Source organism: Ovis aries, chromosome 14 (genome assembly GCF_016772045.2).
Source record: "Ovis aries strain OAR_USU_Benz2616 breed Rambouillet chromosome 14, ARS-UI_Ramb_v3.0, whole genome shotgun sequence".
NCBI lineage: Eukaryota > Metazoa > Chordata > Mammalia > Artiodactyla > Bovidae > Ovis > Ovis aries.
Genome location: NC_056067.1, coordinates 29,740,584 through 29,812,672, shown reverse-complemented (window position 1 = coordinate 29,812,672; position 72,089 = coordinate 29,740,584).

The following is a 72,089-nucleotide window of genomic DNA, read 5'->3' as shown; positions in this document are numbered from 1 at the left end:
ACTCTGGGTGTTGGTGATGGACAGGGAGGCCTGGTGTGCTGCAGTTCATGGGGTCGCAGAGAGTCGGACATGACTGAGCAGCTGAACTGAACTGAAACTATAGCTGAATTTTGGGGAAAAAGACATCTTAAAATATTAAAACTTCCAGTCATTAATCGTCTGACTAATTTAGGTGTAGCTTTAATTTTTCTCATGAATATTCTGTAATTTTCAGGGTACAAGTCTTCTAAATTTTTTCCTAAAGTTTACCGTAAGATTTTATTAATTTTAAGTCATTGCAAATGGTTTTGTGTTAATGTTCATTTGCTCACTGGTAGTATTAATATATTGAGATATTATAATTGACTTTTTGTAATCTTCATGCAACCTTACTAAACTCACTCATAAAGTCTAGTAGCATTTTTAGGATTCCTTAGCATTTTAGGATTCCTTAGTACATTCCTTAGGATTTTCCATATAGCAAACATATCGTTTGTGAATTATGACGGTTTTAATATTTTATTTCAAAAATTTGTGTTTTCTATTTTTCTTATTTGGTGCTTGTTGGGACAGTCAGTACAAGGTTGCACAGAAGTGGTGAGGAGGGGTGCCTCTGTGTTCCTGATCACGGGTGGAAAGAGTAAAGTCTTCCACCATAAGATGATCTAAGCTGTAGATTTTTCATCAATCACCTTAAGTTGAAGAATTTCTCTTTTATTCTCTTTTTCAATTATGTCAAAAGAATTTTTGAATCTATTGTGATAGTCATGTTTTAGCATATGAATATAGTGAATTTCATTGATTTTGAATACTAATCAATTTGTCTCTCCTAGGATAAAACTCACTGGTTCATAATTTATTTTTTTAATATATTGCTGAATTTAGTTTCCTTGTATTTTGCTAAGGAATTTTTCTCTTATATTTATAATAGTGTTGGTCTGAAATTTTCCTGAAATGACTGGCTAATTTTAACATCAGAGTGACACTGACGTTATAAAATGGTTGAGAAACGTACCTTCTTCTATATTCTGAGAGAGTTTGTATAGAATTGTTACTAATATTTCTCATATATGTAGTAGGATTTGCCAATGAAGCCACCTGGGCTGCACATTTTATTTGTGCCAAAGTTGTGAATAGGAATTCAATTTACTTAACAGATACTGGGTTATTTGGTTATTTCCTCTTTAGTTAGTTTTGTTAGTTTGTGTCTTTTAAGAAATTTTCCATCTCATCTAAATTGTTAAATTTACTAGCACGGTCTTATTCATAGTATTCCTTTGTTATCCTTTTAATGCCTGTGGGACCTACGGTCATGTATTTGCTTTTATCCCTGATACTGGTAATTTGTGTCTTCCCTCTTTCATTGTATTGTGGTTCAAAATATGGCCCCTCTTGGTGAATGTTCTGTGTGCAACTGGAAAGAGTGTGTATTTTTCGAGACTGTACGCTTTTAAACATCAGTTAAGTCAATTTGACTGATGGAGTTGATTAACTTTGAGATTCTTACTGATTTTCTAGCTATTTCTTTTACCAACTATGAGAAGAACGTTGAGATCTTCACTTAAAGTTTTAGATTTGTCTGACTCTCTTCCATTATTTCACATTTTGCTTCCTGTATTTTGAAACTCTGTTATAGCTTACTTATGCATGTATGTATTTATTTATTTTAATTTTTGGTCAAATTCTGGAGCATGTGAAATCTTAGTTCTGTGAACAATGATTGAACCTGCACCCTCTGAATTGGAAAGCAGTGTCTTAAACACTGAACTGTTGGGAGGTCCTGAAATTCTATTATTAGATGAATGCATATTTAGCGTTGTCCTGTTCTCTTGATAAAGTTTTTTTTAAGCATTATGAAATATCATTTTTTATCTGTAGTAATATCTCTTTTTTGAAATATACTTTGTCTAATATTAATACAGACACCCACTTTTTCTCTTGCTCATATTTGTATGGTATATTCTCTCATACTTTTTAATTTATTTGTGTCTTAAAGTGGTTTACAGTAGATGTTTTGTAGACATTGTATGGCTTGGTCTTGCTTTTTAAAAGTCAGGTCTGATCATCTCTGTTTTTTAATTTAATTTGATGGCAACACTTCACTTGTTCCTTCCTGCAGAAACTATAATGAAAGATAAAAGCTCTTGCCCACAGTTTTCCTTTCCCTTTGCCACCTGATCCTGTAGCTTCCTTGTGCCCCTCCCACCTTACTCCTCTTGGGAATGGAAAGGAAAAACTACCTTTCCAATGGCAATTATCTACTTACTAATACCTTTAATTTTCTAGTAACACACTATAAAATATGTATTTTTTCATTTTCTAGTTTTTAAAGTGGGAGGGTAAATCTGGTTATTACTCCATCATCATAGGAAGAGGGAAAAGATAATACTTTTACTATGACTTTAGAGTTACAGAATATGCTGCTCAGAGAATTTGTCAACTTTCAAGGCCACACAATCAATAGCTATTTACCTATGTACTCAGTGTGTTTGTTCAGTGTTCTTATTAAGAAATACTTAGCTGTCATAGGTTAGGTTCTAATTCTGTCTTGTATGGTCAAAGCGATGGTCTTTCCAGTAGTCAGGTATGGATGTGTAAGCTGGACCATAGAAAAGGCTGAATACCACAGAACTGATGCTTTCAAATTGTGGTACTGGAAAAGACTCTTGAGAGCCTCTTGGATTGCCAGGAGATCAAACCAGTTGTTCCTGAAGGAAATCAACCTTGAATATTCATTGGAATGATTGATGCATAAGCTGAATCTCCAATACTTTGGCCATCTGATGCAAAAAGCTGACTCATTGGAAAAGATCCTGATGCTGAGAAAGATGGAGGCCAGGAGGAGAAGGGAATGACAGAGGATGAGATGGTTGGATGGTATCACTGACTCAACGGACATGAGTTTGAGCAAGCTCTGGGAGATAGTGAAGGACAGGGGAGCCTGGCACACTGTAGTCCATGGGGTCACAAAGAGTCAGACATGACCTAGCAACTGACCACCACCTCTAACAACTATCTTATTTCCCCGAGACTGCTGTAACAAATAACCATAATGACTTCAAGCAACATACATTCACTCTCTGATGATTCTGAAGGCTAGATGTCTGAGGTTAATATCACTGGGCCACAAATCAAGGTGTAGGCAAGACCACACTCCCCCTGGAGGCTCTGGAGGAGAACCTCTTTCTAGCCTCTTCTGGGCTCAGGTGGCTGCTGATATTCCATGGCTTGTGGCTGCATCACTGTATCTTTAAAGCTGGCATTTTCGATTATAGGGTTATTATTTAACACAACTGGCGATTAATGTATCATCTGATCTTGATGAATTCATGCTTGGTATTACTATATCCTGGGACTATGGCACAGTACCTGAACGGATAGTCAGAATACAAAATATGTTAAATAGGGATAATGCCAAATGATGATACACATATAGGGTGTGGTGTTCATTTCAAAGCAAATTGAAAACAAAGACAAAACCTGAATATCTCTGAATTTCTTCTACTATGTGCAGATATGGGAGCTAGGCTTTAACGAAACAAAACCAGACCAAAAAAACAAAACAAAACAAAAACCACTCATAGAAGTCGAATTAGTGGTAAACAGAGGGGCTAAATTCCTGAGTCTCTGATGAGAAACCAAGAATGAGAACCTGGGTAAACCAGATGCTGATACTTAAAAATCAGACAAGAGCCCATATGATAAATGGTATATAGAAGCAGAAGCCAGAAATCAGATGAAAAGCTAGCTGAAATGGAGCCAGGTCAAAACAATTAAGGATGGACACTGAAGAGCAGTACAGAATTTAGTGACTGGTTATATCTAGGTTGTCAGATATATGGTAAATGCGGTTCTGTAGGGCTGGACTGACAAAGATATCAGCAGAACAGCTGATATAATAGATTAACAACAACCACAGAAATCTATTTAGCTAGATTAGTCTTTGAAAGATTAGAATGATTAGAGTTTTGGAGAGAATTGAAGTATGGTGTTCCTTTTAAAGTTCAAGTAGCCACAGGGTAAAATGCTTGACAGGGCAATATTACAGTAGAAAGTAACACTTCTTTTAAGAGAAGTTTCCTTTTTTCTTCTCTACACAGTCTTTACAACTTGAAATAGATAACCCCTTGTGGAGACATTTTGAGTGGCAGGATTTGTGGTGCTATTGTAGACCTTAAAAAGAGAAAGAAAGAAAGGAAACTAGTGCCAATTCACAATAATGTTTGGTTAGCACAAAATGGCCATGCAGGTTAGCAAAGAGTGGGAGATCAATAAGATACCCTGTCATTGCAAAAACTAGGATCTAGGGTAAATTTATTTTCTTCACCACATGGATTTCAAGTTCATTTCTCTGTAAAATGTGTTAAAAATATTCTGGTGCACTCACTTGCATTGTATATACTCTCTGAAAGGGAGAAACTTACCAAGAAAATGAATAGTTTCCAAATTTTGAAAAATGACTGGTTGTGAATGGGCTGTATTTCTAAAGATGAAAATGTCAAAAATTTTAATACTCAATTACTGAAATAAAAGACCATATTTCATAATTAAAAAAAAACTACTTCATTCCCAAGAAGCATTAAAAACTCAGAAATATATATGCAGATATATATTTGTGTGTACATAGGTATTTATGTACATGTGTATAGATAATACTTAGTTTTCCATGGTTAGATGACCTCAACTATGCTGAATTTGTTAATTTTCTTTTATAGATTATTAATTAAAGGAGAAAAAAACATCACCGTGCTACTTAGTATATGTGAACCTGGAGTTATTATAACATCTAAAAACATATTGGGGTTATTTATATTTTCATTCACTCAGTTGAAACCCATTACCATTTTAAATACCACTTGAGGAGCTAAAAAGTTGATCATGATAAAATAATGAATTTCCCCAGAGTCGGACACGACTGAGCGACTTCACTTTCACTGTTCACTTTCACGCACTGGAGAAGGAAATGGCAACCCACTCCAGTGTTCTTGCCTGGAGAATCCCAGGGACGGCGGAGCTACTGGTGGGCTGCCGTCTATGGGATCGCACAGAGTCGGACACGACTGAAGCGACTTAGCAGCAGCAGCAGCAGCAGCAGCAGCAGCAGCCAGGCTTATCATCTTAGTGGAGTGCTCAGATATGCATTCAGAGCCTTTTCTGTGAAACAAAACACATGCTATAGGATTGTACAATTAATCCAGGGTGTGGCCACTTGTAGATTAAGTAAAACAAAGTGGTTTACAATGCTGAGATCAGTTAGAACTGAGTCTTCAAAAACTGGTAGGATTTTTTTCCTGACATGATTCAATGGGAACTGCACAATCACCTAAACAGTGTTCGTGTATAACCTGATGTAATCATGGAAAAAAATGTTCAAATCCAAACTGTAAGACATGCTACAGTTCAAGATACATGAACCAGTCTAAGATACTTAAAATTGTCAATTCCATGAGGAAGACAAACAAACAAAAATAATGGAGATAAGGTTGTTTAGTTTGCATGATCCTTGATTGGATCCTGAATTAAGGTAAAAAAAAATTTTTGCACTATTAAAGATATTTGAGTATAAACTGAATATTAAATTATAATATTAAATCAATGTTTAACTTGTCTGCTATAGTTTTGGTTCTGATTCTTCCGGATGAGAGCATGAGGCACCTTGTGTTTGAATAGTTTAAGGGTGATTTCAGGAAGAGAAGCAGAGTAGAGAAAGTGGGAGAGGAAATGGGGCAGCTTTCATGCAGCTGTTTACTGGAAGCATCTGGGTTACTATTCCTCTAGGCATTCTCTGATGTGCTGTGTAGCATGCACTCCAGAAATACAAGTGGAAGGCAAGGGGCTAGGATATTTACCCACTGCTTCAAGACTTCAACTGGTTGACAGTAGCTTCCTGTGGGTATATGTCACCTACAATTTCCAAGTGCATTTGCTAACGTGAGTTTTTGAAGGAGAAAAGTACTAAGGTATATGGCAAGGTGCAAAAAATGGCAAACTTTCAAGGTAAACAACAAGTATCTATCATAATAGTGACTGAAATTAAAAAAAGAAACATGTTAAAAGGTATAATTATAATGTTGTGATAAGGTAAGATAATGCCCTTGGTTTTATGAAATACATACTGGATGTATTTAAGGGCAAAGTGTCGAAGTATCGATCACTCAATATCAAATGGATCTGTGCAGGAAGAAAGGAATGAAGGCAAAGAGTTAAAGCCAATGTAGTAAAATCCTTGACATTTTTTCTATCAACTTCAGTGTAAATTTAGAATGTTTTAAAATAAAAAATTTGATAAAAAAGAAAGAACTTTAATACATGAATTTGGAGTAGGACAGGGCATTCTTTGTTTAAGAAAGCCTAATACTAAAAAGAGTGATAAGATAGGAACTTACAAAGTAGAAAAACTTAAATCTCGAGGTGTGCAGTGTGCGAAAATATCAGTCTGAAATTATAAGAGTATTTCAAATTAATTTTGTAATTGATGATAACTGTTGAAAAAGATGTTCCCTGATTCCGGGAAACATTGAAGGCAAAGGGAGACAGGTGCAGCAGAGGATGAGGTGGTTGATAACATATAGCATCACTGACTCAATGGACATGAATGGGAACAAACTCCAGGAGATAGTGGAGGACAGAAGAGTCTGGCCTGCTGCAGTCCATGCAGTCACCAAGCGTCGCACGTGACTTAACAACTGAACAAAAACAATTGGGAGTTATAAAGGACCAAGAAACAAAGTGTAGATATAATATGAGATGCTGTAGTGATGAAGGTCAGAGGTTCACTTGTAGTAATCGAAGTAGAGGCTACTGGAATATTAAAGAAGGGTAGAGGTAAAGCCCTGAACTTTGGTAGTAATAGTCATTAAAACACTGAGATGAATGTTAATCAGAAAATACTTTACAGAAAGAATTAATGTCTTCTGTATAATTGGATTCCAAGATGGTAAAGGAAATGGAATCTTTAGTAACTAAGTAACACTTTAATCTTTGTCTCTCTGACCCCCCCCCCCGCATAGTTGATCAAATTTTGATAAATTAAAAAAAGGGGAGGGCATACTTTGCATAACAAGGAAGAGCTTTACAGCTTCAACACAATTAGAAAAAGAATTTCTGTGAAGAGGAGAAAGTCAATGAGGTATTGAATTTTGTGATATTTCGGAGGATGCTCATTCCTTTTAATTTATTTTCGGATTGGGATTTTTTATACATTTTTTTGAGAGGGAAACTATGTGCAAGAATAGGAAGATGGTATTTAAACAGTAGTTTAAGTGGACCAAGGGTTTTGGTAGTAATCTATTAAGGAACTTATTGGTTAGTGTTGGAGAATTAATGAAATGCCAGACTCCAAAGATACAAGATGTAAGCATTTTATTAATACTCACCCAGCAGAGGTTTCTGGATTGCAGGGGTGTCTCCCTGAGTGGAGCCTGAGGCAAAAAGGGAGTTAAACCAAGAACAGAGGCAAAATTATTCTTGTGGCTCTGGAGGAAAGAGGACATGACAGATCAGGTTAAAGTTTGACTGGTTTATATAAATCACAATTGTATGAGCAAATTTGTGGCAGTTATGATATCTATCACAGCATACTATCAGGGTTTCTCATCAAATGAACCAATCAAATGAACTTGGGGGTGAAGGTGTAGAGAGTCGAAATTGACTTGGGAGAGTGGCCAGTGGAAAGGAATTTTGTAGGGTTTAAGGCACTTGTGTCAACGTTAATTCAAAGTGGAGTTTATTTAATATTAAAGTGGAATCTCTCAGACATTATAAATAGGTGGTTCGCCTCATTACAAATTGGAGTGAGCTTTCTACTATGGAAGCAAAATGTCAGTAGAGCAAACGTAAAAGTAAAGGAGGTTAGGATGAAAACACAAGAATTCAATAGGAAAGAGAGAGCATCTAATACTGAAGATAATGCCAAATATAACAACATCTTCACCATATCCCTTATTATGTGTGATGGGCAGACTGCAGAAGAGCTTATGCTAACTGCAGCCCGCCAGGCTCCTCTGTCCATGCGGATTCTCCAGGCAAGAATACTGGTTGCCATGCTTTCCTCCAGGGGATCTTCCCAACCCAGGGATAAAACCCAGGTCTCCTGCATTGCAGCAGATTGTTTACCTTCTGAGTCACCAGGGGAGCCCCTATGTTAATAAACCCATTCTTTATTTTAGAGGGGTTCACATAGTAGCCTGTTAGCTTCCTTTAAGTGGTTAAGCCAATGGGTTTTGGAGTCACTATATACATGAACCTTCAAGTTGTGAACTTTTAAAGATGAAAACATGCCTTCTTCAGTGTCAGGCATGAACGAAATTGCAGCATGCCCTCCATCTCTTATTGCTGACAATCCTTCAGCTCTACCATCTCTCACCTCCTCTCCTTCCTCTGGTCAGTAACACTTCTTGTCTGTTCCAGTGCCAGACCTTGTATGCCAGCTGTTTTACTGTACTATAAGATTAAAAATGTGTTCCTTATTGTTGCATTTGTTTGTTTTGTATGTATTATTTGTGTGAAAAGTATTATAAACCTGTTACAGAACAGCACTATCTAGCTGATTGTGTTAACTGGGTACCTAGGCTGATTTGTTGGACTTACAGACAAAGCGGACTTAATGAAGGCACTCTTACTGTATTCGTGTTTGAATGCTGGATCACTAATCTGCTAGGTTTTGTAGTTTCAAGTCATATAACTCTACAAACCTGTGTTTACTAATCTGTAGAGTGGGAAATAACAGCACAAAAATGGAGGGCAGAAAAATTTAATTTATTCCAGATAACAACCTATGAGACAGATATGGTTGGTTGTGAAGGACATTTTGCATATAAGAAACTCAGATACGAAGAGTTACTATGTTTTCAAAGTTGCAAACAGCAGAGCTGGGATGTGAAACTATGTCTACCTTTATTTCAAATTTCACTTATTAAATGAGTGTATGAAACATTTCCTCTTTTAAATAAAGACTGTATCAATTAGAAAAGGATTGCTAAAGAGAAGGAACAGAGAATAAAGAAGAGTCATGGATATTGAAGAAGACGGTACTCATTCAAAGTGGGAAGTGGGAAAGGAGTGCCAGGGACAAAGCAATGCAAATATAATAGTCACATTTCAATTTCTGTGCAGAAGAAGTTGAACTGCTTCAGCTGAACTGATCAGCTTCTTTTAGCCAGATGTCTTAAAATGTGAGAATAGGAAACATAACTCAATCTTTCCCTGTCCTTAATTTCTTGTCCATCAAACCCCATTCTGATCATAATGCTACTATTAAAAGCTTGATAATGTAGAGCTTAATTGAGTTTTCTAGATAATTATGTCAGAGCCTATATAAGACTGCAAGCATACACAGAAGAACTATACAAAATACATCTTCATGACCCAGATAATCATGATGGTGTGATTACTCACCTAGAGCCAGTAGTCATGGGAATCTGAGTCAAGTGGGCCTTAGGAAGCATAACTATAAACAAAGCTAGTAGAGGTGATGGAATCCCTGCTGAGTAATTTCAAATCCTAAAAAATGATGCTGTGAAAGTGTTGCCCTCAATATGTCAACAAATTTGGAAAACTCAGCAGTGGCCACAGGACTGGAAAAGGTCAGTTTTCATTCCAATCCCAAAGAAAGGCAATGCCAAAGAATGCTCAAACTACCGCACAATTGCACTCGTCTCACATGCAAGCAAAGTAATGCTCAAAATTTTCCAAGCCAGGCTTCAACAGTATGTGAACCATGAACTTTCAAATGTTCAAGCTAGTTTTAGAAAAGGCAGAGGAACCAGAGATCAAATTGCCAACATCCATCGGATCATCAAAAAAGCAAGGGAGTTCCAGAAAAACATCTACTTCTGCTTTATTGACTACACCAAAGCCTTTGACTGCATGGGCCACAGCAAACTGTGGAAAATTCTGAAAGAGATGGGAACACCAGAGCACCTGACCTGCCTCCTGAGAAATCTGTATGCAGGTCAAGAAGCAATAGTTAGAACTGGACATGGAACAACAGACTGGTTCCAAATTAGGAAAGGAGTATGTCAAGGCTGTATATTATGACTCTGCTTATTTAACTTATATGCAGAGTATATCATGAGAAACATTGGGCTGGAGGAAGCACAAGCTGGAATCAAGATTGCCAGGAGAAATATCAATAACCTCAGATATGCCGATAACACCACCGTTATGGTAGAAAGTGAAGAACTAAAGAGCCTCTTGATGAAAGTGAAAGAGGAGAGTGAAAACATTCAGAAACCTAAGATCATGGCATCTGGTCCCATCACTTCATGGTAAACAGATGGAAAAGCAATGGAAACAGTGACAGAATTTATTTTACGGGGCTCCAAAATCCTGCTGATGGTGACTGCAGCCATGAAATCTAAAGATTCTTCTTCCTTGAAAGAAAAGTTATGACCAACCTACTGCTGCTGCTGCTGCTAAGTAGCTTCAGTCATGTCTGACTGTGTGCGACCCCACCAGGCTCCCCGTCCCTGGGATTCTCCAGGCAAGAACACTGGAGTGGGTTGCCATTTCCTTCTCCAGTGCATGAAAGTGAAAAGTGAAAGTGAAGTCGCTCAGTTGTGTCTGACTCTTAGCAACCCCATGGACTGCAGCCTACCAGGCTCCTCTGTCCATAGGGTTTTCCAGGCAAGAGTACTGGAGTGGGGTGCCATTGCCTTCTCTGATGACCAACCTAGACAGCATATTAAAAAGCAGATACATTACTTAACCAACAAAGGTCTGTCTAGTCAAAGCTATGGTTTTTCCAGTAGTCATGTATGGATGTGAGAATTATACTATAAAGAAAGCTGAGAGCCAAAGAATTGATGCTTTTGAACTGTGGTGTTGGAGAAGACTCTTGAAAGTCCCTTGGACTGCAAAGAGATCCATTCTGTCCTTTCTAAAGGAAATCAGTCCTGAATATTCACTGGAAGGACTAATGCTGAAGCTGAAACTCCAATACTTTGGCCACCTGATGTGAAGAACTGACTCACTGGAAGAGACCCTGATGCTGGGAAAGATTGAAGGTGGGAGGAGAAGGGGATGACAGACAATGAGATGGTTGGATGGCATCACCGACTCAATGGACATGAATTTAAGTAAACTCCGGGAGTTGGGGATGGACAGGGAGGCCTGGTATATTGCAGTCCATGGGGTCGCAAAGAGTTGAACTCGAATGAGTGACTGAACTGAACTGATTCAATTCTATGAATTAATTTCTTCTGAGAGTTCTTGCAAGAAACACTAAATCCCTCCACTCTGAGACACTACTGAAACAATATTTCTGAGCCAGAAATGTTTCAGTTCAGACGACTCTGGAAAGCAGCAAATCTCTCAAATTCTCTCCCTTTGGGGAGGGTTCTAGTCAGCCCCACTCTAACTAGATGCATCCCTATTTCCTCTTATAGAAGCTGTTTGCCCATTTTGAAGATGAATAAATCATGGCTAAAACAGGTAAAAGAACTTACTCATTGTCACACAGTGATTTGGGTAGAAGAATTGTGCTTCGATCATCTTTTTGGATCCCAAATCCATTTTATTTCTACTGCATCACTAAAGTACTATGAAAATCTGGATTCTCAGAATAACTTGGGAGAGAAACTTTTCTTTCTTTCTTTTTTCTTTTTTTTTTACTTTTATTTTTTATTGGAGTGTAGCTAATTAACAATGTTGTACTTGGTTCAGGTGAACAGTGAAGGGACTCAGCCATGGGTATACATGTATCCATTCTTCCCAGAACTCCCCTTCCCCTCCAGACTGCAACATAACATTAAGCAGAGTTTCCTGTGTTATACAGTAGGTCCATGTTGGTTTTCCATTTTAAATATAGCAGTGTATACATGTCGATCTCAAACTCCCAAACTATCCCTTCCCCTCATTCTTCCCCACCGGCAATCTTAAGCTCATGGAGAGAGCATTTTCTGCTTTCTGCTTTTCACAGTACCAATGATGGCAAATGGAAAGAGCCTGAGACACGCATTAATTATTTTGTCATAATTAGAGACTATTCATATGATATCCAAATTCTAGCTGTTATGTTGTCGCTTTGGTTACCAACTCTCTGACTTGGGCATGGGAGGGAACCAAGGCTGTTTCCTTTGTAATGCTGTGTCTGCATTGGTGCTAACTGACCCAGTTAATTATGCAGCTATTAGTTGAGCTATGATCAGGGTGAAAGGTCAGGACTTAGAGCTTTTGCTCTAATTTACTCTCCCTCTCATTTTTCTTCTGTCTTAATATCTTTCTCTTCATAATTCATTTCTCTTGGCACTGTCTTCCTCTGCCACCTTCATCAATGCAGTTGTCTCTCAAAACAATGATCCCTTTAGGTTTTCCATGTTTCAGATTCTTCTGATTATACCTGCATGCTCTGGGTAAAAATAAAAAGAACCACATAGAAAAGTGAACTTATTCACCAGTATCTAACTCTTGTTTTACAAGTACAAAATTATGAAGATTGCATGGACTCCAGTTTTTTAAAAAATAATTAAAATTATTTTACTGAGATGACTGTTTTCCATATTTCTTAAATGCTGAATTATTTTGTCTTAAAATGAAAAAATGAAATTCTATTTAAAATTGGAATGGAACACCCCCACTACATTCTTGTTTCCAAGTACACCCTAATATATCCATGAGTGTTTTTAACCGTTCTTTGAATAGTTCTAGTGACAGATCACTCCTAATCATATCAAGCAGTTGAATTTTTTTTCTTGGATGAGATTACAACTTCTTTTAGAATGTGCTGGAAATTGCATCCTTGTAATTTTCAACCATTGATCTTAAATTGTGATTAGGAGCATCAAAGAAACAACCCTAATTTTTCTACTAACAAACAGTCTTAAGATGCTATTCCTTGTGTTGGAAGAATCAGAAAACTTACACTTTTCTTCACAGGATTGTCCTTGAAGTCAATCAGACCTCATGTCTTATTAAATCGAATTGCTGTTAGTCCGCATATTCTTCATCCTGTCACTAACCTTTTGACTTTGCTCCTTCATCTCTCCTCTGTTTCTCTTCTCCTTTTCTCCTTCCCTTTTCCCCCCTTCTTCCCTGCCTCCCTCCATTTCTTCCTCCCTTCCTCCCTGCCTTCCCCCTTCCTTTCTATTGTCTTTTTATTTCAAACCCCAATACAGGAACATAAAATCCTCTAAAATAAATATCCATTCATTGGTTTGAGGCCACGATTTCTACCTGCTATGATGTATATAGTTTCTAATTAAAAATCACTGTGTATGTGTTTTCCTTTGTAATGTAATCATGACCATCTCTCCCAAATTAGTGATACCTGCCTGCATTCTGTCTGGTCAAGTTCTCAATAAATAAATGCATTTTAGGAGGTAATTCAAGGGTCTAAAATTTAGATGCAGATCAGTTGCCAGATCTGATGAAAAGTTAAAAGCCAGAAATAAGTGGTAAATGCAGCAGTGAGAGGTCTGTTAACTGGAGTAGGGAGTGGGAGAGCTAGAGAAGTTGATCTTCAGGACTTGCATTTTTAGGGTTTACTTTTATTTTTAGACAATTGCTTAGAAATAACTCTGCTTTTTAAAAAGTGTATTTAAATATATTAATAAATATATAATATAGACAGGAAGAAGAAATTAAAATCAACTAAAAAAAATCAATCAATGAAGAAAGAGCAGAAGACAGGAGTGGGTGAATTCACTTGCTCTCACTGATGCTGACCATGTGTGCCTGGGAGGGCCACCTGGAGTCCCAAGTCCAGTGGGGGCAAGGACATCTCTCCTGTTTTGCTGTTCCTTCTGGGTACACTGAAGACACACGTGGCACCTCCTCCCTGGGGAGTCTGGCAGCTGTGGCAGTTGCTGGAAGTAAGTATTCATGAGCCTCTCTGCATCTCAGAGGCAGAGGAAGGAGAGAGCTCACACAGTGTTAGCCTCACTCTTAGAACTCCTGCAGAAAAGCCGTCACAGACTGTGCTGTTCTGTGACAGAAACTATTACCTTGTGTCTCTTTCTCGGTGCCTTTGGCAGTGAGGGTTCTTTAGGCCACCTCTCTTTCTTAAGTTTCTTGGAGATGCTGCAAAACAAGAAGAAGAAAAAAAAGACTGCTGCTGCTGCTTGTAGAATAGTTTAAAGAAGAATTGCCTGCCTTCCAATTTATTTCTGTGGGTCTGACTTCCAGGAAGGTTGTCAAACCTCTTGGTGCCCATTTTCGGTAGCTTATTCAGTGTGAGAAGTCACAGAGCATCCTAAATTCTGAGGAAATTGGTGATACTACTCAGAAAGATGTCAGAGAAAGTGGAGGGGCGGTGATCTTGAAAGTGATACAAAATTCACAATGTTCAACATTTCTATAAAACATTTCTCAAGTAACCTCAAAGCAGTTCACACTTCCTTCTCCTCTGATAAAAACTGGAACTAAAAGAAAGTTCTGGAGAGGAATTCACTATGGCAATAGAGATAAAAAACAAAAACTTTACAAAAATCGACACTGCAGGGTGGTATTCCACTTACGCCTGGGTTGACTGATTATCGCAAGAACATTTTATGCCTGTATAGCTTCTTGTGGATTTTAATGTTCATGATCTGATGTACTGGACACCTCTGTGCTCCAGAATGACATTTCCCTTCTTACTGTCAACCTCTTGTCATATACCAGATGACAGTATCCCTTGGGTGCAAATAAGAGATAGTAGACAGATATGTCTGATCTTGCAATGACGCTATTTTTCCAGGAAGAGTGATGTACAAAGTTTCAGGCCATGAGAGACCAGCCTTTGTTCTATATCTTTGCATTGTACATGTCACCCACATCACTCTCTTTTCTCAATTCTTCCTGCAGCTATGTATATACAGGTGTGAACATCAGAGTCACCACTTATTTTCCTGTAATTTTACTTCATAAAACTGAAAAGTTAAGTCACCAATTTAGGCATACAATGAGGAATCATTAGCATTTCTAAAACATCATGATAAAAAATATTTTAAGATGCTTTAAATCTATCTATTGTCTTTGACCTTGAGTTAACCTGATTTTTAAAAACCTAACTGTTAAATTCTGAAATAATATCATCACATAAAACTACTAGCAACATGAAAACTAATTGTCACAAAGCACCCAGTTTAGTGGTCGCTTCAAGATTCATATTTAAACTATTTCTTCTGAACAAGATGCATCAAGAAAATCCTGTAAGATCTTGGACAGACTTCTGCTTCTTTGTGACAATGAGTTTCCTTTGCAGAAATTCCTCTGGACACTTTGGGTAGGAGTCAGTGAACTTTGAGAAAACTGCTTTGCTCCAATCTAGTAAGAGTCTGTTATGTAATATTTGCATATCTTCCAACTCAAGCTTGTATTTCTTTGGTAGGCACATTTGTAATTGATGAGCTTCTGAAGAAAGAAAGCATTCTTCTGTCATCACAAAGATTTCAGTTTTTGTCACCTAATGAAATGTTCCATATCTCAGCAACGCTATTGCTCAGCAGATGCTGGACATGAAGGTCTATGAGAAAGAGATGTGATAAATACTTTTTCAGTGGCTTCCACTCTTTTGAAGACTGGATTAGAATGTTGGCAAAGAATAGTGCCTCTCAATGCTGAGAATAGGAATTGATCACCTGGTGATATCAAACACAATTTTCTTTTTTTTTTTAAATTGAAGTACAGTTGGTTTATAACCTTGTGTTTATTTCTGCTGTTCAGCAAAGTGACTCAATTATATATATACACACACACACAAACACACACACACACTCTTTTTGATATTCTATTCCCTTATGTATTGTCGCAGGACACTAAATATAGTTCCCTGAAACATAGTATTCTTAAAACACTGGAAAACATCAAGACAACAGAAATTCAAATTTTACAACTAGACAAAAAAAAAAAAAAAAAGAGAGAGAGAGAGAGAAAAGAAGAACCATTTAAGAATCTGCTGCTGCTGCTAAGTCACTTCAGTCGTGTCCGACTCTGAGCAACCCCATGGACTGCAGCCTACCAGGCTCCTCTGTCCATGGGACTTTCCAGGCAAGAGTACTGGAGTGAGTTGCCATTGCCTTCTCCAATTTAAGAATCTAATATGCGGCAGATATTGGCTGTACTTTCCATGTGTCAAGTCACAATTACTGAAATTGGCTTTGTTAGAATTTAGGGGCCTGTTTCCAACTCCAGACTTAAATGAATGAGGAGTGGAATCAGTGAGGCTCTGAAGTTAATATTACAGCCACCCATTCAGCATGTCTTTAACTGGTAACTATCAGTGTTTTCAAATAGTTCACCCTTCCCTTTATTGAGATACAGTCACTATTTCTGTGAACTAGTGCATTTATTGATAGTGGAACTTGGTGAGATTTCCCAGATCTGTGATGTAGGGTTTTCTCCTTCTCCTTCGGTAAGAATGAACTGAAAATGATAGAAGTGTGAGTTGCATCACCAATGCTTTGACACTAACTAGGTGTCCTACAATATAATTCAATTCTGGCACTAAATAAACATAGTTAGCACTGACCTCACAGGTTATGGACTCCGTCTCAAAAGGCTGTATCCATTTCACAGACCCACTTTAACTCTTCTGTGACCCCCAAGTCACCTACACTCTTGCCCAGCTTAGCTACAAATTCAGGGATTCCTGTAAATCTTTCAGATTTGATAGTTAGTTACAATAAGTCACAGAACTCAGGAGACTGCTATACTTAAGACTGTCACTTTATTATAAAGAATACAAGTGAATAGCCAGAGAAAAAAATACACAGAACAACAAAGCGTGGACATGTCCTGTTTCAGGGGTTTCTGTCCCCATGGAGTCTGGGTGCACCATCATCTCCATACCTATACGTCAGTATCTTCTCCAACCAGGAAGATCCCTGAGAATCATTGCTCAGTGGTTTGTTACATAGACATCCTTGATTAAATCACTGGACACATGGTTGAACTCAAGTCTCAGTACCTCACACTGAAAGTTCAATTGCTTGCTTGTTTTTTGTCAACCAGCCCTCATCCTAAACTTTTCCAGGGGCCCTGATGGGAGTCACCAAATTAAAATAACAAAAACAATCCTATCACACAGTAAATCCCCAAAGCTTTTGTAATTCTGGCCCTGGACAAAAACTAACTAGCTAGCTATCTAGATATTATTGTGTCACAGAGGGTAACGGAATATTACAGTAAGAATTCTTTTCCTTCTCATTCAAAAAATCGCTTTTAAAAAAACAAGGTTGGATATGTCTATTCTTGTTCCTAATGGTACTCAGAAAGGGAATTTTTTGTTTATCTATCTATATATCAGTTCACTTAGCAAACCAAATCTTTCCTTCTTAGGAATCTATGACCCTGAATGGTCATAACATGGTAAAGTTTCTGCTGGCATCAGCATCAAACATTATTTTATATATATATATATATATATACACACACATATATATATATATATGTATATGAGGGGACAAATTTGAAAAAGTTAGGAGACTTTTCAAAAATTCTGGACTTCCCTGGTGGCCCAGTGGTTACGAATCTGCTTGAAAATTCAGGGGAAGCAAGTTCAATCCCTATTCCAGGAAGATCCCAGATGCTTCAGGGCAACTAAGCCCCCATGCCACAACTATTAGAAGCCTACACACCCTAGAGCCTGTGTTCTGCAATAAGAGATGTCTCCACAATGAAAAGCCCAAATGCTATAACTAGAGAGTAGCCCCTGCTCGCTGCAACTAGAGAAAGCTGGAGGACAGCAACAAAGACCCAGTGCAGCCAAAAAAAAAAAAAAAAAAAAGTCAGTTTAAAAAAATTCTACAACTGAAGACTACATGAAAATTTAGGCTTTGAAAGAACAAAGCCCATGGATCTCTCTAATAATCATGCAGTCTTCCAACAGAGTTAGCCCAGGATTTATTGATTTAAGGTTACAGTTTCTTGTAGGCCAGCTGAAAGGAGAACAAACGTGAATAAGTATTAAAGTAACTGACTTCATGCAGAACTGAGGGTGATTCAACCTTGAAAGCGATGCAAAAGGCCGCAAATGTTAAGTAAGAGAAATAGAACATCTGTGCTTAAAGTATTTCTGTTAATAAGTAAATATCAAGTTAAAACAAACCTGGCATCCTATCTCAAATCATGGTCAATCTTTAAAAAGGTTCTGTAATCATTAGAAATTACTGGTGTCTGCTATGCCTCCTCATGGAAGTGCTTTCAAAAGTATTAGCTGAAAGGGAGTAAACATACAATCAGGAATTCATGGAGAAAACTGCATTTTTGTAAAGATATATTATCTGGAAAAAAATACTTAATAGAATACATTATTTCCCTGTTATTTAAATTCAGATTTTAAAATCCATATTGGAGTTCTATTAACCTGACAATTAATATAATAATTAACTCATTACCTTAATGGTACCATAATTATCTGTTAGCTATGACTGCATTTTAATTTTCCCAAAGTCAAAGCATAATGGTCTTATCTATACTCCCCATATGTAATTTTTTCTCTATGTCCTTTCCCCTGCAGGTATTAAGTAGGACACAGAGAAGCTCTATGATGAGTTATCTAATCGTGCCACACCTAAGATGTCATTTTACTAGAGCTAGAGTGTCTCTAATAAAAAAAAAAAAGAAAGAAAGAAAGAAAGAGAGTGGGAGAGAGAATTTGAAAAAAAAAAAAAATACCCTAACAGGTTCTCCATCTGATTATGTCTCTTTCCTGACCTGGGGTGGAGATCCACACTTTCTCTGGGGAGAGCTCTGCTTCCCTGGTGTTGTTGCCTTTCAGGTTAGTGAGTAGAGTCATAAAGAAGATATGATGGTTAATGAGTTCCTGTCAGCTTTCTGGATGCTTCTCTTATCTGCTTTCAGCTGTCTTATATGCACTTATTGCACTGGTTTGGTAATTCAGCATCGGTGTTTGGACAAGAAGGAAAAAAAAAAATAATGTTCAAGTTTGGTTCAGTACAGCTTAACATAAAAGAAACTTCAAATAGATATTACAAAATAAGGTCAGATAGTCAGCAGAGGGTCAGCTCTTTTCTCTTTCTTAAGAAACTGTGGGGACATCCATAGCAACTATTTATTGAGCATGTGTAAATGCTAGATGCTAAGTGATTTATTTTGATTAACCCTCTGATCTCATAATAACCATGTAAGTTAGGTATGATTATTATATCAGTATTACAGATGATGCTTGGAAATGTAATATAATTTCCCCCAAATCATAGAGCTAGGTGGTGATAGATACCTAGGCAAGAATGTAGGTTTTTAGGCTTCTCTCTATAACTATTAAAACCTATGTCCTACCATATTCATAATGAAAACAGGTCTAACTTCAAAGTCCATATTTAAGAAATCTTTTCAAAAATTATCCTTCTTTCCTGTCTCTTCCTCAAACACACACACACACTCCACAATGCATTACTCAAAAGATCAATAGTCATAGATGAACCATTTTTCTCTTTAGTCAAGGGGGAGACAGTACTATTAGAAAAATAGATTTATTACTTGACAGTTGAGTCATAAATACATAGTTGGCCCAATAAGCATAAAACCTGTAAGGAATCGCTAAGCTAACTTCTATATTTTATATTTCATAGATCTAGAGACAAATTTCTATAGTGTTGGATCCTCAGCAATAAATTCACTGTTTCTTTAGCTTTGTCCTGATTAAACCTTGGTTGTAAAAATAAGAAAATATCATCTAGTCCCGTTGACTGAATACCTGTGAGTGTATCCACCTCATATCTGGCCACTGCTACAGACTACACTGTTGAAAATCTAATGTGGTTCATCTGAGATTGAAATGATGGTTGGAGCAGGTTGTTGGAGACAGTATTTTCAGGACAAATCAAGACTGTTTTGATTTATCTAAGTTCTCTCTTCTTCCAGGTTCAGCTTAATTACAGGTTGGTGTTTTGGTGAGAAGTTACATGTAAATAACAACTACCATTCTGCTTTCCATATCTTCTCTTGAGACCTCATGTTTAGTTTCTTACAAGATGAAACTCAAATTCAAAACTCAAATAGAAAACATATTTTTGACCATTCTGAGCAGCAAAAGCACATGCCGTCTCTGTGGAGCAGAGCCAATGACTTCTTCCAGGAATTAAATGATGACATTCTTACTGACACCAGTGCCCAATGACCCCAGGCATCCATGATGGTGACAACATTGATGGGTCCCAGCTGCAGTGGTGCCTTCAAATTGCATCGGCGCCATAGCTTCTGTGTTTAGCACTGACAGTGACAAAAATGTCATTGCGAGGAATCAGAACATCAATTAGAAACAGGTTAGCTAAAAGGAACAGTCTGTGTGCAGAAGCAGAAACTGTAGAGCTGAGACTCACACTTATGTGTGATGGTGGTGGTGGTTTAGTTGATAAGTTTTATCTGACTCTTGCGATCCATGGGCTGTAACCCACCAGGTTCCTCTGTTTATGGGATTTGCCGAGCAAGAATACTGGAGTGAGTTGCCATGCCCTCCTCCAGGGGATCTTTCCAACCCAGGAATCGAACCCTCATCTCTTATGTCTCCTACATTGGCAGGCAGATTCTTTACCACTACTGCCACCTGGGAAGCCCACACTTCTGTGTATTTGACTTTAAAGCTCATACCATACTTATTGGATACGTAGAAAAGTTTCCAAACTATTCTATCTCAGTCTTATCAGCTTAGATGCATCAGGCACCAGAGAGGATGATGAATTGTCAGCCTCTGCGCTGTGTGCTTTATGTGCTAGGTCTCCAAATAAAATAGTTGGTAGTTTTAATATGTATGTCTTATAGCATTGGGATAAACTAGAGAAAGGTTAGAATCTTTGTCCCACTCTACCCACCCCAGCCTGGATAGGATCATAGAATACACCAATCTGTGAATACAACTGAGTTGATATTATTTAGTCCAATTTATGGGAAACTTACTTTTATATAAATCTTTTCTTTAAAAAAGGGGCTTAATCCTTTAGGTTTTTCCTAGATGGCACATCTTAAATGCATTTCCTTTCTGCATTTCCTAAACGCATTGGATCAGGTTTGTGTCCTGGCACTTCTTATGCCAAGTGAACATTTCCGGTGACTCAAACAAGACATCTCAGTGTCAGTTAGGACCAATTATGGTCTAACAGCAGTTAAGTGTAGGTTTCTTAATGAAGTGGAACTGTTTCTCCTGTGCATTAAGTGCCAAGTGTAATGGCTGTTGGCTAACCTCAAGTTAATGAAGTAGTTCCACAGTATCACCTATGTGCTAATAATGTAGGCATGTCAGGGAAAAACAGAGAGGTCTTAAATGAACATAGAATGCCATCAGTAAGTTAGGGTGAATGGATGCCTTCCTGAGAATTTAGTTTCGCATAAAGCAGGAGGTCATCAGCTCACGTGGTCCTACAGTCTGGAAAGATGTTTGTGATGGGAGCTTGCATTAGAAGGTGCTTTCAGAAGCTTATCTTCTGCAAACCACAAGTTTGACAGGACTTTTACATCATCTGTTAAGGGTCATTGGGAAGGAAAAAGAAGACATCAAAGAGTAGTTAAATCAACACAAGAGTAAATTTCTGCAATTGCCCTTGAATAAAAACGTAGACTATTGTGCCAACTCTTCTAAAAATGGTTATGTTCAGTATTTATCAACGACCTCGGGATATGTCTATGAGCTAATAGAGCTTTCCTTCAGAATACACTTGACACTTACAAAGTCTAAATGATGTCAAAGAAGCAATACAAATATATCATAAAAGGCTATCATCCTATCAGGTGGAAAAAACTACAGTTTCTTCTACAGGAAAGAAAAACTCCTCAAATGCAACCATTCATCACTGAGCTCTCTCCTCCTCCTTTTTAAACAATATTACATCAAATATAAAATGTTTACTATTTAGGGGAATGACCATATGTGTGTGCGTGTGTGTATGTGTATAAATGGACATTTCAGGGGGTATCATGTCTAAGACCAAAACCAAATATCCCATCTTCAGTGTAGGTTTTTACCACCTCTCTCCATTAACCAGGGGACTAAAATAACTTCTCTTCCATGATGCATACTCCAGATTCACTGTTTGGAATTAAGAATTATTTTCCCAGCTTCTAAAGGTGCTAAATGAAGATGTCTGTTGGCTGTCAGCACTCACTGGGGGATTGACTTAATTAAAAAAAAAAAATTATCCTCGCCCAAATTCATGCCTGCTTTCAGAGGCAGTCTACATGCCTGATGAATATAGGGGTATAAAAAACTGGCTCCTTCATCCCAACACTGAAGGAACATTGTGGTTCCAGGTAGTTCTTTATGGGTTCAGTCCGCATTGCAGCTTCATGAGTTCTGTCTGATCCTGTGTTTGCTTCTTCTATTCCACAGACGTAAATCCTCAAAACATTCCTTTAGTAACTATTTTGGGAGAAGGCAATGGCACCCCACTCCAGTACTCTTGCCCAGAAAATCCCATGGATGGAGGAGCCTGGTTGGCTGCAGTCCATGGGGTCGCTAAGAGTCGGACATGACTGAGCGACTTCACTTTGACTTTTCACTTTCATGCATTGGAGAAGGAAATGGCAACTCACTCCAGTATTCTTGCCTGGAGAATCCCAGGGACGGGGGAGCCTGGTGGGCTGCCGTCTGTGGGGTCGCACAGAGTCGGACACAACTGAAGTGACTTAGCAGCTGCAGCAGCAGCAGTAACTATTTTGAGTACTAATTTTCATGTTTTCGACTGGCTCTGGAGGGACTCAAACTGCAACACCTTCTTTATGCCCCCACACAATTTTTAGATATATTTGTTTCTCTATTTCAAAAATCCACCAATTTTTTATAATAGTTTATGTTTTCTTATATGTTTGCTTATTTCCTTTTTTGATGGCTCTGTGAGGTATGCTTTATTCTCCTCCTATGCCAAATGAAGCTTAGAAGTTCACAGTTTGTAAACTAGTAGAACTGAAACCTGGATAATGTATTCTTACACAATAAAAACATTCATTCTCATAATAATTGACCTTATTTAATTATACTTCTCCCATTAGGAAAACCAAACCTTCTTCACCCTTTTATATCCACTAGTTGAGTCCAGTGTCTAACCCTATATTTATAAGTTTTGAGAATTTGGAAATATGAATAGCTTTGTTAATCTGTATTTTATTCATTGCTAAAATGAATTAATAGTGTAAATAAAAGCAAGATAAATTATGTAAAAGGTACAGCATTCAATCGGATTTTGCTCCCAAAGTTCTCCATCAGGCTAGCTAATATTACGGGAAGTCAGGCATAGTGTGTATGTGTGTGCATGCAAAGCCGCTTCAGTCATGTTCAACTCTGCAATCCTGTGAAAATAGTCTGTCAGGCTTCTCTGTCCATGGGATTCTCCAAGCAAGAATACTGCAGTGGGTTCCCATGCCCTCCTCGAGAAGATCTTCCCCACCCAGGAATCGAACCCTTGTCTCCAGATCTCCTACACTGGCAGCCGGGTTCTTTACCACTAGTGACACCTGGGAAACCCTTAGGCATAGTTCAGGGCTTAACAACATGAGTACTGGAGTATCAGGTAACTCTAGTTTCTAGTTAAAACTCTAAGACATTTCGTCCCCAATTTCAGGTAGCTTTGATGAAGTCTCTAAAAGTAAAATTAACCTGCCATAAAGCTGTTGAATTCTCATAACAATTCTGTAAGATGATCCTTGTGAAAATGGTAACAGGTTGCCAGAAGCATTACTAGCCTTTCAAAAACAGAAGCTCTCCTGTGAAGATACATGCACACACATGTGTTTGAGCCAAACAAATATCCTAGGACAAAAGTGGGGTTGCAATTGGGAAGAGATGGAAAGAGCAGCTAACAAGTCCTAGGCACTAGTTGGTTTTGATAAATTATGAAATTCAATAGAAAATCCTGGCATTAGAAATAAGGAAACTGATAAGTATGATCCCATTGCCATTTACTTTATTGTTTTGGGTTCGGGTTCATACACCCTTTTTGTGTTTCCTATCTAGAGAATATCCTTTAGCATTTGTTGAAGAGGGGGTTTGGTGGTGCTGAATTCTCTCAGCTTTTGCTTGTCTGTAAAGATTTTGATTTCTCCTTCGTATTTGAATGAGATACTTGCTGGGTACAGTAATTGGGGCTGCAGGTTATTTTCTTTCATGACTTTAAGTATGTCTTGCCATTCCCTCCTGGCCTGAAGAGTTTCTATTGAAATATCAGCTGTTATCCTTATGGGAATCCCCTTGTGTGTTATTTGTTGTTTTTCCCTTGGTCAGCTGATGAATGGATAAGAAAGCTGTGGTACATATACACAATGGAGTATTACTCAGCCATTAAAAAGAATACATTTGAATCAGTTCTAATGAGATGGATGAAACTGGAGCCGATTATACAGAGTGAAGTAAGCCAGAAAGAAAAACACCAAAACAGTATGCTAACACATATATATGGAATTTAGGAAGATGGTAATGATGACCCTGTATGCAAGACAGGAAAAAGACACAGCTGTGTATAACAGACTTTTGGACTCAGAGGGAGAGGGAGAGGGTGGGATGATTTGGGAGAATGGCATTCAAACATGTATACTATCATGTAAGAATCGAATCGCCAGTCTATGTCTGACGCAGGATACAGGATGCTTGGGGCTGGTGCACAGGGATGATCCAGAGGGATGGTGTGGGGTAGGAGGTGGGAGGGGGGTTCATGTTTGGGAACTCATGTACACCCGTGGTAGATTCGTGTCAATGTATGGCAAAACCAATACGGTATTGTAAAGTAAAATAAAGTAAAAATAAAAATTTTAAAAAAAATAAAGAAATAAGGAAACTAACTTCTAAGAAGGTTAAATAGCTTCCTTAAGGTCACAAGGGCTTCCCAGGTGGCTCAGTGGGTAAAGAATTCACCTACAATGCAGGAGACACAGGAGATGTAGGTTTGATCCCTGGGTTGGGAAGATCTCCTGGAGTAGGGAGTGGCAACTCACCGGCATTCTTGCCTGGAGAATCCCATGGACAGAGGAGCCTGGTGGGCTACAGCTCATGGGGTCGCAAAGTGTCAGACACGACTTAGCAACTGAGCATGTGCATGCATGTGCAAAGTCACACACTCGGTAATGAAGGAGTAGCTGTTCAAACCCAGGTCTTTTACTACAGAGACTGGGGAGAGGAACAGAGGAATAGAAATTATAGAGAAATTTAAAAAAATTGAATGAGCGGAGAAATATGAAGATATATCAGATGAATCTCTAAATTTTTGTACAAAAGAGAATTTTGAATCTTTAGTTGATCACAAACATTACAAAATCTTCACATCAGTTCTTTATCTCTTTCCACTGAAAATGTCCATCAGTCTGTAGAATATGTTTCTCTCAGGTCTCAAGGTACAAGTATTGTGGTCTCCACTGATTGCAGAAACCAGAATCCAATTTGTAGGAGAGTTCTTAGTTTCTTATTAAGCACACATCATTGTTAAATGCTTACTGTCAAGAAGTCTCATCAGGCTTTCAAAGCTTTTCTGCACTGCCTGTGAGGTCCTCACAACACTGGAGATTACCGATAAAGGCACTCTCACATCTACAGGGGTAGTTGTGGCAAACAGTAGAAATGTACTTTCTGATAGAATTAAGGTAATTATCCATGAGATGAATTCAAGGTAATGTGAAGGTCATTCCCACTGCAGGTTATTCTTAGTGAGATACAATTCTGTATCACCTCTATCACTCAAGGACAGAAAAAAAAAAAAAAAGCAGATGAAAAATTGTATACCAAATCTGAACTTCTTTTGATCCAGTCTTGCAAGAGATGATAAAAGTTGGTCATTCAATAAAGGGGTCTGATTTGTAACTACAATCGCCCCTTGTTATCTGTGGGGGATAAGATATAAAAATCCTTGGATGTTCAAGTCCCTTATATAAAATGGCATGGTATTTGCATATAACCTGTGCACATCCTCCTTTATACTTTAAATTATCTCTATATTACTTATAATACCTAATACAATGTCAATGTGGTCAAATACTTGAAAATACAATGTAAATGCTATGTGAATATTTGCCAATGCATGGTAAATTTGAGTTTTGCTTTCAGGAACTTTCTGGAACTTAAAAAAAAAAAAAGAACTTTTCAGTTTGTGGTTAGTTCAATCCATGGATGTGGAACTCATGAATATAGAGAGCTGACTGTGCTGCTAATCTCTTTGTGATATTTCCCATTCTTATATTCTTATTCTGCACACGGTATCTAAGGCATGCCTACCTGCTCAGGATAACGACTAAGATGACAACTAGAATTTGGACTGTACTTATGTTAACCTAAAAGAGGATTAAATACTTTTATCATGAAAATAAAGGAATGTTGTAATTGTCCTCACTATGGGTTTTTCAGGGCTTCTCTAATAGCTCAGAAGGTAAAGAATCTGTCTGCAACACAGGAGACCTGGGTTCGATTCCTGGGTTAGGAAGATCTCCTAGAGAAGGGAATGGCAAGCTACTCCAGTATTCTTGCTTGGAGAATTCCATGGTCAGAAGAGTCTGACAGGCTACAGTCCATGGGGTCGCAAAGAGTTGGACATGACTGAGTGACTAACACTTTCACACTTTCAGGGGTGTTTCAGCAAACCAAGAAGAAGCCTTCCTAAAGAGACACTACATTTAGTACATGGAGATTCATATTTAACCTGTAAATATCCCAAAGTATTGTACTTGAGAACACAGACAGTTGTCAAGAATTCCATAATGCTCTTTCCAAAAAAAGGCAATAGTCTATTATATTGAGTCAAACTTATTGGGTCACATTGAACAAATTACTAGCAAAGAGAGTCATTGTAGGTACACACAGAAAAGGTTCACTGAGTAAATTGATAGGTATCTTCAATATCAAGCTTAAAATACAGTACAGGATTCAGAAATTCATTTCCTTATTAAGCCAACGTTTATTTTGTAAAATAACAGAGAGGGAGCTCCTGAAACTATGTGTAATCATGAGTCAAATCTATTTCACCTACTTTCACTAATCAAGGACATGCATGTCCTCCAAGTTGCACGTGGTCTAAACAATGAGATCATTGCGGGAGTTGTTGTCAAGATACTCAAGAGTCAGCTGTGACTAGTTGGAACTGAGCCGGTTAAGATCAGATTGGACCACTGACCCTCTAAGCACAAGCGGGAATGTCTGATTGGTGAACTTTTGAGGTGGGTGGGGGGACTTGTGGATAGCGCTTGCACGCTTTGGAACGTAACGTGCAGGAGCCAGGAGTTTAGTTATACCAGCATGGAAAGACAGTTTCTGTGCCATTTTCCAGTTACTCGGCTCCTCATAGTCCCCACGCCTCAGGCCGCTGCGCTTTTTTATTCTTTAATCCTGCAACTACCCTGAACCCTTGCCTTCAGAAGGAGGCAAATAGGAGACTGGTTCTTTTGTCGTGAAGCTGCCTTGTGAATGAACCCCCTCTTTGCTGCAAACCTTGGTGTCTCAGCATTTTGGTATCTGTGCTTCGGGCAAAACGAAACTCCTTCGGAATGCAAAGATCTCAGGAGTTCACAAACAGTAAGATAGATACCTGTACCCTTCAGATACTATTTCACATTCTCATATATTAATCCATTACATTTTTTTTTTTTGAGGACTGCTAATGTGTGAGGTGAACACTGTCTTGATGAGCAGGACAAAGTATTGGTGCAAATGGAGCTTATGCTCTAATGAAGAGGATTTTAAATAGATTATACAATAAATTGATAAAGTCAAGGTGCCTTTCACGTACAGAATGAAAATGGTTTGTTTTGATAATAACGCAATGAAACTAATATGAACTAATTATGAGAAATATATATGTGATAATTGCAGTGCTTTATTCTTACAAAATGTTGGGCTAGAGGGACATGTCTCCTTGGGAATATAGAAAAAGAAGCAAAGAGATTGTGACATTTAACCTAAACCTTCAGGCATGACTTCTCCAAAGAAACAAACAATTACTGCAGGAGAAGAAACAGCGATTTTAAAGCTACCAAGTCCAGAAAAGATGAGGTGTTGATAGAATAGCGAGTAGCTCAATAAGACCTGTCCTTATATTCACACCTTCTCTCTCCCTCGACCGTGCTTTGCTTCTCTGGTAAATATTCCTACCTAGAATAAATGTCACAACTGCACTAAGCAGGTAAGCTTTATGGCAGAAGAACACAAAATTGTGCTAAATAATCTCACTTAAAATTTGTGGTCTCAAATGCCCAATGAGAAGGTAATATAAAAATATAAAAGTTAACCCTATGAAAACCTATGTCTGATGCAGGATTCCTCTCAATTTTATCATATTAAGAAATCATTTTTCTATTCTTGCTAAGAATATTTTTTATTATGAACGTGTTTTGAATGGGATCATTTTTGCATTTTTAAAGATTACATGATTTTTTACCCCTTTCCTACTAATGTGATCAATTTATTTCCCCACTGCATTTGAGTAGTTTATAGTAAAATGTTAGGGCTTCCCAGATGGCACTAGTGGTAAAGAATCCACCTGCCAATGAAGAAAACACAAGAGAAGTCAATTCCATCCCTGAATCGGGAAGATCTCTGGAGAAGGGAATGACAATCCACTTCAGTATTCTTGCCTGGCAAATTACATGGGTAGAGGAGCCTGGCAGACTATAGGCTATGGGACCACAAAGAATTGGACATTACTGAGCATATATTTAAATGTTAATTCAACCTTTTAATCCTGGAATTTAAATATACCTCTTGATATTTTATTTTCACGTCACAGACTTAACTTCCTGGTGAAAGTGAAAGTGAAGTCTCTCAGTTGTGTCCGACTCTTTGCGACCCCATGGACTATAGCCCACCAGGCTCCTCCCTCCATGGGATTCTCCAAGCAAGAGTACTGGAATGGATTGCCATTTCCTTCTCCAGGGGATCTTCCCTACCCAGGGATTGAACCCAGGTCTTCCGAATTCCAGGCAGACGCTTTAACCTCTGAGCCACCAGGGATTTCCTTACAATTATTTTTCCACAGTGTCATTTTGTACTTTTGGTACATTTATATTGGTTCAATAAAACAAATGGAGGATGTCCTCACAAAAGCAACAACAACAAAAAAACAAATCCCAATGAATATAGTATTGCTGACTATATAATTGCACATTCCTTTTTTTTTTTGTCTTCCCACTCCCCACAATTAATCCTCCATACCTCCTCATCTCTACTCAAGACTCCTATACCAGTCTTCTCATTCTCACTCCCAGTTTATGATTTAAATCATCATCTACTGAGAAAATAGAAATAAAACATGTCTGGTGGCTTTGGTAGGCTGTCTGGAGCTTGAATGGTCTGGACTGGGGGATGGTCCCTAGGAGTGCTATGCTGGGGACCCCCTTGGCTGTGGACTTAAAGCTGAATCAGTTGTGAGGAGTGGGTTGGCCCTTGGGAAGCACTGCACCCTAAGCTCCTTTGGCAGGACTACTGTGGCTGGAGCGGGGAGACCTAGAGGCAAAGTCTCTCATTCCTTGAGGGGCCCCAGCAGTTCCCTGCTAGTTTGGCAGAAGCTCTATGGTGAGTAAAGAGTTTTTTCCCTGTAAGGTCTAAGTGCCCTTTAAACTGCTGGTTTTGTTTTTGTTTTCCTGTGTCCCAATCCCAAGGTGGATAAGTTCTCACTCAGGACTCTAAGCTATATTTCCTCCTGCTGCAGGTCACCATGGCAGGGTTGGAGTTCCCATGGATACAGTGTCTCCATCCCATTTGTACATGGTCCTTTTGTGTGCAGTAGCTATTCATTCAGTCCTCAAGTCTTCAGGAGAAACTGCTCTATGTGCTGATGTAGAACTGGGATGTCTGTAGGAGGAGGTGAGCTCAGGGTTTTTCTACACTCCTAACTTCTCTCTCCCACCACTCCTCCCATCTGTACTTTTTAAAGTTGGTTCATATGCTTTTTAAAAATATATATATTATTTTTTAATTTTATTTTTGGGCTGTGCTGGGTCTACATTGCTCTGCTTGGGCTTTCTCTAGTGGGGGCTACTCTGTTGCAGTGCTTGGGCTTCTCATTGTGGTGAGCAGCTTCTCTTGTTGCAAAGCACAGACTCTAGGCATGCAGATCTCAATAGTTGTGGCATGTGCGTACTGAGACTTCAGTAGTTGGGGCACATAGTAGTTGCTGCATGCAGGCCTGATACAGTTGAGGTTTGTGGGCTCTAGAGTGCCATTTCAGTAGCTGTGTCACATGGACTTAGTTGCTAGCTGTGTGTGGAGTCTTCCTGGACAGGGATTTAACCTATGTCCCATGCATTGGCTGGTGGATTCTTATCCACGGCACCACCAGGGAAGGTCCCATATGATCTTTTGGGAGAGCTAAACTTATATTTGAGAGCAACTTTCTGGAGATATGCAAATCCATATTTTTAAATATAATTTTTATTTAAATACTAAAAAAAATATTTTTGCAATGTTGTGTTGGTTTCTGCCATCAGTTCAGTTCATTTCAGTCACTCAGTCGTGTCCGACTCTTTGGGACCCCATGAATAGCAGCACACCAGGCCTCCCTGTCCATCACCATCTCCTGGAGTTCACTCAGACTCAAGTCCATCAAGTCAGTGATGCCATCCAGCCATCTCATCCTCTGCCATCCCCTTCTCCTCCTGCCCCCAATCCCTCCCAGCATCAGAGTCTTTTCCAATGAGTCAACTCTTTGCATGGGGTGGCCAAAGTACTGGAGTTTCAGCTTCAGCATCATTCCTTCCAAAGAAATCCCAGGGTTGATCTCCTTCAGAATGGACTGGTTGGATCTCCTTGCAGTCCAAGGGACTCTTAAGAGTCTTCTCCAAGACCACAGTTCAAAAGCATCAATTCTTCAGCACTCAGCTTTCTTCACAGTCCAACTCTCACATCCATACATGACCACAGGAAAAACCATATCCTTGACTAGATGGACCTTTGTCGGCAAAGTGATGTCTCTGCTTTTGAATATGCTATCTAGGTTGGTTATAACTTTTCTTCCAAGGAGTAAGCGTCTTTTAATTTCATGGCTGCAGTCATCATCTGCAGTGATTTTGGAGCCCCAAAAAATAAAGTCTGATCTGTTTCCACTGTTTCCCCATCTATTTCACATGAAGTGATGGGACTGGATGCTATGATCTTCGTTTTCTGAATGTTGAGCTTTAGGCCAACTTTTTCACTCTCCTCTTTCACTTTCATCAAGAGGCTTTTTAGTTCCTCTTCACTTTCTGCCATAAGGGTGGTGTTTCTGCATATCTGAGGTTATTGATATTTCTCCCAGAAATGTTGACTCCAGCTTGTGCTTCTTCCAGCCCAGCGTTTCTCCTGATGTACTCTGCATGTAAGTTAAATAAGCAGGGTGACAATATACAGCCTTGACGTTCTCCTTACAGCAGAGCAAATCAGCCATAATTATTCATACAGCCCCTCCCTCTCTAAAGGCAACTTATTATATGCTGAACACTTAGAAAATACTGCAGAGAGAGGGTCAAACTTGCCATGTCACACAGAAGAGTTTAGATAATGTGGTGTATGGATGATAGATTTGAAAATAGCGTTAGTGTCCTTGCATTCCAAATTTAATACTGTTGCCATTTCACCAATCTTGAAAATCCCTTAGTCATTTTCCAAGTGGACACCTATCACCAGACACCAATGGCAACTGATCTTAGGGCTCGTTCCACTCTCACTCCTTACACTGATGACCGTGACACTAGACTTTGGAGTATCAGTTCAGGCTTGCACAGATTCTTCTAATCACTGTGCTATCCCTCCATTGCCTGTTTTCTGCACACATATATCATGAAGAGTAGAAGGACATTATCAAAATTTATTAACCAGGGAAATATTTTGTTATGCTGTTTATACTCTAAAAATTTATGAAATTGATGTTAAAGAGCAGTCAGTCCCCTCCTATGCATGAGGACAATTAATAATGTCAAATCACCAATTATAAGGGAATGCATTTGAGAGCCCGCATTTAATTGCATTCTTTTAAGTCATTTGACATAAACAAAAATAACAAATAGGTTTAGTTACAAGTTGTATACCAAACAAATTCCATTACTTATACCTACTAAAAGTTTAATTATCAACTGAGAGCTACATGAAGCATATTTATTTTAATAATATATCTGTATTATAAGCTTTCCAATTTTTCCTTTCCTCACTAATTTATTTGCATAAACTTCAGATTATTGCCAAAGAAAAACTATTCAAACATACAAATATCTAAAAAAATATGAATAAAAGTTTCTTTTTTCCTCTGTTTCTTCTCCTGAGTTGAGGTAAAGTAAACTCAAATTTACTGAACAAAATTAGCTCTTGGCACAGATAACAATGTCTAATTAGAAATCTGAATGAGATTAATTTATAGGTTGAAAATTTTATTATGCACTACTTCTCCAAAATTCTGTTTTTTAATGGCCATTCATCTTTATTTGACTATTGGACCACATTTTTATAATTTAAATGTGTGTATTATATCTAGACTGAAAAGTGAAATTGTTTTAAGAGGACCAACTTGTGCCTAAGGAAAATCTCAGTATTTGGTGCTGTTCAAAGATCAGGAAAGGTTACTTGGAGCTGCCAATCACCCATGTTTTTATATTAGCTATAGTTGCAAAGTTTCTTTTTTCTTTCTTATTCTGTCAATTTCACCTTTTCATATTCTTCAAAGCTACCCTATCCATATCTGGGATTTATAACACAAACTGAAATTACTTTGTCATCCAGAGGACCCATATATGAATAAGTTAAGAATTTGATTTAACAAAATATTCCAGGAAATATGTAATGTGGAAGCGCAGTCTGACTTAGGACATGTTGCTTTGAAAAGAACATAGCAGGAGAATGTTGAACTGTTTCCACTAAGCAGTTGGGTGATCTTTCTTTATTTTTCTTCCTTTTCCAAGTATATATTTATGGCTAGACAGTTCTAGTTGTTGAGTATTGTATGAAAGAGAAAATGCATTAGATATGTATATGCTGTATACATTGATACCTGGAGGATATATAACTGATCAACACACCTATCTCACAGCAACATTTTCCTGAGGAGTGTGTATGCTTGAGCTTAAAGCATGCAGATTCTGGCTATCAGGTCTATGTGCAAGTCTGTGAGGTTGACCTCCCATTGGTCAGAGATTATATTTTGTTTTTAATGATTTAAACACACACACATACATTCATGCATACATATACATTTATTGTCCAGTAAGAAACAGTGGAGGCCATTAATAGAGCGAAAATACACTGAAACTGAAAGTGAGGTTTGGCTGCTTGCCGCTCAAAAGCCAGTAAAGAGACAAGGTTGATGGTAAGGAAAGTTTGCTTTATTTTGGATGTTGACAACTGGAATGGAGGAGAGCAAATCTCTGTCCAAGGCCTGACCATCCTCCTCAACCTAACAACCTGTGGAAAAGAGGTTTTATAGGCTGAGGGAGGGGGCTACATGCAGAAACAGCACAGTCAGCTCAGACAGTCATCTTGAAATTGGTCATCTGTGGTCTGACCAGCATCATTTTGATTATCTTGCTAAGTCACTTCAGTCATGTCCGACTCTGTGCGATGCCATAGACGGCAGCCCACCAGGCTCCCCTGTCCCTGGGATTCTCCAGGCAAGAACACTGGAGTGGGTTGCTATTTCCTTCTCCAAGGCATGAAAGTGAAAAGTCAAAGTGAAGTTGCTCAGTCGTATCTGACTTTTAGCGACCCCATGGACTGCAGCCTACCAGGCTCCTCTATCCATAGTATTTTCCAGGCAAGCGTACTGGAGTGGGGTGCCATTGCCTAAGTCACTTCAAGGTTCAGTTTCTTTTAATTTCTTTGAGAACTTTGCCACAGTTCTCCAAATTGTGGCAGCTTAAGTCATGGCTACAGTTTGGTCTGCATGTAGTTAACTTCTTCCACCTGGTGGAAGTTTCAGTATCTATCAGATATAAGACAGCTCACAGGATATGGCTCAGAATATTATCTATAGCCCTTGAGGAGGAACTAAAGGTCCTTGATTTTGCTTAATGACTAAGCAATTATTATTTGGTCTCCTCTGACTTTCTTTGTTTCTGCATTTTCTCACTTTTCTGATTAAACTTATTCTTTGGCTAAAACAAAGCTTTTCTGAAGACAAAAGGTAGGCTGAGAATATGGGGGGCAAAGGACATATGATCCTACTCTGTTTCAACATTAATCCTCAAATGTAAGACTTAACCTATATCATACACAAGGGTACCTATTTAATCGTCACTATTCTTTCTATTAAGATTTGCTAATTAATATATACATTATTAAGAATTTAATTTTTAGTCACACTCATTTTCTATTGTTGCATTTTGAGGCATTTCTTCTGGATGATATGTCTAGCAATTGGTCACAGATTATATAATGACTTTCCGGATGGCTCAGTTGATAAAGAGTCCGTCTTCAATGCAGGAGACCCCGGCTCGATTCCTGAGTCCAGAAGATCCCCTGGAGAAGGGATAGGCTACCCACTCCAGTATTCTTGGGCTTCCCTTGTGGCTCGGCTGGTAGAGAATCTGCCTGCAATGCAGGAGACTGGGGTTTGATCCCTGGGTTGGAAAGATCCTCTGAAGAAGGGAAAGGCTACCCACTCGTGTATTCTGGCCTGGAGAATTCCATGCACTGCATAGTCCATAGGGTCACAAAGAGTCAGACTTGACTGAGCAACTTTCACTTTCACTTCATTATCAGTTCAGTTCAGTTGCTCAGTCGTGTCCTACTCTGTGACCCCATGAATCGCAGCACGCCAAGCCTCCCTGTCCATCACCAACTCCCGGAGTTCACTCAAACTCATGTCCATCAAGTCGGTTATGCCATCCAGCCATCTCATCCTCTGTCGTCCCCGTCTCCTCCTGCCCCCAATCCCTCCAAGCATCAGACTCTTTTCCGATGAGTCAACTCTTCACATGAGGTAGCCAAAGTACTGGAGTTTCAGCTTTAGCATCATTCCTTCCAAAGAATACCCAGGACTGATTTCCTTTAGAATGGACTGGTTGGATCTCCTTGCAGTCCAAGGGGCTCTCAAGAGTCTTCTCCAACACCATAGTTCAAAAGCATCAATTCTTCGGTGCTCAGCTTTCTTCACAGTCCAAATCTCACATCCATATGTGACCACTGGAAAAACCATGTCCTTGACTAGATGGACCTTTGTTGGCAAAGTAACATCTCTGCTTTTTAATATGCTGTCTAGGTTGGTCATAACTTTCCAAGGAGTAAGCGTCTTTTAATTTCATGGCTGAAATCACCATCTGCAGTGATTTTAGAGCCCCCCAAAATAAAGTCTGACACTGTTTCTCCATCTCTTTGCCATGAAGTGATGGGACCAGATGCCATGATCTTCATTTTCTGAATGTTGAGCTTTAAGCCAACTTTTCACTCTCCTCTTTTACTTTCATCACTTCATTATAGTTAAATATAAAATCATATAATAACATTTGAACCCACCATCCCAGATCATCAGTTTTCAATGTTACTTTGGCCTAATTTTTGAAGTATTTTTTTCAGGAGTCATTTTTTTTTATAGTCTTCTGTGCTTTTTATCAACATGAAATATGATTAAATACTAATTGATGACAAGATCTTGTCACTAGACTTTCATGAAAGCCGTGTCTATACTAATAAGCAGAAGCAGTATTGAAACATATTTGATTTAGAGGGATCCTATGGTTATTAAGTGCAATGAGATGGACCATTGTTTTTCAAAGGTTATACATTCAAGGCAAAGACTGATTTCTCATCAACAAATTTTCATGAAAACTGAACAAAAATTTTCTTTAAAAATAAGTTTCCAAGCAAAAGTTTCTTCAAAACCTGTTACCAGTTTGTGATGTTCACATATATGTTACCAACACACACGTTCTGTGGATCATTTTAAATTCAAAAGCATTCCTAATAAAAAGGAATTCAGAGATACTGGAATATATATAAATTTAAACATCTGAAGTCAATCAACAGAAAGTTATTCCAGGCATAGTATTTTTAAGATTGAATTATCACTGTACTCTCCACAACCCAAACAGCTACTCTTCAAATTATTTTGTAAAATAATTGTATTATGCCCTGTAATATAATTTTTATAATGCCTCTAGTTTGTGAAATCAAAGATTTAATTTGCTTCTGTTGTGTCTTAATTTATGCTTGACTTTTTAAGGTAGTGATAGTCAGTATAGGAAGAGACAGGCAACATGTTAAAATGTCATCAAAGCAGCATTCTATTTTAAAACAAAGATGTATATTCTAATTCCAATGACAATGATAAAGCACTCCAGGGTGTGCTTTAATGGGCCATTAGTTTTCTTCTTGGGTAGTTGAAATTCTTTGGCCTATAGCCTTCTGCTCCCCTGAGTCTCTGGGCCTCTATTAGACCCATTAAAAACTCCCTGGAATGTGGTTTTTGTCTAATGTGATTATTATAAAAATGTCCAAGTTATGCATTTATTCCTCCATTTGCAGTGGCACTGGCATTTCATTCGCTTGAATGTTGACATGAGGGTCTTCAGAAAATAAAGGACAGCTGATGAATTAGAAAGTTAAAAAAAAGATTTTTCAGGCCCATGTCACTGGGGGCAAGGGAAAGGAAGAGAAATGTCTGAGTAATCTGAGAGTGATTTTTACACATGCCAAGCATATTGTGGTTTGAACCACAGTGGCAAAGCTTCACAAATCACAGGTTTGATATATTATCCCTAGCTTAGTTTTTCAAATGATCTTTCACTGCTTCTGCTTTGTGATGGGTAGAATCTCTTTTATTTCTGTGCTTTCTTTACTCTTTCAGTATAAACACACATTTTATAGATCTTAGTAATGAGAGAACAGACTAGATCCCAGTATCAAAAGCAAAAGAGGCCAGGAGTGAATGACATGTTATATTTCTTTACCCATAAAATTGCTTTGGTAGAAGCATCTTTCCCATTAAAGGTGGTTGTAGTGGAGATATCAAATGTTCCCCTTTCAGCAATAGAGTTCAATCCATCATGCATTCTCAGTCGTGTCTGACTCTTTTGGGACCCCATGGACTATAGCCTTCCAGGCTTCTCTGTCCAAGAGATTTCCCAGGCAAGAATACTTGATATACAAGAATGAGGATATGGGCTGCCATATACTCCTCCAGAGGATCTTCCAGACCCAGGGATCGAACCCGGACTCTTGTGTCTTCTGCATTGGCAGGTGGATTCTTTAACCCATTATGTTCCATGAGCAAATCAAGATAATTTATCTACCTTATGCAATGCTCAGTCTTAAGGTGATATCCAAAAGAGGACAGATACCCTTCCCGACATTTGATACATGGAAACTTGGGGGCCTATAGATACTCTCACTTTTCAAACATTTGCTTTATGGTACTTGACTTTTATGAGGGACATACAGTAGTATCTGTTTTTGCTAACTGAAAGAAATTTGAAGAAAATTTTTTCGTGTGTGAAAAAAGGGGAAAAAAGTTAAAACAGGTTAGATTTTGACATTTGTTTTGTCGTGAGCCATTATAGTGAGAGCAGGCACCCCAAGCTTGGAGAGTGACACTACCAAGCTCCTTCCTTGGGAACCACACCAAGCATCTCAGCATCAAGCTGCTCTATCTCTGAACTGTGTCTGTAAGCATCTGTATTTTATTTCCATTTGTTTTGTCCATTATTAGCAAAATGTGCTCCAAAGCAATTGCTTCAATTTACACTTAGGAAAGATTTCATAGGAATACTCTACTTTTGGATGGTATGTGTGGGGGTGGGATGTAAATGGTATCTCTTCTTTGTGCATTATAAACTGAAGGGTAGCCTTAGAGTTTGCAGGGGTTACTGTTCTTACTTTTATTTTATGTCTTGGCTTCACTTTTGTTTTTATGTTAAAAAGCATGTTGCATCTTTTCAGTTGCTTTTCCTGCAACACTTGAGATGGTCATGTAGTTTGTTCTTCATTTCGTGGTGTATGAATGTGGTGTATTACATTGAATTTTGTGTGTTTAACCATCCTTGCAATCCAGGAATAAACCCCATTTGGGCAGGGTGTATAATTCTTCAGTGTGCTGTGAAATTTGTCTTGGTAGTGTATTGTTGAGGATTTTTGAATTCATGTTCATCAGGGATATCGGTCCCTACTTTTTTTTGTCTATCTTTGGTATCAGAGTTATGCTGGTCTCATAAAATAAATTTGAAGGTGTTTTCTCCTCTTCTGGTTTTTGGAATAATTTAAGAATAAACTGTGTTAATTTTTCAAAGGTGTGTTACAGTTATCGAGTGAAGTGAATTGGTCCTGGGCTTTTCTTTACTGGAATGATTTTTGATTACCAATTCAGTCTTCTTATAGGCTGTCAATTTGTTTATAGGTTTATTTGTTAGGTTTTTAATTATTTCATGATTCTGTCTCAGTAAATTTTATGTTTCCAGTATTTTAAAATTTTTATCCAATTTATTGTTGTATAATTGTTCATAAGTATGCTTGTAATTTTTATTTCTGTGGTAGCAGTTGTAATGCCTCCTTCATTGCTGATTTAGTTGAGTTTCTTCTCTATATATTTGTCTCTATATTTTCTTTACCAGAGTCTTTATTTGGTTATTTTTTCTCTGTTAGTGTTTAGCATAATACTGTTGCAACTTGAAGGACTCCCTTTTTCATTTCTTATAGGACTCTTCTGTTGGTGATGAGCTCTCAGCTTTTGTTTATGTGAAGAAGTCTTAAGTTTGTCATTATTTTTGAAGGACAGCTTTGCCAGATATAATATTTTTGGTTGGAAAGTTTTATTTTTATTTTTTTATTTCTTTGAATATATCATTTCTCTTCCTTGCAGCCTGCAAGGTTTATGCTGAGAAATGCACTGATAATCTCATCCTTATCTCTTATGTGTGACTAATCACTTTTTTCTGCTGAATTACTTTTTTCTGCTGCTTTGAAGAGTCTCTCTTTCTTTGTGACTTTAGCTTCTTATTATAATGATTTGATCATAACATGTCCCAGTGTGAGCTTCTTTAGGTTTTTCCTAGTTGGAACTTGTTGAGATATTTGAAATTTTATACATACTTTCTTCCTCAAATTTGGGTCATTTTTGGCCATTATTTCTTCAAATAGGCACTCTGCACTTTTCTCTTTCTCTCTCCTCCTGAGAATCCTGCATATTGGTTACTTGTTGGTATCTTATAAATCCCTTGTGGCTCTCTTCACTTCTCTTCATTCTTAATTCTTTTGCTCATCTACCTTAGTAATTTTAAATAATGTCTCTTCAAGTTTGCTAATTCTTTCTTTTCTTTGATCAAGTCTGATTTGAACTTTTAGCAGATTTTTCAATTCAGTTATCATATTCTTTAGCTCTAAACTTTAGTTTGTTATTATATATATATTGATATAGTTTCTATATTCTTTTTGATATTCTCATTTTTTTCTTGTATAGCTTTCCTATTTTAATTTTGTCTTCCGTTTGTGTTGTCTTAGTTCACCGAGCAGCTTTAAAAATGTAACGTTGAATTCTGTATTAGGCGATGTATAGATATATGAATATTCAGTGTTAGTTTCTGGAGATTTATTTTCTTCCTTTGTTTGGGCCATATTTTCCTGTTTCTCTGTATGTCTTGCTATAATTTGTTGAAAGTTAGGTAGTTGAAAAATAGATACCTCTGCCATTCTTTACTGATTTTGTACCAGGAGAGACTTTTTACCAATCATCCCACTTAGAGATCCTGGAGGCCTTTAAACCTTTTTTAGGAATATGCCTTCTCTGAGCTCATGTGTATAATTCCCCAGCTAAATTGTTCTGTCATTTATTTTTCAGGAGTTCATAATCTTTTGTTCTCCCCAGCATCTTTCTGCGCTTATACAGTCTCTTCTGGTGCCTCATTAATCCACTGTGCTCAGTTTTGTTCTCAGTAGCCCCTAGGCACTCAAATTACACAGGTTTCCTTTGTTGTTGTTATTCAGTTGCTCATTGTGTCTGACTGTTTGCTACCCTATGGACTGCAGCACGTCGGGCTTCCCTATCCTTCACCATCTCCCGGAGTTTGCTCAAACTTATGTCCATTCATCAGTGATGCCATCCAGCCATCATGTCCTCTGTAATCCCCTTGTCCTCTTGCCTTCAGTCTTTCCCATCATCAGGGTCTTTTCCAGTGAGTGAAAAGAGTAAGATCTTTGCATCAGGTGGCCAAAGTATTGGAGCTTCTGCTTCAGCATCAGTCCTTCCAATGAATATTCAGGACTGATCTCCTTTAGAATTGACTGGTTTGATCTCCTTGCAGTCCAAGGGACTCTCAAGAGTCTTCTCCAGGACCACAGTTCAGAAGCATCAATTACTTGACATTCCACCTTCTTTATGGTCCAACTCTCACATTGATACACAGCTTTGACTATATGGACTTGTGTTAGCAAAGTAATGTCGCTGCTTTCTAATATGTTTTCTAGGTTTGTCATAACTTTTCTTCCGAGGGGCAAGAGTCTTTTAATTTCATGGCTGCAGTCACAATCTGCAGTGATTTTGGAGCCCAAGCAAATAAAGTCTGTCACTGTATCCATTGTTTCCCCATCTATTTGGCATGAAGTGATGGGACGGGATGCCCTGATCATAATTTTTTGAATGTTGAATTTTTATCCAGCTTTTCACTCTCCTCTTTCACATTCATCAAGAGGCTCTCTAGTTCCTCTTCACTTCCTGCCATAAGGGTGGTGTCGTCTTCGTATCTGAGGTTATTGATACCCTGCAATCTTGATTCCAGCTTGTGCTTCATCCAGGTCAGCATTTCAAACTAAGTTTCCTTTAGTTTTCCAAATCAAGCAAGATAGAAAACAGATCCTTGGGCAGTCCCTCAAAATGCCAAAATAGTGTATGCACATTGCACTCTTTTCTTTTATTCCTAAGGGGGTAGAAAGTCTTGGGAACTTTCTTATGATTATGCCACACTACCGGCTAGGGGAAGGTCTATACAAGGGGGAACTTTCTTACCCACTTTGATGCACTTATTCTTGATTTTGTATTGCTTTGGATGCTACAATTTCTTAACTGGTTTTTGGAGTTCTCACTAAGGTAATTTGGTCCACCTTAAAAGAGTCTCTTTTCCATAAAGGAATCTCTAACCAGGGCTTCCTATTTTCATCATCTTAGTGACATCATTCCTGAGCACCCAAATTTGGTTCAGATATTCAGCTGGCACCAGCATCCCAGATGATATTGATGCAGAATATATGAAGAACACATATTTAAAAATACTGTTCCATAACAGTGATTCTTAATATGGGTGGAGTGTTAGAATCCCTGTAGATGTACTGATGCATAGGATCCACTTACAGACATCCTGATTTAAATGCTCTGTAGGGGAGCTCAAAGTCAGAAGTTAAAGCACTTGCATGGTGACTGTAATGAGCAGCCATTGCTGAGAACCATTGTTCTCATGCTTATGCTACTTACAGATTAATTGATTAACTCTAGGAGTCTATTAGGGCAGCTCATCTCCCTAAGGAGTTAATTTTAACTTAGGTATATTTTAAACACCAGTGAAAAAGTCCATTTAGCATCAGAGTCATCTTCATTCAGTTCAGATCGCCATCCTTGTGTTACTAATTAAGGTCAAAACATTTAAAGATACATTCATTTGAAAAGGACTGTAAATCTAATACCACTAGTAAAAGAAACTGTGACTCAAGCCCATTAAAGGTGAGGCAATTCAGCCTAAATTGTTGAACTGAAACAACTTACATTCCTTTCCAGATGAGTCTAGGGAAATGACAGGCAATTTTAACTCTTGTCACACACTTGGGTTTATTAGACCACACAGTTAAGAGAGAGAGTTTAGGAAGAAGTGCACTTTCTTTGTTGCCATTGAGAAGATTTCCAAGTGGTATCCGATATAACTCTAGCCCTGATACTCTTACCAATCCAGATTTCCTCTGAGGATTTTGTGATTAGTTCCAGCTGACACTTCTGCCAAACTAAAGAAGGCAATATTAACTTGGACTTACCTTTAATTTGGGCTTCCCAGGTAGTTCAGTGGTAGAGAACCTGCCTGCCAAGCAGGAGATATAGGAGATGTGGATTCAATCCTTAGATCAGGAATATCCCCTGGAGAAGGAAATAGCTTCACGTTCCAGTATTTTTGCCTGAAAAATCCAATGGACAGAGGAACCTGGTGGGCTACAGGCCCATGGGGTTGCAAGAGTCAGATACAACTGAGTAAGCATCTTCCTAGAAATATCTAAAGTGCTGGAATAATCTGGCATGTAGAAGAGATTCAGGAAACATTTACCTAAATAATGGACTATATATGGATATAAATAGATTGTTTGCAAAAATCAACCAGGACACCTCCCTTCAATTCCAGACTATTCTTAATCCACATGTGGCCTCCGGAAAACTCTGGTCTTTAAATTCCAATCCTTTTCCTGTGTATAACTTTCCCAACCACACGCAGACTTCATCACTTCAGAGTCCATCCTTTGGATCCAGTAACTCTACTTTTCTGGGAAGTTCTTTGGAAAAAGTATTGCATTAACTATTGGCAGTGTTACATTGAATTTAATAAGTAGTCTTATTTTTCTATTTAATTTTAAGATTAAATGAAAGCTTAGATAAAGTTTTGGTGCTAATATCTTAGAAGCATTATTATTCAAGCATGTATTTCTGTATCTTTAACATAATGTTCCTTTTCATGGAGTTCATCCAAGACCTTAAGCAATTCATTAGTAAATTCTAAAAGACCTAATTTTGCTCTGTTCTTCATTATGTAGCACTATTACCTACAAATTTCTTTCAGAATTCCTTTCAGGTTATTTGCTTAGAAACATTGTTCTATGAATGGATTGGAAATCCTCTCTGCTCTCTGTCCCCTTCAAGAATTAAAGTGGGTGAAAGGTGAAATAAGAAATTTTGATCACAAAACTATTTCTAACGGCTTTTATTTCTTCATTTCTCCAAATTTTGTTTTGCTCTTCCACCCCTGCTTCATTGTAACTAGGCAAAAATTTCCCTTTTACAAAAGCCCAGGACCTAAGCTAGGTGAGATGTCATAAATATTCGTATATAGGTAAACTGTAATGTCTGCAAAAACAATCAAGCAAACCATCCCAAACTCAAGTTAAACCAAAAATGAATCAGACATAGACTTCCTCTCTCTCTCTGATATTGTTAACAATTTTCCTGCTTTGATCATCAAATTGCTATAATATATTTTTATGTGTATTGACAGTTTTAAAGGATTAAAAACAGTATAAATTGCAGCAAATTATGCAGCTCCCTATTATTGAAACTTCAATTCATATCAAACTGACAGTTGAAAGAAAGCATTCTTTTATATCACCCTACAAAAATTCATCTAAAATGACCTTTCTGAATAATTGATGAGGACTTTTTGTCTTTGTTGCAACTTTCTAAGGTGTGCACACCACACTGTAGCCATATTACTCCAATGGACTGTGCAAAGCCTAATTTGCAACTATTTCTGTCAGCTTCTCTCTAACTGGTGACATTCCTTAGGAAACTCTTCTAAAGCCAGAATAGATGAAGTAGTTTTAGGACATAATCTGTTTCACTTAATTTACAAATAAGCCCATTGGTTGAACACTGTCCAATGTGCTGTATAACAGATGATGAAAGTCAGTATATATGTGTCAATTTTCCCCTTCCTACAGGTTGGAAGAATACTAATCAAAGACAAATGACAATTTGAAAGTCAGAATTTTCACAATCTTTCATGTGTGAAGATAATATGCATTTATAGCGTGCATTTAACGATGGTCTAGTTATGAAGCATAAATACAAAAACTAGTATATTCTATGATCAGTATTTGTCATACTACATAAAGCAAAGCAAGAAATAGCCGAATAAGTCATTTATAGTCACTTAAACCAGTTTGAAAAGTGTACCTGCAAACTCTAGCTAATCATATGCTATTAACTCATTGTGTTAATGGTATCCCTGATTAATAAATATATATATTTATATATGTGTGCATGTGTGTGTGTGTGTATAAAACAGAAAGTAATAAAAATCATTTCTAATTATATCACCCTGACTAATCACAGCCCAAGGAGATATTTCAGTAATTAATATATATAAATGTAGCTGTAGATAATTAAAATCTATGGCCATGCCATTCCTTCTGTAACCATATAAATTATTGAATATGTTTTCACAAAATAGGAGTCATAACATATACATAGCTTTATATTCTTAAAATTATTTTGTGAAATATCTAAGATATACAAATATTCATTTTCTCAGTAAATTGAATCTTAACATTATGCTATGTTTACTACAGTTTCATTGTTTTAGAAAATATATGATAACTGAGACACAGTTAAAGCCCCCTGGGAGAAAAAAACCTTCTGATTCTATTACCTTCTACCAAAGTAATCCCAAACATGAATTTACTGTTCATCATTCTCATGCATATTTTAATATGTAATGTATATTTACATATTCCTAAACATAATATAGTCTTGTGTTGGAGAAAAGTTTAAATTAAATCATACTTTATATGGCACTCTGCAACTTGCTACTCCTGCCTATTAGGTATGGAACTTTATCTTTGCTAATAGATATATCTCTCATTCAGTTGTTCTCATACATTAATTCATATCAAAATCAAAAATTCTAAGTCTCTTTCTATTGCAACAAGCCAGAATCTCTGAATTCTTAATCATAGATGCCCAATAGATAATTCTGATACATGCCAAAGTATGAGAACCAGTATTCTAGTTTGTTTTATTTGCATTATATTGTATTTCATTGCATAAATACACCACAGTTTATTTATTCTCTTTTGGCTGAATGGTTTATGTTATTACATTTTGCTTTTGCAAGTAAAATACCACGTGAAATGCTAAATAATGCAATATTGCCCTTTAGAGTTTTTATACCAATTTATAGTCCCATTGCCGTGACTATCTGGTTCTGATTTGCCTGGAACTTCCTCAGTGTTAGCAGAGGCATCTTGGCAGACTGGCATAGTTGATTATCCTAATAAGAGTGGGTAGTTTCACATACCCCAAAACATTAGTATTGTCCCACGTTTTTAAAATAATAATTTTTGGTCAAAGGGAAGGGATAAAAATAGTAACTATTTGTTTTATATTGTATTTTTTGATCCAAAGAATGACTGATTGCTTTTTTATATCTATTAGTCCTTTAAATTTACTCCTCTTTATCCTTTTTTATAAGAGAATGCTTATTCTTTCATATAGATACTTGAGTTTTTATGAATTTTTAGCATTAAAAATCATAAAAATCCATTTATCATTCATACATTACAAGTATTTCATGGAAGTCTATGCTGGCTTGCTTTTACCCTTTTCTTTATTTTGTACAAATTTCATCTTTCACAACATCAAATTTTTAATCTTGTATGTTTTGTGCTTTTTTTGGGTACTTAATCTAAGAATCCTTTCTGTATACTCTGGTAATAACTTTAATTTAGATTATTTTCCTAACATTTTAGAATTTTACTTTTGACATTATATCTTCAGTATACCTAGAGTTATATGTGAAGTAAAGAGTCAATTTACTTTTCTGCATATAAATAATGAACTATTAAAGTATGTTTTTTAATCACTGATTTATAGCATTATTTATGTCACAAATCTATTTTTTAAATATATTTTACTTTAATTTATTGTTTCTGTATTTAGTGCAGTTAGTCTATGTTGTAACTTCCATTTTCTCTCACCTCAACTAATTTCTCTTAATTATTTTAGTTTTAAATTAGACATAATATCTAGTAGAACAAGTGATTTCAATTGTTCTTTTTCAATAGTCTTGCTATTTGTGACCCTTTGCTATTTTGTTTAAATTCATTGCTACATTGATTCAGTTGTATTTAAATGTGATTTGGATTCAAACCATATTCAATTAATAGAATAATTTAGAAAGAATTGTTATCTTAACGTCAGTGTTCCCATCCATGAGCATGGTATATCAGTCCATTCAGTCAATTCTTTACTTCTTGAATAGTTCTTCTTCTCTCTTAGAAGTTTTACATATATTCTTAAATGCTATTATGAATGTAGTTTCTAATTGCTTCATACTGATACCTACACACACTAAGTTTTTGTCTGCATGTTACATTTTCATTATGAAGTAAATGTCTGAACATATGTAGATAATCATACATTCTAAAAATGGAAACGGCTTTTAATTTTTTTTTCCTAACTTATATAGCTGTAATTTCTTTACTTATTATACTGTCCATTTAGCAAATATTAAATAGAAATAATAAGGAAAGTCAGACTTCCTATATTTTTGAATTTTTGAGAGTGCTTCTAAATTTTCCCCATTAAGTAGCAGTTGGGTTAATATATGCCTTGATGATTTAAGAAATTCCTCTTCCACATTATATTTTCAGACTGTGAAAACATTAGTTCTTTGTAAATCATAAGTGAGTACAGCATTCTGAAGAGTTCAGAACACATGCATTGAAGTGATTGTATTTGCCTTTTAGCTGCAGTGGTAGGCAGTAACTAAAACAGGCCCCAGTGACTTCTACTTCCTAGTATCCATGCACTGTATAATCTCTCCAGTACATGATGGATAAAATTTGTGTGACTCCATATTCTTGCATGGTCTCAATCTTAAAGAGAAAATATTTATTCTTTTGCCATTGAGTGTGGTAATAGGTATGTTGATTGTAGATGCCCTTTATAATAACAGAATTTCAGATTTCATTCTATTCCTACTTTGCCAAATGTATTTCCTTCATATGTTGAAATGATATGTTTTTTTTTTTCAAATACTCTATTAACATTGTGAATTACCTTAGTTGTTTTTTTTTAAACAGTTCTGCATTCCTGCAAAAATTCTACTTGATCATGATGTGTTAAACTTTTATACATTGCTGGATTCATTTTACAATTTTTATCAAAATAATTTGGAACTATGCTTATGAGGATGGTTAGTTTGTAATTTGCTTTCCTTTTAAAGACTTGTCCTGGTTTTGTGAGTGTAATGTGGTTATCATAAAATGAGCCTGGAAGTGTTCCTACTTCTATATTCTGCAACAATTTTATGGCTTGATATTATTTTTTCCTTAAATGTTTGATGTAATTCTCCATTAAAGAAATCTGGGCTTTTTGTTTTTATCACAAACAATTACATATGTATTATAATTAAAAGTCAATTAAGTTTTCCTCACCATTTCCAGCTCTTATGCTTTCCACTGAGTTTACTTTTATTCATATTAAAATATATCCTTCATGGGTTTTTTCCCTCCTCTTGAACTGCTCTGGGTAGAAAAGCTTTGTTTATAAATGGCTGAAAATATCTTTATTTTGCACTCTCTCATGGATCTAGCTCCTGATACTGAAGCTGAGTTGATAAATGCTATGAACATATTGGCTTCTTTATTTTAGCCTTATCTCTGAAGTCAGAAAACTCCCATCTCTGACCGTGTCTTGAAGCAACTTGAACAATTTTCTTTCTCCATTACCCTGTAGGACCCAAACTCTCCAGGCCTGCATGGTTGCAGATACAGCGAACAGAAAGACTATAGTTTTTGTTTGTTTGTTTGTTTTTTTTGTGTCTAGTAAAAACATACTTTACTTAAATTTAGTGAAGTTACGTTATATTTGCTTCCTCATTTGACATGACACCCATCATTGTTTACTGTTTGGATCAATGGGTATACACATGTACTTTGTTTGCCATTTTCACCCACAAGTGGATGATACAGTTTAACACTGCAGTGCAAAAACTCTATGTCACTACTACTAGTTGTATATAAGTGTCTAGGTATTACTAGTAACTAGGTTGTCTCTGTTATTATAAACCTATCCACAATTGCTAGTGACATTTGTGTATGCCAGATACTTGCTCAATACTTCAGTTCAGTTCAGTTCAGTTTAGTCGCTCAGTCGTGTCCGACTCTTTGCGACCCTATGAATTGCAGCACGACAGGCCTCCCTGTCCATCACCATCTCCCGGAGTTCACTCAGACTCACGTCCATTGAGTCCGTGATGCCATCCAGCCATCTCATCCTCAGTCGTCCCCTTCTCCTCCTGCCCCCAATCCCTCCCATCATCAGAGTCTTTTCTAATGAGTCAACTCTTCGCATGAGGTGGCCAGAGTACTAGAGTTTCAGCTTTAGCATCATTCCTTCCAAAGAAATCCCAGGGCTGATCTCCTTCAGAATGGACTGGTTGGATCTCCTTGCAATCCAAGGGACTCTCAAGAGTGTTCTTCAACACCACAATTCAAAAGCATCAATTATTCAGTGCTCAGCTTTCTTCACAGTCCAACTCTCACATCCATACATGACCACAGGTAAAACCATAGCCTTGACTAGACGGACCTTAGTTGGCAAAGTAATGTCTCTGCTTTTGAATATACTATCTAGGTTGGTCATAACTTTTCTTCCAAGGAGTAAGAGTCTTTTAATTTCACGGCTGCAGTCACCATCTGCAGTGATTTTGGAGCCCCCCAAAATAAAATCTGACACTGTTTCCACTATTTCCCCATCTATTTCCCATGAAGTGATGGGACCAGATGCCATGATCTTCATTTTCTGAATGTTGAGATTTAAGCCAACTTTTTCGCTCTCCTCTTTCACTTTCATCAAGAGGCTTTTTAGTTCCTCTTCACTTTCTGCCATAAGGGTGGTGTCATCTGCATATCTGAGGTTATTGATATTTCTCCCGGCAATCTTAATTCCAGATTGTGCTTCTTCCAGTCCAGCGTTTCTCATGGTGTACTCTGCATAGAAGTTAAATAAGCAGGGTGACAATAGACAGCCTTGACATACTCCTTTTCCTATTTGGAACCAGTCTGTTGTTCCATGTCCAGTTCTAACTGTTGCTTCCTGACCTGCATACAGATTTCTCAAGAGGCAGGTCAGGTGGTCTGGTATTCTCATCTCTTTCAGAATTTTCCGCAGTTTACTGTGATCCACACAGTCAAAGGCTTTGGCATAGTGAATAAAGCAGAAATAGATGTTTTTCTGGAACTCTCTTGCTTTTTCCATGATCCAGCGGATGTTGGCAATTTGATCTCTGGTTCCTCTGCCTTTTTTAAAACCAGCTTGAACATCAGGGATTTCACAGTTCACGTATTGCTGAAGCCTGACTGGGAGAATTTTGAGCATTACTTTACTAGCATGTGAGATGAGTGCAATTGTGGGGTAGTTTGAGCATTCTTTTGCATTGCCTTTCTTTGGAATTGGAATGAAAACTGACCTTTTCCAGTCCTGTGGACACTGCTCAGTTTTCCAAATTTGCTGGCATATTGAGTGTAGCACTTTCACAGCATCATCTTTCAGGATTTGAAATAGCTCCACTGGAATTCCATCACCCCCACTAGCTTTGTTCATAGTGATGCTTTCTAAGGCCCACTTGATTTCACATTCCAAGATGTCTGGCTCTAGATTAGTGATCACATCATCATGATTATCTGGGTCGTGAAGATTTTTTTGTACAGTTCTGTGTATTCTTGCCACCTCTTCTTAATATCTTCTACTTCTGTTAGGTCCATACCATTTCTGTCCTTTATCAAGCCCATCATTGCATGAAATCTTCCCTTGGTATCTCTCATTTTCTTGAAGAGATCTCTAGTCTTTCCCATTCTGTTCTTTTCCTATTTTCCTCTATTTCTTTGCATTGATTGCTTTCTTATCTCTTCTTGTTTTTCTTTGGAACTCTGCATTCAGATGCTTATATCTTTCCTTTTCTCCTTTGCTTTTTGCCTCTCTTCTTTTCACAGCTATTTGTAAGGACTCCCCAGACAGCCATTTTGGTTTTTTGCATTTCTTTTCCGTGGGGATGTTCTTGATCCCTGTCTCCTGTACAGTGTCACTAACCTCATCCCATAGTTCATCAGGCACTCTATCTATCAGATCTAGGCCCTTAAATCTCTTTCTCACTTCCACTGTACAATCATAAGTGATTTGATTTAGGTCATACCTGAATGGTCTAGCAGTGATGCCATCCAGCCATCTCATCCTCGGTCGTCCCCTTCTCCTCCTGCCCTCAATCCCTCCCAGCATCAGAGTCTTTTCCAGTGAGTCAACTCTTCACATGAGGTGGCCAAAGTACTGGAGTTTCAGCTTTAAGTGGAGACAACGCCTTTCACTATTTTCTTAAGAGGCCTATGAAGCATTCTATTTAAAATTTACTTTAAAAACACAAGCTGCTGGGGATAGTGTAAGGAGACAGTTGTTTTCTATCAGCATTTTATGAAGTGTTAGGTAAAGAAACTTTGGGAGGACTAATAACTGGAAAACTCTCATTTGTATCAGAGTTTCTTTTTCAAAAGATGTAGAAGGAAATGAAACATATTGCTGTTTCTCTCTAGATAGTTTGACCATTTCTCAGCATGAGCTCCATATAATGTTATACATAAAATCTTCAGATTAAAGAAAAAAATTCCAACACGGGCAGATTAAACTTTTGTCTTAAAATGTAGTACTATTTTGGTTATTCAAAATAAAAAGAAAATGAGAAGTAAAGACATTTATTTCTCTCTAGTGTCATCTAGAATGTGGGGACATGTTCAAATCAGCATCTCCCAGTTGGAAGTAAAATCTCTGTGAAATTACTGATGGACATCAAGAAAAACCTTGGCAAGGAGATTCAGGATGCACAACTGTGGGATACTTATTCAAACAGAGCAATTAGTGGCCACTTTTCCAGTTTCCCTGCTGAGAAGACAGCCCTGTCAACTGCCTTCTTGCTGCAGAAATAGTCCCCACAGCCAGCCCTCATCTCGTGGCCTGCTTTTGTGTACAAATTGATACTTTGTTCCCCTTAAATGATCCAGCCCCTGAGAATGCCTTGGGTTCTGAACTCTGAAGCTGGCTGATCAGCATGGGAAGGTACTATGGAAGGATCCCTGCTTGGAGAGGACCGTCTCTCATCTAGGAGCGAAGCTGCACTGAGCGGCCAGACTGTGTGAAAAGAGCTAAGTTTGGACAGTGCCAGTCAAGCCTTAATGCTATCCAGGAGACTGTGGGTATTAATTCAATTTATGCTTCTCATTTTGATTGGTTCCAGCCAGGGAATTAAATAGTTCCCTTCTCTCAAGTATGTTCTGAAAGAGACCGAGGCTTAAATCAGTTAGATGTTTGTCTGTCTTTAAGTAAATGTGTTCGTAAGAAGAGCTATGCAAAGTCAAAAAGATTACTCTGCCCTGTCATTCTGGCAGATAATGGAGACACAGGAAGACTCCTGTAAACTGAACCAGTAGGATGTCTTGCCTCTTCCATCTCTAGGGAGAATTTATTCTGCCTGATCCATTAGTCTCCATTTAGATAAAATTGTAGCCTGTGAAGAGCTTTACCCCTGAAATATGTTACCAAATGGTAATTCCAAAACCTCCAGCATAACTTACGACATGACTGATAAAAACTGATAAGATATCAAATGTACAAAAAGACAGGATTTATGAACCTTTGCCAATGAGACACAGTAGAAGAATGACTAAGAATCACAGAGCCTTTAGAGAAGTTATATATCCAAATACCCCCTGCTCCTAAGAATCAAAACCAACAAACACTGGGTAGTGAAAAACTTTCACCTTTGGTTGGATAACCTAGGTAATATGAACTTAACAACAACAACAACATTTTATATATATATATATATATATATATATATATATATATATATATAAGCTTTTTCTCAAAACACACCTTCCTCCTATAGATATGCCTCTCCACCCTACCTCCTTCTTTTTTCCATCATAAAGCAGATGCTAAAATGGGATGTGTTGTGTTCTGATGCATAATGCATAATGGTTACCAAATCTAAATGGCTAGATTATCAATCTGGAGTATGCGGAGCCAAAACTGTGATACCCACAACACTTCAGATATTGATATATGTCCATAAAGCCAAATCTAACATGGGAGAGGTGTAATCAGTCTCCATTGCATCTCTGTGTCCTTGTCTGACACTAGGTTAGATAAGAAAGAAAAAGCAGGGAAAAAAAAAAAAGAATAAAAAAAACCAGGAAGCTTATGATTAAAGAGCTAAGAACATAGGAAGTAGGAGGACGCACAGCAAATAAATGCAATGCTTTACTGGTCAAAAAGTGCTTTGAGAAATCTCTGTTCCCTGGATCCTCGCGACAGGAATTTGAGATAGCTCCTGACTAGTGGCATTGCTCCTGTGTTATTGGTAGTGATCCTGGTGTTCACGGTAAAAGCGAGAGGCTCCAAGCCTCTCAAAACAAGAACCCAGGATTACTGAGTCTTTATCCAAGTATAGCCACATGACACAGCAAAAAACGTGCAAGATGTGAAGATCAAATTCATAAATGATAGGAAATATAATTGCAGAAAATAAACCTATTAATATCACACCTTTAGGGCTGTTCACTAATATTAATATCACTTTGTTACAATTGCAATGCATACCCCAAGAGGGGATGGAGTTTTTTTTTTTCTTACTTTCCTCAATATAGGTGATGATGAGCATCTACAAGTCACAAGATAAATAATTTTTGAATGAACATTTAGAAATAGAATAAACAGGTTTATAAACAGATGATGCTCAGTTTATAAAATCACTTTAAATGTTTGGCCTTCAGTTTTGTAAAAGGTGAACAACAACAAAATAGTTGATCTGATTTCTGAAATGTTTTCAAGTTCAAATGAAATTTTACTCATAAAATTGTTTTTATTTCCACTATTTGAAAGTTCTTTAAGGCTATAATTGTTTTAATTGTGTAAAGAATTATAAAGATTACACACTTCAACCATGATTGTTGTGATATCTTTTTCTAAACCAAACCTTAACTTCTGAATCATATTGGAGCACCTGTTCTCCAAAATAGTACACAATTCTCAAAGTATTCCCAAATGGATCAGAAAGTGAATTCTTTAGAGTTATGCACTCTCTTATTTATTCTTGCACCACCAGCACCTGAAACGCTGGTGATATAAGAATAAATGAAGCTCACTAAACTGTATTGATAATTATAGTTGTCGTGATGATGCTTCATGATCACACACACTCACACTTTCTAATTCATGATATTTAACCTTGGCTGATTCAGACTTTTTGTATGACAGCAACAAAATATTAACATTAGAATCTCTGGATGTGGGCTACATGTAGTGTCTATATTTTAATTATTTATAAGCTAGTACAAACACAAGACTTTGATAGTTTTTGTTTCCTTTTATTTTGTCAAGTTTCTCCTATTTAGTACAGCGCTCCAAACTAGTTTCAGGCACAAGTTGTTTTATTTTAAAGCTTTTTATCACCAGTTGAAAGTAATATTTTATTTTCCTTTTATTTGGGAGGAAAATGAGCATTTTCATGATGAGTAAAACATGTCTGAAGCTTCTCAAGTAATTTACTCATGGTTGAGAATAAGCAGGAGTGATTAGAGCTTCAAATCAGAAAACTTCAGAGAGCCAGAAGCTATCAAAATGTGCAGCTTTAATGAATGATTTCTCACTCATTGCTTTATAGCAATCACCACTGATACACTCTCTAGTTTTTTCCAAAGCATATATAATTGAGCAAATCATCTAAACCCCCACAAGCAGGCAATTATTCAACTACATTGATGCAGAATTACTGGGTCTAACACTTCATTAGAATATACCATAATCCCTTGTTCTCATCTTAACCTTCTCTGTGAAGAATCTTTCATCCAAAACTGACAGTGTCCTGTTGGTTATGCAAATAGTGGCATTGCAGGAGACAGGGTTTCAAGCCACTTTTCTATCTTCAGTCCCATGTGTAGGGCTCTTATCCAAATCTTTAAATAGAGCCTAGGAGTTCTAATAATTATTCAACTAACATATATAAGCTCCCTTTGTGCTTCTTTTTGAAAATGTGCTTATCTTTTTCCCTTGCAGAAGAGAGAAAGAGACATTGACAGGGAGATTGAATGGCACTGCCAATACCAGAGGAATAGCTGGGACAGAGAGCAGGAGGGCACTTTGGTGCAAGAGAGATGATAAGAAAAGTATAAAGCTGCCAGGGGGAGGATGGTACTGCCACCCCTGACCTTCTCTCCATTTCTGTAGCCCAAATGACTTTTTTCTAGACCTTGTCTTTGTATTCTATTGGAAAGATCATGACATTGGATCCTCCCCGCCTGGGCTCAGGTGCCATTATCTGTCCCTGACTAGAGTCCATCCTTGACCATATTATTTAGTATCTCTGAGCTCATGAAAGATGAGAATTACATGCTCTGGAAATCTGGGACAACTAGTACAATGCCAGACACGTAGCTGCAGGCACATAGACCCCCTAATCTGATGAAAGATGTTCCCCCCCTGAAAAGCAATGAATATTTTATAAACATCTTCTATTTCTAAAGGGATATGACTTGAGAAGCATGATAGGAAGACATTTTGACAGAAACTTGATTGTTGCATGGGCCCTGGGATAATATACTTCTGAAAGAGTATATTCCTTCATTCCTGAGTCATGATTTCAATTTACTTTTTTCCAGCTTGCTGGCTTGTGATTCAAATCAAGTTAAACATTATAACATTAACTGAAGAAATGCTACCTTACACTTTTACGTAGTTTTCATGAGAACTCATAAGTAACACTAGTCCCCCATTTTCTTAATAACAACAAAAATAATGGCAATTTTTCATTTTATGGAATACATACTACGTGGCCCATGTTAAGTGATATCTGTGAAGTATTTCATTTAATCCTCACAATATCCATATTGCTGATTTTATCCACACTTTACAAAAACCTGTGTGTATGTGTCTGTCTGCTTAATTTCTCAGTCATGTCTGACTCTTTGTGGCCCCATGAACTGTAGACCACCAGCCTCTTCTGTTCATGGGATTCTCCAAGCAGGAATACTGGAGTGGGTAGCCTGTCCCTTCTCCAGGAGCTCTTCCCAACCCGGGGATCAAACCCGGGTCTCTTGCATTGCAGGTGGATTCTTTGCCATCTGAGCCAGAAAGCTTATAGACATTAACTTGGCCAAAGGTACATAGGAATTATTAAATTCCTGAGTGAAAAGCCAAACTCAGGCCCTCTCTATATACCTAGTCGACCTTCTGTCCCAGGCAGTCTACCAGCTGCTTCGTTCTCTCAGATGGTCTACTGAGGAAAACTGCTGCCATGAAGCAAATCACTGTTTTTTAGTTTGTCTAAGTAAGATGGTAGGTGTTGCAAGAGGGCATCAGAGAGCAGACACACTGAAACCATACTCACAGAAAACTAGTCAATCCAATCACACTAGGACCACATCCTTGTCTAACTGAATGAAACTAAGCCATGCCCACAGGGCAACCCAGGGCAGGCGGGTCATGGTGGAAAGTTCTGACAGAATGTGGTCCACTGGAGAAGGGAATGGCAAACCACTTCAGTATTTTTGCCTTGAGAACCGCATGAACAGTATGAAAAGGCAAAATGTTAGGATACTGAAAGAGGAACTCCCCAGGTCAGTAGGTGCCCAATATGCTACAGGAGGTCAGTGCAGAAATAACTCTAGAAGAATGAAAGGATGGACCCAAAGCAAAAAAAATATCCAGCTGTGGATGTGACTGGAGATAGAAGCAAGGTCCGATGCTGTAAAGAGCAATATTGCATAGGAACCTGGATTGTCAGGTCCATGAATCAAGGCAATTGGAAGTGGTCAAACAAGAGATGGCAAGAGTGAATGTCGACATTCTAGGAATCAGCAAACTAAAATGGACTGGAATGGTGAATTTAACTCAGATGACCATTATATCTACTACTGCAGGCAGGAATCCCTCAGAAGAAATGGAGTAGCCATCATGGTCAACAAAAGAGTCCGAAATGCAGTACTTGGATGCAATCTCAAAAACGACAGAATGATCTCTGTTCGTCTCCAAGGCAAACCATTCAATATCACAGTTATTCTAGTCTATGCCTCAACTAGGAACACTGAAGAAGCTGAAGTTGAACGGTTCTATGAAGACCTATAAGACCTTGTAGAAGTAACACATTAAAAAGATGTCCTTTTCATTATAGGGGACTGGAATGCAAAAGTAGGAAGTCAAGAAACACCTGGAGTAACAGGCACATTTGGACTTAGAATGCAGAACGAAGCAGGAAAAAGGCTAATAGAGTTTTGCCAAGAAAATGCACTGGTCATAGCAAACACCCTCTTCCAACAACACAAGAGAAGATTCTACACATGGACATCACCAGATGGTCAACACCGAAATCAGATTGATTATATTCTTTGCAGCCAAAGATGGAGAAGCTCTATATAGTCAACAAAAACAAGACCAGGAGCTGACTGTGGCTCAGATCATGAACTCCTTATTGCCAAATTCAGACTCAAATTGAAGAAAGTAGGGAAAACTGCTAGACCATTCAGGTATGACCTAAATCAAATCCCTTATGATTATACAGTGGAAGTGAGAAAGAGATTTAAGGGCCTAGATCTGATAGATAGAGTGCCTGATGAACTATGGAATGAGGTTCGTGACATTGTACAGGAGACGGATCAAGAACATCCCCATGGAAAAGAAATGCAAAAAAGCAAAATGGCTGTCTGGAGAGGCCTTACAAATAGCTGTGAAAAGAAGAGAGGCAAAAAGCAAAGGAGAAAAGGAAAGATATAAGCATCTGAATGCAGAGTTCCAAAGAGAAACAAGAAGAGATAAGAAAGCCTTCTTCAGCAATCAATGCAAAGAAATAGAGGAAAACAACAGAATGGGAAAGACTAGAGATCTCTTCAAGAAAATTAGAGATACCAAGGGAACATTTCATGCAAAGATGTGCTCGATAAAGGACAGAAATTATCTGGACCTAACAGAAGCAGGCGATATTAAGAAGAGGTGGCAAGAATACATGGAAGAACTGTACAAAAAAGATCTTCACAACCTGGATAATCATGATGGTGTGATCACTCATCTAGAGCCAGACATCCTGGAATGTGAAGTCAAGTGGGCCTTAGAAAGCGTCACTACGAACAAAGCTAGTGGAGGTGATGGAATTCCAGTTGAGCTATTTCAAATCCTGGAAGATGATGCTGTGAAAGTGCTACACTCAATATGCCAGCAAATTTGGAAAACTGAGCAGTGTCCACAGGACTGGAAAAGGTCAGTTTTCATTCCAATCCCAAAGAAAGGCAATGCCAAAGAATGCTCATACTACCCCACAATTGCACTCATCTCACATGCTAGTAAAGTAATGCTCAAAGTTCTCCAAGCCAGGCTTCAGCAATACGTGAACCATGAACTTCCTGATTTTCAAGCTGGTTTTAGAAAAGGCAGAGGAACCAAAGATCAAATTGCCAACATCCGCTGGATCATGGAAAAAGCAAGAGAGTTCCAGAAAAACATCTATTTCTGTTTTATTGGCATAGTCAATAAAATATTGTGTGGATCACAATAAATTGTGGAAAATTCTGAAAGAGATGGGAATACCAGACCACCTGACCTGTCTCTTGAGAAATCTGTATGCAGGTCAGGAAGCAACAGTTAGAACTGGACATGGAACAACGGACTGTTTCCAAATAGGAAAAGGAGTATGTCAAGGCTGTCTATTGTCACCCTGCTTATTTAACTTCTAAGCAGAGTACATTATGAGAAATGCTGGACTGGAAGAAACACAATCTTTAATCAAGATTGCTGGGAGAAATATCAATAACCTCAGATATGCAGATGATACCACCCTTATGGCAGAAAGTGAAGAGGAACTAAAAAGCCTCTTGATGAAAGTGAAAGAGGAGAGTGGAAAAGTTGGCCTAAAGCTCAACATTCAGAAAACGAAGATCATGGCATCCAGTCCCATCACTTCATGGGAAATAGATGGGAAACAGTGGAAACAGTGTCAGACTTCATTTTGGGGGGCTCCAAAATCACTGCAGATGTTGACTGCATCCATGAAATTAAAAGATGTTTACTCCTTGGAAGAAAAGTTATGACTAACCTAGATAGCACATTCAAAAGCAGAGACATTACTTTGCTGACTAAGGTCCGTCTAGTCAAGGCTATGGTTTTTCCAGTAGTCATGTATGGATGTGAGAGTTGGACTGTTGAGAAAGCTGAGCACCAAAGAATTGATGCTTTTGAACTGTGGTCTTGGAGAAGACTCTTGAGAGTCCCTTGGACTGCAAGGAGATCCAACCAGTCCATTCTGAAGGATATCAGCCCTGGGATTTCTTTGGATGGAATGATGCTAAAGCTGAAACTCCAGTACTTTGGCCACCTCATGAGAAGAGTTGTCTCATTGGAAAAGACTTTGATGCTGGGAGGGATTGGGAGTAGGAGAAGGGGACGACAGAAGATGAGACGGCTGGATGGCATCACGGACTCGATGGACGTGAGTCTGAGTGAACTCTGGGAGATGGTGATGGACAGGGAGGCCTGGAGTGCTGCGATTCATGGGGTCGTGAAGAGTTGGACATGACTGAGCAACTGAACTGAACTGAACTGAACTGAAGAGAGCTCTCAACCTGCTTCTACTTAGACCTAGCAGTCTCAGTGGCTCTTTACGAACAGTGGTCCTCAACCTTGGCTGCAGAGGAGTCACCTTGGGAACTTTAATAGTGGTGCTTGGGCTCCGCTGCCAGGGGTTGATTTAATTTGTCTCATCTGGGCTAAAGAACTTTTAAAATGTCCGCAGATGACTCAAATGGGAAGCAGTCCTTGGGAAGTACTGTTCTACGGCTTTGGGCCTTACACACTCTTCTTTCTGTCTGTAGCCAAGTGGAATTTTACAGATATGGTCCTGAATTGGAATTATGTGGTATTCAAGTTGAATAGGAAAGATAAGTTTGAAAAGGATGAAAAAATGACAGTGATGATGATGATAGCCAGTTACCATTTGTTGAAGGTTGTTCGATGCTACTGATTTACATATATTTACATACATCATTAATTGGGCTATATCACCACTTGTCTTCAGAATCAAAGACATGGGGATTGAAATTAGTTTACCCCCAAATCCTAACCAAGTGTGCAACTTATTGTGGGTGGCTTCAAACCACTGCTTTTAATTGTATGATTAAGGCCATAAAGGAGAAAATGATGGATAGGCTTGGACATTGATGGTGATCCTTGACTTAGGGGAAGTTTTATGCAGGGGTTTCAGAGTTGGTTGTATGGCAGGGTGAAATGGAATAGGAGGAATGGATTTAGCTTTCTTTGGAGCAAAACCAGTTAACCACAAAGAAATCTGCTCTTGGGTGCTATAAGCCAAATGTATTAAGAGCTGGCAGCAGAATTATTCCCAGGAAGAAAGACAACCAATCCACCATAGGACAGAAATCAGAACAGGGAAAGTCAGGTGATGGGGGCATGCAGGGCAAGCCAGAGAATTAACTTGTACAAAACAGAACCTGTAAGTATCTGATGGCCAAAGAGAAAAATTTATTTTGAAGATAAAGATTATTATTATTGTCCATTGGCAAGGCAATCAGTGAGCTGTCAGGGAGTAAATAAGCTCAGGCATAGTTTATGAACATTCTCTGATGTTTATAAATGTCTCTCTGTGTTTGGGTTTGCTTCTTTATTAAAACCAAGCAACAACAACAGTAAAACTTCGTCTAAAAGATTAGCTAAGTTAGGAAGCAGAAGCTTGGGAATTTAAAGAAACAAAGATGTCTACTCATGAATTTCAGGATATAACAGTGGTAGTTGAGGGAAAATATAAATCTAGGGGCAAGCCTTTAGTACCCAGAGTAGTAAGCAGAGACAGTCATTTCTGGAGAAGTAACAGTGGAATTCCAGCTAAGAGAAAGTGTATTAGTGGGTTTTCAGAAATGCTTATCAGCATAAGGCAGCAGACGATTACCTCTAGATGCTATTGTTAAAGAAAGTGTAATATTATATATGGTAAATTTGAAAAATAATAGTTATTATGACAAAGCTATTTTGTAAATCCATATATTGGCCTTTTAATATTTTGTTTGTATTTTTGTTGTTTTTAAAATTAATTTTATTAGACTATAGTTGCTTTACAATGTTGTATTAGTTTCTACTGTATAGCAAAATGAATCAGCCATAAATATATCCCCTCCCTCTTGGATTTTCTTCCCATTCAGATCACCACTGTGCTTTTGGTAGATGTCCCTGTGCTATATAGTATGTTCTCATTCATTTTCTATTTTTTACATTGGCATCAATAGTGTATAGGTGTCAATCCCCAAATCTCAATTCCTCCCAGCCCCACTTTCCTCCTTAGTATCCATATACTTGTTCTCAATCAAAAATAGTACATTTGTTCATATACACATATGAACAAATGTATTTTTCTATTGTTGTTCAGTCGCTTAGTCACATCTGACTCTTTGCAATGCTATGGATTGCAGCACACTAGGCTTCCCTGTCCTGTATTTTTTACTGAGGTATAATTGACATAACAACATTCATTTCAGGCATACAACATAATGATTCTGTATTTGTATATATTATGAAGTAAGTCTAATTAATATCTAATATCACCATGCATAGTTACAGAATTACTTTCCTTGTGATGGGAACTTCCAGGAACTACTTGCGTAGCAACTTTCAAATATGCACTATAGTGTTAACTACTTGATGAAAGTGAAAGAGGAGAGTGAAAAAGTTGGCTTAAAGCTCAGCATTAAGAAAGCTAAGATCATCGCATCTGGTCCCATCACTCCATGGCAAATAGAAGGGGAAACAGTAGAAACAGTGTCAGACTTTATTTTTGGAGGCTCCAAAATCACTGCAGATGGTGATTGCAGCCATGAAATTAAAAGACGTTTACTCCTTGGAAGGAAAGTTATGACCAACCTAGATATTATATTGAAAAACAGAGACATTACTTTGCCGACTAAGGTCCGTCTAGTCAAGGCTATGGTTTTTCCAGTGGTCATGTATGAGTGTGAGAGTTGGACTGTGAAGAAGGCTGAGCGCTGAAGAATTGATGCATTTGAACTGTGGTGTTGGAGAAGACTCTTGAGACTGCAAGGAGATCCAACCAGTCCATTCTGAAGGAGCTCAGTCCTGGGTGTTCTTTGGAAGGACTGATGCTGAAGCTGAAACTCCAGTACTTTGGCCACCTTATGTGAAGAGTTGACTCATTGGAAAAGAGTCTGATGCTGGGAGGGATTGTGGGCAGGAGAAGAAGGGGACGATAGAGGATGAGATGGCTGGATGGCATCACTGACTCGATGGATGTGAGTTTGAGTGAACTACGGGAGTTGGTGATGGACAGGGAGGCCTGGCGTGCTGCAATTCACGGGGTCGCAAGGAGTCGGACACGACTGAGTGACTGAACTGAACTGAACAGTTGTGATGCTGCACGTTACATCCCCATGACTTATTATCACATAATTGGAATTTTGTACCTTGTGAATTGCCTTACTCATTTGGCCCACTGTCACCCCCTACGTCTGGCAACCACCAGTCTATGAACTTGTTTGTTTGTTTTTTAAAGATTGTAGGGAAATCATACAGTATATGTCTATTACTTTCTGACTTATTTCACTTAGCATAATGCCTTAAAACTCCATCCATGTTGTTGGAAAGGCAATAATTTCTTCTTTTTTAATTGCTGAATAATATTCCACAGTATACATGTGCACTACATTTATCCAGTCATCTCTTGATGGCCTTGGGTTGTTTCCATATATTGGCTATTGTAAATCATGCTGTGATGAACATAGGGGTACATATATCAAGTTTGTGTTTTTATTTTCTTCCAATAAATGCCCCAAAATTGAATTTCTGAATCGTATGGTAATTTTACTTTGAGTTTTTTGAGGAATCTCCATATGTTTTCCTTAGTGGCCACCCCAGTTTACCCACCAACAGTCCAGAGGGTTTCTTTTTCTACATAATATCACCAGTACCTGTTTCTTGAGGTAAGAAGATGTTCAACCTTTCTAAGAGATGTTCCATCTCATCATGATTTGCACTTCCCTAACAATTAGATCCCACTCCAGTACTCTTGCCTGGAAAAGGCAATGGCAATCCAATGTTCTTGCCTGGAGAATCCTAGGGATGGGGGAGCCTGGTGGGCTGCCATCTATGGGGTTGCACAGAGTCGGAAACGACTGAAGCGACTTCACAGCAGCAGCAGCAGCAACAACAATTAGATGTTGAATGTCTTTGCCTGTGTGTTTTGGCCCTCTGTATGTCTCTGGACAAATGTCTATTTAGAGCCTCTCAGTTCAGTTCAGTTCAGCGTAGTCGCTCAGCCATGTCCGACTCTATGTGACCCCATGAATCGCAGCACGCCAGGCTTCCCTGTCCGTCAACATCTCCCGGAGTTCACTCAGACTCACGTCCATCGAGTCCGTGATGCCATCCAGCCATCTCATCCTCTGTCATCCCCTTCTCCTCCTACCCAAAATCCCTCCCATCATCAGAGTCTTTTCCAATGAGTCAACTCTTCACATGAGGTGGCCAAAGTACTGGAGCTTCAGCTTTAGCATCATTCCTTCCAAAGAAATCCCAGGGTTGATCTCCTTCAGAATGGACTGGTTGGATCTCCTTGCAGTCCAAGGGACCCTCAAGAGTCTTCTCCAAGACCACAGCTCAAAAGCATCAATTCTTCGGTGCTCAGCCTTCTTCACAGTCCAACTCTCACATCCATACATGACCACAGGAAAAACCATAGCCTTGACCAGACAGACCTTAGTCGGCAAAGTAATGACTCTGCTTCTGAATATGCTATCTAGGTTGGTCATAACTTTTCTTCCAAGGAGTAAGCGTCTTCTAATTTCATGGCTGCAGTCACCATCTGCAGTGATTTTGGAGCCTCCCAAAATAAAATCTGACATTGTTTCTACTGTTTCCCTATCTATTTCCCATGAAGTGATGGGACCAGATGCCATGATCTTCATTTTCTGAATGTTGAGCTTTAAGCCAACTTTTTCGCTCTCCTCTTTCACTTTCATCAAGAGCCTTTTTAGTTCCTCTTCACTTTCTGCCATAAGGGTGGTGTCATCTGCATATCTGAGGTTATTGATATTTCTCCCAGCAATCTTAATTCCAGCTTGTGTTTCTTCCAGCCCAGCGTTTCTCATGATGTACTCTGCATAGAAGTTAAATAAGCAGGGTGACAATAGACAGCCTTGACATACTCCTTTTCCTATTTGGAAACAGTCCGTTGTTCCATGTCCAGTTCTAACTGTTGCTTCCTGACCTGCATACAGATTTCTCAAGAGGCAGGTCAGGTGGTCTGTATTCCCATCTCTTTCAGAATTTTCCGCAGTTTACTGTGATCCACACAGTCAAAGGCTTTGGCATAGTGAATAAAGCAGAAATAGATGTTTTTCTGGAACTCTCTTGCTTTTTCCATGATCCAGCGGATGTTGGCAATTTGATCTCTGGTTCCTCTGCCTTTTCTAAAACCAGCTTGAACATCAGGGAGTTCACGGTTCACATATTGCTGAGGCCTGGCCGGGAGAATTGTGAGCATTACTTTACTAGCATGTGAGATGAGTGCAATTGTGTGGTAGTTTGAGCATTCTTTGGCATTGCCTTTCTTTGGGATTGAAATGAAAACTGACCTTTTCCAGTCCTGTGGACACTGCTCAGTTTTCCAAATTTGCTGGCATATTGAGTGTAGCACTTTCACAGCATCATCTTCCAGGATTTGAAATAGCTCAACTGGAATTCCATCACCTCCACTAGCTTTATTCATAGTGATGCTTTCTAAGGCCCGCTTGACTTCACATTGCAAGATGTCTGGCTCTAGATTAGTGATCACATCATCGTGATTATCTGGGTCGTGAAGATCTTTTTTGTACAGTTCTTCCATGTATTCTTGCCACCTCTTCTTAATATCTTCTGCTTCTGTTAGGTCCAGATAATTTCTGTCCTTTATCGAGCCCATCTTTGCATGAAATGTTCCCTTGGTATCTCTAATTTTCTTGAAGAAGTCTCTAGTCTTTGCCATTCTGTTGTTTCCTCTATTTCTTTGTATTGATCGCTGAAAAAGGCTGTCTTATCTCTTCTTGCTATTCTTTGGAACTCTGCATTCAGATGCTTATATCTTTCCTTTTCTCCTTTGCTTTTCACCTCTCTTCTTTTCACAGCTATTTGTAAGGCCTCCTCAGACAGCCATTTTGCTTTTTTGCCTTTCTTTTCCATGGGGATGGTCTTGATCCCTGTCTCCTGTACAATGTCACGAACCTCATTCCATAGTTCATCAGGCACTCTATCTATCAGATTTAGGCCCTTAAATCTCTTTCTCACTTCCACTGTATAATCATAAGGGACTTGATTTAGGTCATACCTGAATGTTCTAGTTGTTTTCCCTACTTTCTTCAATTTGAGTCTGAATTTGGCAATAAGGAGTTCATGATCTGAGCCACAGTCAGCTCCTGGTTTGTTTTTGTTGACTGTATAGAGCTTCTCCGTCTTTGGCTGCAAAGAATATAATCAATCTGATTTCGGTGTTGACCATCTGGTGATGTCCATGTGTAGAGTCTTCTCTTGTGTTGTTGGAAGAGGGTGTTTGCTATGACGAGTGCATTTTCTTGGCAAAGTCTGTTAGTCTTTGCCCTGTTTCCTTCTGCATTCCAAGGCCAAATTTGCCTTTTACTCCAGGTGTTTCTTGACTTCCTACTTTTGCATTCCAGTCCCCTATAATGTAAAGGACATATTTGGGGGGTGTTAGTTCTAAAAGGTCATGTTGGTCTTCATAAAACCATTCAACTTCAGCTTCTTCAGCGTTACTGGTTGAGGCATAGACTAGGATAACTGTGATATTGAATGGTTTGCCTTGGAGACGAACAGAGATCATTTTGTCATTTTTGAAATTGCATCCAGGTAGTGCATTTCAGACTCTTTTGTTGACCATGATGGCTACTCCATTTCTTCTGAGGTATTCCTGCCCGCAGTAGTCTGCCATTTTTTAATTAGACTTCTTTTCTGCTGAGTTGTATGAATTCTTTACATATTTTGGATATTATTCACCTCTGATCAGAATTATGATTTGTGATTATTTTCTTTCATTCAGGAAGTTTCATTTTCAATTTATTGATGGTTTTCTTTGCTCTACAGAAGTTTTTTTAGTTTGACATAGTCCCACTTGTTCATTTTTGTTTTTGTTGCCTTTGTATGCATTATTTCAATTATAATTTTCAATGTACTCTGAGGTAAATTGAATAGATGCACATTTTATAGATTTTTTTTAAGTCAATAAAGATACATTCCAGCATACACTAGCGATGGACATGAGCACTACTGTCCTTTTTTAAGAACTGTCTTTGGCATTGTTTAGCCTTCCTGTGGAGAATATTTCCAAATGATCTTTAGCAACACAAGATGGCATCCGTGGAAGATGAATTTATTATAGATTTCATACTGCTGGTACTTACTCCAAAAGCTTTTCTGAGTTTCTGCATACTTCTCAATGTAAATGTAAAGTCTTTCAGAGGAAGAATGTAAAATATGAAGCCACAAAGCTTGAATTAGTTTTTGGTAGATATGAATCAGTTACATGATACCTACATTGAAGAGTTTTAAGGCCTCATAAGCAAATTTTGCAGAAAAGAAATGTTTGAGAAAAAAACAGGATGGGGTAACAAATAAATGATTGGAGCAAAGTACATGTATGTTAGTACTGATACTGCTGTTGTTTAGTTGCTAAGTTGTGTCTGACCTTTTGCAACCCCCTGGACCGTAGCCCACCAGGCTCCTCTGTCCATGGGATTTCCCAGGCAAGAATACTGGAGTGGGTTACCATTTCCTTCTGTGGGGGATCTTCCTGACCAAGGGATTAAATTTGTATCTCCTTCCTTGTATTCTTTATTACTGAGCCATCAGGGAAGCCCCTGTTAATACTGATAGATTGATTTTAATTAAATCCTCATTACTCCTATTATCTCCTTATGACTTTTGGTTTTGGCCTATAACCTTTGTGGCTTTGGCTTAAAGTAACATGTGTGTGCTGGCAGAGTGCCAATTGTGCATCTACAGATACTGTTGCTATAAATGAGGAGGGCTTTGACACTAAGACTGGTGTGATCAATTGCAAAACCTACTAGGACACTCCTACTTCTTCCTCTACCCCCCCCATCACTGGATTCAACCAAAGGAAACAGTCGCCATGCACTGAATGAGTTCACTTCAAATAGTTTTGTATTCAGCTCAAATTTCCCCAATTGTCTTCATTAAATTCTTCATTTTTGCCATCCAGAAATGGGGCAACAAGATGTCAGCAAAGGTCGCTTTCAGATTTTGCATTATATATCTTTATAAATATAGATTTGACTGCTAAGTGTATTTTTGTACTAAATAGTAAAGCTACTAATGTGGTTGATAGATGTAAAACATATGCTAATAATCTTAAGTCTCATAGATTTTATGAGTGAAGAGGATTTCCTCTAAATTTTTAATCATCAAAAGAATAGTTTCTGTTGAAACACTTGTACAAAGGACATCTTTAAAAGTACAGTGGGTACAAGTTCTTATTTGGTAGAAGTTCATAAAATGCCATAGAATTTTATGTGCTGATAGTGCCCTGGAGGAAACAGAGACTCAGACTCTTCTGGATTTACCAGCCAGGCTAGAGCCATTTAGAGGCTTGTCAGAGGTAGCAAAGTCAGTAAGTGGCAAATGGATAACGTGAACCTACATCTCCCAATTAACATTCTAGGGTATAGGCACCTTCCATGTGTTACATCACTGGATAATTACAATGAGCTAAATATTATTAGTATCATCTTCACTTTACAGAAAGAAAAGTAAGTAAATGAGTAAGTAAGTGAATATAATCGAAATGATTAAGTAAATTGTTAAAAGTGATAGCAGTGGGATATGAAGCAGGGCATTTTTTTCACTTCAAAATACATTCACTTATGTAAAACATTTATTGAGTGTCTCAGATATTCTTTGGGAAAAGAATAAAAAAATAAAATTGTTATTAAAATGCTATTAAAATATAATTTAAAATTCTGTTAAAATGATCAGATTTATTAAATTCTAATAAAATTAAATATTATTTAATAAAATTATTTATATCAATTATAGTAAAATATTAAAATAGTTCTATTTTAATTCTAACTAATATAATAATTCTATTCTAATAAAATAATTAAAATTAAAACAGTTAAAATCTCCAGTTCTAACACTTCCACATGTGGATATAACTAAGAAATAAACAAATAGACATGTATAAATAAAATACTACATTATTTTTTCTTCTTGGCAAAGTAGTCTTTAATAAACATTTATTTAAAACTATTCACCCCCAAATTTCCTCAACTCTCCATTTTTCTAGAGTAGTAGCCAAACATATATGAGTAACTCCCACTTCTATCATCAACTTGCTGGCAAGATGCTTCACTCTCCAAACCTCAGCTGTTTCACAAGCAAAATCGGTTTTTGAGTTAAGTGAGTGGCTTTCTGGACTTCTCTGGTAGCTCAGTTGGTAAAGAATACACCTGTAGTGCAGGAGACCCCAGTTTGATTCCTGGTTTGGGAAGATTCCCTAGAAAAGGAATAGGCTACCCACTCCAGTATTCTTGGGCTTCCCTGGTGGCTCAGATGGTAAAGAATCTGCGTACAATGAAGGAGAACTGGCTTTGATCCCTGGAATGGAAAGATCACCGGGAAGAGGGCATGGCAACCTTCTGCAATATTCTTGTTTGGAGAATCCCCACAGACAGAGGAACCTGATGGGTTATGATCACAAAGAATCAGATAAGACTGAGCAACTAAGTTCAGTTCAGTTGCTCAGTCGTGTTCAACTCTCTGTGACACGATGCACTGAAGTACACCAGGCTTCCCTGTCCATCACCAATTCCATGTCCATCAAGTCAGTGATGCCATCCAACCATCTCATCCTCTGTCATCCCCTTCTCCTCCTGCCTTCAATCTTTCCCAGCATCAGGGTCTTTTCTGATGAGTCAGTTCTTCACATCAGGTAGCCAAAGTATTGGAGTTTCATCTTCAGCATCAGTCCTTCCAATGAATATTCAGGACTGATTTCCTTTAGGATGGACTGGTTGGATCTTCTTGCTGTCCAAGGGACTCTCAAGAGTTTTCTCCAACACCACAGTTCAAAAGCATCAAATCTTAGGTGTTCAAGCTTTCTTTATAGTCCAACTCTCACATCCATATATGGCTACTAGAAAAACCATAGCTTTGATTAGATGGACCTTTGTCAGCAAAGTAGTGTCTCTGATTTTTAATCTGCTATCTAGGTTGGTCATAACTTTCCTTCCAAGGAGCAAGCGTCTTTTAATTTCATGGCTGCAGTCACCATCTGCAGTGATTTTTGGAGCCCCCCAAAATAAAGTCAATTACTGTTTCCATTGTTTTCCCATCTATTTCCCATGAAGTGAGGGGACCAGATGCCATGACCTTAGTTTTCTGAATGCTGAGTTTTAAGCCATCTTTTTCATTTTCCTCTTTCACTTTCATCAAGAGGCTCTTTAGTTCTTCACTTTCTGCCATAAGGGTGGTATCATCAGCATATCTGAGGTTACTGATTTTTCTCCCAGCAATCTTGACTCCAGCTTGTGCTTCATCCAGCCTGGCATTTTGCATGATGTACTCTGCATAAAAGTTAAGTAAGCAAGGTGACAATATACAGCCTTGACATACTCCTTTCCCAATTTGGAACCAGTCTGTTGTTCCATGTCCAGTTCTAAATACTGCTTCTTGACCTGTGTACAGATTTCTCAGGAGGAAGGTTAAAGTGGTTTGGTATTCCCATCTCTTTAAGAATTTTCCACACTTTGTTGTGATCTATACAGCCAAAGGCTTTGGTGTAGTCAATAAAGCAGAGGTAGATGTTTTTCTGGAATTCTCTTGCTTTCTCTCTGACCCAACAGATGTTGGCAATTTGATCTCTGGTTCCTCTGCCTTTTCTAAATCCAGCTTGAACATCTGGAAGTTCACAGTTCACATACTATTGAAGCCTAGCTTGGGGAATTTTGAGCAGTACATTGATAGTATGTGAGATGAGTGCAATTGTGTGGTAATTTGAACACTCTTTGGCATTACCTTTCTTTGGGATTGGAATGAAAACTGACCTTTTCCTGTCCTGTGGCCCCTGCTGAGTTTTCCAAATTTGCTGGCATATTGCATGCAGCACTTTCACAGCATCATCTTTGAGGATTTGAAATAGCTCAACTGGAATTCTGTCACCTCCACTAGCTTTGTTCATAGTGATGCTTCCTAAGGCCCACTTGACTTTGCATTCCAGGATGTCTGGCTCTAGATGAGTGATCACATCACTCTGGTTATCTGGGTCATGAACATCTTGTTTATATAGCTCTTCTGTGTATTCTTCCCACCTCTTATTAATATCTTCTACTTTTGTTAGGTCCATACAATTTCTGTCCTTTATTGAGTAAGCTCTGGAAGTTTGTGATGGACAGGGAAGCCTGGAGACTAAGTATAGATTGGCTTTCTAACTTCAATGTACAGAGATTTAGCATTCCTGGAAGATACTTCAGGATCCAATGTGAAGTAAGAGTAGAGTGGCCTTGCAATTTGGGATTTTGGTCACCTTTGTAGTTTTGAGCAATAATTTGCTTTATGTAGTAAAGTTCAATGTTTTGACAAAATTCCTTATTATAAAAATTTTGAAAACAAAATGAATTTACTCTTAGGTTCATCATGTTCATATATGATTGTTCAGCAGCCTCCTTTAAGCCATCCATTATATTTCCCACATTGAATATCCACTGGACTAGAAATACACTTTTTGAGCAGTTGCTATGGTCTTTTGAGCAGAAACTTTTTGTTTATCTAGAGGAAACTACCTCTTTTAATAGGACAACATGAACTTTCCTCCTGACCTTTATTGACTATTAATTAACAGGCTGAAATGATATCTTTTGAAGGTGTATCACCTGGTGTGTGTGTGTTTGTGTGTATGTGTGTGGATCTATCTATCTATCTGTCTATATCTATATATAGATGAGTGCAATTGTGTGGTAATTTATATAGATATATAGATAGATATAGATACAGATAGATAGATAGATATATCTGTTGTGAAATGAGCATCACAGTCAAGTTAGTTAATGTATCCATCACTTTTCATGGTTAAAACTTTCCTTCTTTTTTTCTGTGGTGATATGCTTAAGATCTACACTCTGAGCAAATTTCAAGTACACAGCACAGTACTATGAATCATTATCACCATAATGTACGTTACATCTTCAGGACTTATTCCTCTTACGTAACTGAAACTTTTTGTCCTTTCACCAACATTTCTCCACTTCCCTTCCTCCTTGCCCCAGGTAACTGTCTCTCTGCCTCAATAAGTCTGACTACAGTAGATATTTTATAAGGCTTTGTTTTGGTGTACCCACAATCTGCCTTGGATTTTAGAATATCAGAGGAAAGAAAAATTCTTTGGAATTAGCTTAGTCCCGATGTTGACTCATGATTCCACACTTTACTAGCTATGAATAGCTAGCTGTATTGATGCTGCTAAGTCGCTTCAGTCATATCCGACTCTGTGTGACCCCATAGACGGCAGCCCACCAGGCTCCTCTCTCACTGGGATTCTCCAGGCAAGAATACTGGAGTGGGTTGCCATTTCCTACTCCAAATCGCCTAACCTCTCAGAGCTACAATTTTCTCATTTGTGACAGCAAAAAAAGTACAAATAATTGCATTTGTTATTCTAAGAGTTAAACAAAACAATGTATTTGAAGGATTCAGTATAATTTCTCCCTCACAATGTACCGATAAGATTTTTAACACTGTTTTTTCTCAAAAGTCAACTGTATAGTATTATAGTTATCAAAGAAAATATTTCTTGATAGAAAAGGCAAAATACTGTATCCAGTGAAGTATTAAAGACCATGTGTTGGCAGATATTTTATCTGTTAAATTAGAAAAGCACACGGAACACAAACTCTTGGGAGACAGTTTTCCACGTGTCTCTTGTGTTTTTCAACATCTCTTGTGTATTGTCATTAATTACCCTTTTGTTTTAGGCTGTCTGTTCAAGGATTTTGTACAGTAAATAGTCTTTGGATATATAGATAATGTCTGCCTCCAAAGCAAAGGGCAGGTTTGTTTACTATGCATTATAACAAAGGTAACATTTCCCTTTCAGAGCAAAGTTTGGGTAGGCTTATTTGGAGTTCATTATAAAAGATTTGCATTTCCTAAGCTTGAGAGTCTTCAGCTATGATTCAAATCTACTCCATGCATAGCTCCACCTGGAACCCTCTGCTTTGCCTTCATGAGACTTGGAGGGAAAGGAAAACTGTAAACTTGTCATTCATGCTGATTGTTGTGCCATAAGTAATGAAGTCTTATGTCTGTGATCCAAGGGTCTCATGTCTTCTGCCAGCATCGATAAATCTATGATAGGTGAAATTGTTAGCTGATAAGTAAGTAAAATCTCCAGACCTTTTACTAGTCTTGGGACACCTCAATATAATTATGATTGTGTTCTTAAAAGTAAGTTAGAGAAAACAGCCTAAATATCCATTTAACTGATGAATAGTCAAATAAATGTGATGTACCCAGATAATAAATATTATTCAGCCATAAAATAATGAAGCAATGCTATATGCTATAACATGAGTGAACCTTGAAAACTTTGTTATTAAAAGGAAACAGACACAGTTTTTATGATTCTATTATAGTAAATGCCCAGAATAAGGGAATCCATAGAGCCAGAAAGTAGATTAGCGCACTCAGTTGTGTCCGACTCTTTGCAGCTCCATGGTCTATAGCCCACCGGGCTCCTCTGTTCATGGAATTTCCCAGGCAAGAATACTGGAGTGGGTTGCCATTTCCTCTAGGGGATCTTGGCAACCCGGGATCAAACCTCCATCCCTTATGTCTCCTGCATTGACAGATGGATTCTTTATCACTGAGCCACCTGGAAAGACCCAGGGAAGTAGGTTAGTGGTTTTTAATAGATTACATGAGGCCGCAGTTGGGGGTAGGAAATCAGGACGCGTGGCTCATAGGTACTGTGGTTCTTTTTGGGTTGATGGAAATATTTTGGAATTAGACAATAGGGAAGATTATATAGCATAATGAATACACTAAAAACAATGCATTTGTATACTTTAAAATAGCGAATTTTATGTGTGTGTGTGTTTTTTTATCTCAGTGACAAAAGTGTTGGAATGAGGATGAGAGAGGAAGAGGAAGAGACAGGCTTGTCTGTTGCTGAGAAAGCATAGTTTGAGGCTAATAGACATGAGTTTGAATCCCAGATCTCCTTTTTACCATTATCACCAACTTCATCACCACTCTGCCTCATTCTCCACATTTTATAACCGTTCAACATAGTACCCACTCACAGGTTCATTGTCGCGATAAACAACCTGTGAGAATGCCTTACTGACTGACCCAGAGTTGATGTTAACTAATTAGTAAATATAGTTACGACAGTGACAATTTCTTTAGAAATAAATAAACAAAAAAAGAAAAACCAAGCTAACCCCGTGTGATGTGCCACTGCATGCT